The sequence below is a fragment of the Camellia sinensis genome, chromosome 9, assembly GCF_055761805.1.
Source record: "Camellia sinensis isolate YWXY chromosome 9, ASM5576180v1, whole genome shotgun sequence".
Classification (NCBI taxonomy): Eukaryota; Viridiplantae; Streptophyta; class Magnoliopsida; order Ericales; family Theaceae; genus Camellia; species Camellia sinensis.
Window position 1 is genome coordinate 151,343,400 of NC_138969.1, and position 68,797 is coordinate 151,412,196.

At 37.2% G+C, this 68,797-nt stretch overlaps 2 protein-coding genes and 1 long non-coding RNA gene across 3 annotated transcripts; 2 read left to right on the top strand and 1 right to left on the bottom strand.

Annotated features, from left to right (window-relative positions):
• The first annotated feature begins 30,846 nt into the window (after positions 1-30,846).
• LOC145799821 (uncharacterized) lies at positions 30,847-34,429 on the top strand. Its single transcript, XM_082889449.1, has 5 exons — positions 30,847-31,493; positions 31,624-31,851; positions 31,905-32,926; positions 33,420-33,866; positions 34,134-34,429. The coding sequence occupies exons 1-5, from the start codon at positions 30,847-30,849 to the stop codon at positions 34,427-34,429; spliced, it is 2,640 nt and encodes an 879-aa protein (XP_082745575.1).
• Positions 34,430-35,529: 1,100 nt separating this feature from the next.
• Positions 35,530-36,343, top strand: LOC114269506 (glutaredoxin-C9). The gene has a single exon (XM_028210841.2). It carries the CDS (start codon positions 35,639-35,641, stop codon positions 36,077-36,079), a length of 441 nt encoding a protein of 146 aa, XP_028066642.2. The 5' UTR covers positions 35,530-35,638; the 3' UTR covers positions 36,080-36,343.
• A 7,752-nt stretch (positions 36,344-44,095) lies between these two features.
• Positions 44,096-48,587, bottom strand: LOC114269471 (uncharacterized). Its single transcript, XR_014340437.1, has 4 exons — positions 48,140-48,587; positions 46,821-46,973; positions 45,841-45,931; positions 44,096-44,335 (listed from the first exon to the last, which is right to left on the bottom strand). It is a non-coding gene; the product is annotated as an uncharacterized LOC114269471 (long non-coding RNA).
• Positions 48,588-68,797: the final 20,210 nt, after the last annotated feature.

The following is a 68,797-nucleotide window of genomic DNA, read 5'->3' on the forward strand; positions in this document are numbered from 1 at the left end:
TTTTTGGAAATAATTTTTTTTTTTTATAAATAGGTAGAGACTTTTACAATAACTTCAATCTCTTAATGGAATTCCTCACAAGAGGAGACTCTTGAAAGAGAGTTTCCAATTAAAATTTTCTTATATTATTATATTATATTATATAATAAGAAAGAAAAGAAAGAAAGAATAAAAAAAGAGTTCGAAGAAATCAAAAAATAATAATAATAATTTCATCAACTGGTTTCGAGTCGATCGGTTCGCCAATTCAACTGCCTGTTTTCCCGGTTCTGTCAAAATAGGCCGGTTTTTAATTTCGAACGGTTTAGAGGGCATATCCAGACCAGAACCTTGGTTGGTCGATGGTTCAACCGGTCAAACCACCCAGTCCGGTCTGGTTTTCAAAACCATGCCCACAACAACTTGTCAACATTTTTTTTAGATAACAATCCAACTCAACATATCAAAAAATTATCAAGTAAATTTTCAAATACCAATAATAATTACATATAAGAAAATCATACACCATTTTATTACTTTTTTTTATTCAAAAATTATTTATTTACACACCACATTTTATTTCAAGGCAAACCACTACTTAGGGTACACATTTAGGTGTCGTTCGGTAACAATTACGTTTTCAGTTTTCTGTTTATATTTACAAAAATTTTAAAAACTCAAATAAAAACTTGTTTGGTTAAATTTTTGATTTATAAATCAGCAGTCTCAGTTTATAAATTTGGCCAAAAAATGAAAACGAAAAAAAATGTGTTTCCGTTTTGAGTTTTGAGTTTTGAGTTTTTTTTTTTTTTTACCACCCAACACTAGCCACCATTTTCCACCACCGTCTTCCGCTACCACCACCTACCTCCCACCACCACCACTCACCAGCCACCCACCCACCCACCACCATCAACCACCAGCCACCCACCAGCCACCACCCACCTGCCACCACCCACCTGCCACCCACTCGCCACCACCACCCACCTCTCGCCACCACCACCCACTACCCACCCGCCACCACTCACCATCCGCCACTACCATCCACCGCTCGCCACCACCACCACCCGCTACCTACTTGCCACCACCACTCACCACCCACCTGCCACCACCAGCCACCCACCACCACCAGTCACATGCCGCCCACCCGCCACCACCTACCACTACCACCACCGCCATCACCCACCACCCACCCACCACCAACCACCACCCACTCGCTACCCCTACCACCCGCTATCGTCACCCACCCACCCACCACCACCACTCGCCACCACCCACTACTACCCGCCATTCACCACCCACTTGCCACCACCACCCACCACCCGCCACCACCACCACCCACCACCCGCCACCCGCCACCGTCACCCACCCATCCACCATCACCACCCACCACATACTCGCCACCACCACCCACCACCCACCCGCTACCACCCGCCATCCGCCACTCACTTGCCACCACCACCCACCAACTGCCACCCCCACCACCCACTCGCTACGGCCTCCAACCCGCCACCGTCACCCACCCACCCACCACCACCACCACCACCCGCCACCTATCCGCCACCACCACCACCCACTCACCCGCCACCACCCGCCATCCACCTGCCACCTCCCACCTGCCACCACCACTACCACCACCACCTACTCGCTACCACCCACCACCCGCCGCCGTCACCCACCCACCCACCACCACCACTACCACCACCACCACCACCACCACCACCCGCCACCTACCCGTCACCACCCACCACCACCCGCCATCCGCCACCCACCTGCCACCACCACCACCCATTCACTACCACCGACCATCCGCCACCCACCTGCCACCACCACCACCACCCACTCGCTACCACCGACCATCCGCCACTGTCACCCACCCACCCATCCACCATCACCACCCGTCACCTACCTGCCACCACCACCAGTCATCCGCCACCCACCTGCCACCACCACCCACCACCCACTCGCTATCACCCACCACCAGCCACCGTTACTCACCCACCCACCCACCACCACCACCCGCCATCTACCCGTCACCACTACCAACCCGCCACCATCCACCACCACTCGCCATCCGCCACCTACCACCCGCCACCACCACCGCCCCCACCACCACCACCACCCACTCGCTACCACCCACCACCTGCCACCGTCACCCACCCACTCGCCACCACCACCCACCCGCCACCACCTACCACCACCTGCTACCCACCACTCACCGTCACCACTTTCCACCATCGTCTTCCGCTGCCACTTGCCATTTCTCATTCTTTTTTATATTTTTAAATTTTTTTAAACATTTTGTCAATTACCAAACGCGTTTGTAGTTTATATTTTTCTAAAAACAAATAAAAAATAAACAAAAACCAGTTTATAAAATTTTTGTAAATACAAACTAAAAACGTAAACGTTACCAAACAGACCCTAAGCAATTGCTTAATTGGTTGCACTACTAAATCATTTCGCCTCATGTCTTGCGCAACTGTCCTACTTCTAGCTTCGCCATGTAGCGTCGTTGCTCAAATTTTACCTTACATAAATGTTGTGTGAATTTCAATTTTATGGCCCTCAACCAACTCAACCGGTGATTTTTTAATTAAATATTATAAGTTCGAATTTTAAGAGGTGAAATAATAGTTTTAAGAGAAAAAAATCACTCACATTTGAGGCCATTATGAGAACTTAGACTCCATAGTTGCTACCACCGAAGGTGGTGGCCCAGTGGTGAAGGCCTTGTCTTTCCATAGCCATGAGTCAAGTTTGACTCCTCGGGGACGCGAAAATCCTGAATTTTCTAGGAGCTCTCTTTTGAGACCTCGCGCTGTACTCCGATCGAAACTTGGCCATGGTTGGGGCGGGTGAGGCACTCCACTGGTGCCTCGGTGGTGAGTCCCTTCCTATGGGTTGGGTTAAATCAGGCAGCTCCGGACCACTGGGCCTGGGCCTCCGGAGGTCATGATCACACCTCAGAACCTCCTTTTTTCTTGATAAAAAAAAAAAAAAGACTCCATAGTTGCTTATGTGTTGTTTGGAGTTGATTCAATAGTATTTTTTTAAGTGAACTTTTGAAAAAATAAAAAATAAAAACTCTATATTTTTTGGGCTCTACTTGACTAGATGGACAACAAAAGTAAAAGATTTTAAAATTTTTGAAAGAAGTCTAAGACCAAAAAATAAAAAAATTAAAGTTGTTTGTTTTTGTGGCTTTTTTTATTATTTATTATTATTTGCTGTTTAGATATGTCTATACAAGATAGAGTAGAAAAATAAATTCTTTTTGATACAATTGAAAAAAAAATACTAAAAAGAAAAAAATATAACATTTTAATCTATATACCAAACTACCCGTTAATATTGATGAGATGAGATGATTACATATATCTAAAACTAATCAAGATAAAATTCTAAACTATTTTATGATAATAATAATAATTGACATGGGTAAGCCCATAAAGGTTATAGCCCACCAATTAGAGCCCAATACATAATTCAAATATTACGGCCCAACGTTGCTAGAACTCAACATGGCATTAAAAACCAATGACATCTGAACACGTGGCAAGAGAAGGACAAACCACAGAAGCAGACAAAGATCCTGCAAAGTTATTGCACTGCACATCAATCATTAATAAGGCCCCTTACAGCATTTTTTGCGATAACCTCTCCCCGTCGAGACAGAACGGCCTCACCATGAACAAGGCAAACTAGAGCATAGACTTTCGGCCATGGCGACAGGTCAGAAGGGACAACGAAATGATTACCAGAGGATATAAGCAGACGTCGAAGACAAGAAGAAGGTTAAGCTTTCTATCTCTAATCTACATCTACATTCCATCTCTCTTTCTAACTTGCTCGTCGGAGGGTTCAATAGGGGACTCCTCGTTCCCCGTTGAACTTTTGTGCAGGTTCCTCTGCGGGCTTGGTACCTTGGGCACTGGTTTGGGAAGCGTGGATCAGTCTGACCTGTTCTATCTGGAACACGTTGTATCATCAGTTGGCGCCGTCTGTGGGAATCCTTTTGCTTCGCGCACCAGTTGTGCTCATTGTCGCCGGAGACCCTTTCCCAATAACCTCTTCCTATCACCCGTAAAGGTGGATGGTCACAATTAGATCTATGGCTTCTCACCACAATGTTGCCGACCACCAAGCTGACCCTCCTAATCTAAACAACTCACCACAGTATTTTATCGAGCTCACCAACAGCATTAACCGCCTGGTCGAGCAAAACCAAGCTTTGATTAATGCTCTACTCCAAAGAAACCTTCCCATGCCTCCTCCACCACCTCCAGATATCCCACCCAACCAAGAACGAGTCCCTAGCCATACTATCCAACAGCCCCATCCACCCAACTTGGAAGGCTTGCGATCCCTTCCCCCAGATATGAACCTTCCACCTCGGATCCCACAATCATCGGCCCCGGCACCCACCCCCGAGGGAGAGGCCAGTAGCGTCCAGCCTCCGCTCTAGTCCGGCGGTGACAACGTCCCTTTCTAGGATGTGAAACTCCGAGCCATCAAGTTCCAGCTCCAAGGAGTTATGCAGAACATACCGAATAAACCATCCACCATAGCCAACTCACCATTCGTTGCCTCCATCAGGGACAAACCTCTACCTCCTAAGTTTAAAATGCCCACGATCGACTTTTTCGATGGTACAACGGACCCAGTCAATCACTTGGAGACCTACAGAACCCTCATGATCCTCCATGCATTCCCTGATGAAATCATGTGTCGGGCTTTCCCCGTAACACTCAAGAGGTCGGCTCGACTCTGGTTCAGTCAACTGCCAGCAGACTCTATTTCTATTTTCCAGCACCTAAGTGACTTATTTCTCAGCCATTTCATTGGAGCCCAGCGCCAACAGCATCCGGCAACTCAGCTCCTCAACATCCGTCAAACCGAGGGGGAGTCACTGCGCAGCTTCGTCACTCGCTTCAATACCGAAGCCCTGCAGGTAGCGAAAAACAATGACAAGGTCATCCTCACGACGTTCATGGCTGGCCTGTGATCATCTGATTTCCTTTTCTCCCTCTCCAAAAACCCTCCAACCTCCATGGCAACCCTACTTTCCAAAGCCCAAACATACATGAACGCCGAAGATTCCCTAGCCGCCCGACAAGACCCTACAGCCAAAAACCCGACCCCCAGAGAAAAGAAAAAGGGCTTAGAAGCCAGAAACACCCAGTACAATCACCAAACACCTCAGTACATTGACCGACCACCTCGAGCCGACCGGTCGGCGTCAACCCCACCGGCCGGCCGGTTCGAACGATACACACCCCTCAACTTCCCCATGGAACAAGTCTTAAACCAGATTCAACGAGATTATCCCCTAAAATGGCCCTAACCGTCACAGTCTCCCTCCAACCGGCGAGACTAGTCCAAATACTGCCGCTTTCATCAGGACCACGGCCATAACACGGCGGAGTGTGTTAACCTCAAAGACCAGGTCGAGGGCCTGATATGTCAAGGTCGTCTCAGTTGGTTCACGGAAGCCCGCCCTCAGCAGAGGCAAATGACTGAATCTATTAGAAACAACCGCCGGCGCACCCCTCCCCGACAACCTGCACAACCTAATCAAGGAAATGATCGCCCTCCACATCAACCCCGGGCACAAGGTAACCCCGTCCCCCCTGTTGGAGAGATCGGAGTTATAGCTGGCAGGCTTCCTTGTGGAGGACCATCCCGCTCGACTCAGCGGACAGAACTTAGAAAAATAAGACAGGGCTCAGACAAAGAAGTTGCCATATTGGGCCGACCCTCCAAATAGCCAAAATAGTGGACAGAGCCTATCACCTTTACGGAGGCTGACTGCACAGGCATCCGTTACCCCCATGACGACCCTCTCGTCATTTCTGCCCTCCTCTCTAATTACAAAGTTAGACGGGTTCTCGTCGACAACGGCAGTTCTTCTGACATCATCTTCCTAAAGGCCTTCCACCAACTCAAGATCGGGGAAGAAAGTCTGTCCCCTCTCCAAACCCCATTGGTCGGTTTTACTGGAGATCGCGTGACCTCTATCGGCTCCATCGACCTTCCCATCACAATCGGAGAATACCCGCGGCAGACCACAAAGTTGCTCACTTTCCTCGTCGTCGACTGTCCCTCTGCTTACAACATCATCTTTGGCTGCACCGTCCTAAATGTTTTCCAACCTATTACATCCACTTTCCATCTTGCCATCAAATTTCCCACCGACCTTGGGGTCAGCACAATGAGGGGCGAGCATACTGTGGCCAGGGAATGTTATGTCGCTTCACTTAAAGAGGTCAAGCTAAAGGATTCTATGATCATTGAAGGGCTCGACGTCAGGGACGGGGATGAGCTGGTCAGAGGAGAACCAGTGGAAGAGCTTGTCGAGGTCCCCATCGATCCCACAAACCAGACAAAAACTTGGCAACCAACTATCCTCCCAGGCTAAGGCCGACCTTACTGCCCTCCTGATTGAGCACAACGACGTATTTGCCTGGACCCACTCCGATATGCCAGGTATTGACCCCTCCTTCATCACCCATCATCTCAGCATTGAGCCCCATTTTCGACCCTTCCGCCAAAAGCAGCGCATCTTTCACTCGGAGCGTAATACTCTTATCGCTTCTGAAGTAGACAAGCTCCTTGAGGCACAGTTTATCAAAAATGTGGACTACCCCAGGTGGCTGTCAAATGTGGTCCTGGTCTGTAAGAACAACGGTAAATGGCGACTCTATGTTGACTACGCCGACCTTAACTGAGCTTACCCCAAAGACAGTTATTTCCTTCATCGCATAGACCTGCTTGTTGATGCCACGGCCGGCCATCAAATGCTCAGCTTCATGGATGCCTTCTCTGGGTACAACCAAATTCTGATGCACCCGTCTGACCGGGAATACACCTCATTCATCACCGACCGGGTAACCCACCATTATTGTGTCATGCCATTTGGGTTGAAAAATGCCGGGGCCACTTACCAACGGTTGGTCAACGCTGTCTTTTATCATCAGATAGGCCGGAACATGGAGGTATACGTCGATGACATGCTAGTCAAGAGCAAACTCTCCACTGATCATCTGGACGACCTGCAAGAGACCTTCAGCACCCTACGAAAGTATCAAATGAAGCTCAATCCAGAGAAATGCGCCTTTGGCGTAGGATCTGAGAAGTTCTTAGGTTTTATGGTCAGTCAGCGAGGCATCGAAGCTAACCCCGAAAAGGTCAAGGCTTTGGTAGAAATGCAGTCACCTAGAATGGTTAAGGAACTTCAAAGGCTTACTGGTAGAGTCGCCGCCCTCAACTGCTTCATTTCCCGTGCAATGGACAAGTGCCTTCCCTTCTTCAAAGTTCTTCGGCAGACTTTCGAGTGGATGACCGAATCTGAAGAAGCCTTCCAACAGTTGAAGCAGTGCATGGCCAACCCCCCCTTTACTCTTCCAAGCACTCACGGGCGAGCCTCTTTTTCTCTATCTAGCCGTCTCGAGCACTATAGTCAGTGCGGCCCTCATCAGGGTGGACGGTTCAGTACAGCGCCCAGTTTATTACATTAGCCAGGCTCTCAGAGGCACCGAACAGAACTATCCATTGCTAGAAAAAATGTCTTTGGCCCTGGTCACGGCCTCAAGATGACTTCGTCTTTACTTCCATGCCCACTCTATAGTGGTCCTCATTGATCAACCTTTGAAGAAGATAATGCAACAGCCCGAGCTGTCCGACAGACTCATGCAATGATCGGTCGAGCTCAGCCAATTTGACATCTCCTACCGGCCTCGAACAGCGATCAAAGGGCAGGTTGTTGCCGATTTCATCTTGGAATTCACTAATCCCACTCCAACCACGGCCCCACCGCCCTCGCAACTCCACACTGAGACAGAAGACCCCCATTCTTGGACCCTCAACGTCAACGGATTATCTCGTAAAGAAGGCAATGGGGCTGGTCTCATCCTCACCGCCCCCGAGGGTGGTTATTTCAAGTGTGCTCTCCACTTCTTGTTCGACGCAAGCAATAATAAGGTCGAATATGAGGCATTAATCGCAAGTATCCGCCTAGCCAGAGACATTGGTGTTAGCCATATCCGAGTGTTCAGTGATTTCCAGCTTATTGTCAGACAAATTACGGGAGAATTCGATGCCAAGGAAGACACAATGCGGGCTTACAGGGATACTGCACTCCCCCTTGCCCGTCTCTTCAATACTTTCCATATCAAGCACATCCCTCGGACGGAAAACTCCAAGGCAGATGAAATGGCTCAATTGGCTTCTACAGACCAGTCTGACCTCAGCCATGGTGTCCGCCTCGAGTATTTGGCCCACCCTACCATTTCACTCAACCAGCAACAAGTCTACTTCCTCTAAAATGAACCTATTCCATGGGCGGTCGACATCTTTTTATTTTTGACACAGGGGGAACTGCCAGACGACAAATAGCAGGCCGCCAAAGTCAGGGCCCGGTCGTCCAACTACATTCTCATCAGCGACCTCTTGTACAAACGTGGCTTTTCACGCCCATACCTGAGATGTCTAAATCCTGCTCAAGCGACGTACGTGATGAGAGAAGTTCACGAGGGTATATGTGGTAATCATTTGGGTGCCAGGTCACTAGCCCACAAAATACTTCGCACTAGTTACTTCTGGCTTACTCTCAACCAAAATGCCACTGAATTCGTGCTTAAATGTGATAAGTGCTAACGCTTTGCTAACATCCCCCACACTCCTCTTACGGAATTGATCACACTTTGCAGTTGTCACGACCCAAACCCGCCCCTACGGGTTTAGCACCGTAACCAGCCAGTAATCTGAGATTACCGACGGACTGCTTAACAGTAAAACAGTAATACAGAGTACAGGGGTTGGCGAAAACCAAAACAGTAATTAAAAGATGTCCAATGAGTTGTGACAGTCTGTATGCAAAAAGATTTTTCATAACATATCCACATTCAGAACAAAAACAGTATATACATACATCATATACAATCATTCAGGTTAGGGACCAAGTCCTTACCATAACAGTACAGTAACAGTCCATACAGTCGATACAAAACAGAGGCATAAAAGGGGGAAATCTAAAACACCCCGAAGCAGCCTTAGCTTGGCAGCACTTGGAACCTCAAGGTGAGGCACGAAGGTTGGCTTGAAAAAACAAGAGCTAATCCGACACTCCTAACTCCGGTCCGGTGCCTGAACACCTACATATATATATAAACAGTAAGTTAAAGCCTAGTGAATAACATATGCGTAAAGAGTTTAAGAATGAATGTCCTTTCAGTATTGAAAACAGTCATTTATCAGTATATCAGTCATTCAGTTTGTGGCTGATAATTCATGCCATAACAGTCATTCAGAAACTATAACAGTCATATGTGGTACATCCAATAGCAAAACAGTACAGTAGGTCTTAACAGACCGAGCAGTCAATGATGGCCATCATATCAGTAAACAGTAGTGGTTCCAAACGTAGGAACCGACAGAGATCTCTGTAACAGTAGCAGTAATAGTTCAGTAACAGTAAATTACTATGGATACCACGAATACAGTTCACAAATAGAACAAACATTCATTCAGTAAATAGTGTCATTTCATAAAGCAGTACAGTCATTTGTCCAGAAAATAATCTCAATTGAACATATCTTTACAACATTGTTACTCACAGAGTTCTGGGCTACACATAAGTTAGTACGCGTCCTTGGATGCCAACCCTACACAGTTATAGAACGAGCACACACTGAGCTACATAGTTGGGAAATAATAACTTAATCCCTAATTTGCCTCGGTGTGGTTCTACATCAATATCCTCATTAAGATGCCTTAAACTAGGCCTAGGATGGAATGAGGATGCAAAGATGCACTTTAAAACACTTTTTAGAATTTTTCAGAAAACAGGGGTCTCGCTTGAGCGTGGCTTTCTACACTCGAGCGGACATGCAGACAAAGGTGTTCCGCTCGAGCGTAACTTTCGTCGCTCGAACGGACTGTAAGCTATAGTAAAAATACTGGATGCATAAAAATCACGCTCGACGGGCGCTCGATCCACGCTCGAACGTGAGACACAAGTCCTCGCTCGAGCGTGCATTCCCTCGCTCGAGCGGACTGTAAACACATGCAAGGTACTGGATACACGCATTTCACGCTCGAGCATCACTTTCTTCGCTCGAGCGGACTGCATGAACTCAGTGTACACTCGAGCATGGAGTTCCTTGCTCGAGTGTGAGTCCAAAATTTGGAATTTCCAGATTTGAACCTCAAGCTCAAAACTCAACTTTAAAGCATCAAATTGGATCTTTTTGGGCTAATTTTTTGGAAAACACTTGTAAACTGATAATATGACATGTTTCAAAGATCAATTTTAGAAATCAAAGCCCAAAAGTAGTTCAATTAAACACAATTTTCAAGTAAACTTCAAGAACATGAAGAACAATGCAAATTCAACACATGCATGGGTTCCTTGAAACTCCAATGTTCTAAAACAAGATCAAATGCAAGATTTAACTTCAAAACATGGTGAGTTCATGGACTATAACAAAAATGTGGACATGCATACAAGAATTTCTATGAAAACAACCTCAAACTTCATGATATACACATGCATGCATTATTTAAGCTTCAATTCAACAATCTAAACCAAAACTTGACTTCAATCTCTAAACTTCCATGAACCATGCAAGAACTAATTTAATTCACAGTTATAAGGATAAATTCCTTACCTAGATTTCTCAATTACAAGAATGGAAGCTCAATCATGCAAATTTCCTCCAACTCTCTTAATCTCCAAGCCAAAATAAGATGAAATCACTCTATCTCCTATCTCTCTCTCTCTAGTCAGTTAGGCTCAAGAAATGGGCTGATGAAATGATATAAAATCAAGTCTCAAAGTGTTGTAGAGATAGGCCACTAAGTGGCAAAAGGGTAAATAAGTCTAACTTATGTGATTTAACACTATTTAATCCAATTTAATCATACCAAATCACATTTCAATTAAATATACCATAAAATCACATAAATTCCGATTAGCATAAAACATTAATCAATTTCGGATTCGGCCGCCGATAAGGCCTTCAATTTGCAGTTTAACACATAAAACATGAACAGATCATTTAGCAGTCAAATAGATAGATTTGCATTTAAACTAATACACTCAATCAATCAGTTCAGAATTTCAGTCAATCAGTCACTTAACATGCTTAATCATAGATTAGTACTAATCAATGGTGAGGGTTGTCACAGTCTTCCCTCCTTACAAAGAGTTTGGTCCTCCAAACTCAAATTACCTTCATTTTGAAAGAATCCGGATTCAGTGGGAACAATTCAGGATACCTCTTGATCATATCGTCTTTCCTTTCCCAAGTGGCATAAACGCCACCATGGTTTTGCCAATCAATTTTCACCAACGGAATCCCTTTATTCCTCAACTTCTTGATCCACCGGTTTACAATCTGAATAGGCCGTTCTTCATAGGTCTAGTCATCACTTAGCACTACACGGGTAGGCTCAATTACATGGAAGGGATCTCGGAGGTAATCCCTCAACATTGAAATATGAAACACGTTATGCATATGCTCCATTTCAGGAGGAAGCGCTACTTGATACGCCACCGGATTAATCTTCTTAATAATCTCATACGGTCCGACATATCTCGGCGCTAGCTTACCCTTAACTCCAAAACGAGTTTGGCCCTTCATCGGTGTCACTTTTACAAAAACATGATCACCTACTTCATACTCTCTGTCTCGCCTTCGGGCATCCGCATAACTTTTCTGTCAGCTTTGTGCGATTTTCAGTCTCTGTTGGATCAGTTTCACTTTTTTAGTAGTTTCTTGTACAATCTCGAGCCCAAGGAAAGGCCCATCTCCAACTTCTGCCCAGCAAATCAGAGATCGACATTTTCTGCCATACAAAGCCTCGAAAGGCGCCATACCAATGCTTGAATGAAAACTGTTGTTGTAGGCGAATTCAGCCAACGGTAAATGGCTTTCCCAATTTCCTTGGAAATCAAGAACACACATTCTCAGTAAATCCTCCAGAGTCTGGATGGTTCTTTCTGACTGACCATCTGTCTGAGGATGGTATGCACTACTCAGTCTCAGTTCAGTACCCAATGATGTCTGCAAACTTTACCAAAATCTCGATGTAAACTTCGAGTCCCTATCAGAAACAATGGACACAGGCACTCCATGCAATCTAACAATCTCATCAATATAGAGTATAGCCAATTTGTTCGCATTATAAATTATTTTGACAGGTAAGAAGTGAGCAGATTTAGTCAGTCTATCAACAATAACTCAAATTGAATCCATACCTTTACTGGAGCGAGGTAAACCAACAATGAAATCCATAGTGATATGTTCCCATTTCCACTCCGGTATCGGTAAGGGTTGCAGTAAACCTGCGGGTCGTTGATGTTCGGCTTTGACTTGTTGGCAATGAAGACATTTCGACATAAAATCAGCAATCTCTTTCTTCATTCCCGGCCACCAAAAATTCAGTTTCAAATCTTGGTACATTTTCGTATTTCCTGGATGAATAGACAGTTTTGAATTGTGGCCTTCTTGCAGAATTCTTCTTTTTAGTTCAGAATCACTTGGTACGCACAATCTTCCCTGAAATTTCAACACATTATTCTCAAATTTGAAGCCCGGCCTCGGTTTAGACTCTCGTTCTTCGATGATCTTTTCGAGAAGTCATCCTGTTGCTGTTTCTCTTTAATCTCTTCAATCCGTGCCGGTTAAGCAGAGATAGCGGCTATTGTTTCACCTTGCTCACGCAAGACAATCTTAATTTCAAGTCTTTCAAGGTCACATAGCAATTCTTTCTGCCCGGTGAGTAAACAGGCCAAATTTCCAATCGACTTCTGACTCAGTGCATCAGCAATGGTGTTAGCTTTTCCTGGATGGTACAAAATTTGTAAATCATAGTCTTTAATCAGTTCTAACCATCCCCGCTGCCTCATGTTCAGTTCTTTCTATGTGAAGAAATACTTTAAACTCTTGTGGTCTGTGTATACCTCACATATAGCCCCATAAAGGTAGTGACGCCAGATTTTCAGTGCAAACACTACTGCAGCAAGTTTCAAATCATGGGTCGGGTAGTTCTTTTCATGCGGTCTCAGTTGTCGGGAAGCATACGCAATAACTTTCCCATTCTGCATTAAAACAAATCACAAACCCTTATGAGAAGCATCACTAAATATAGTATAACCATCCGTACCTGAGGGTAAGGTGAGAATCGGTGTAGTCACTAGTCGAGTTTTCAACTCTTGAAATGCTGATTCCCTCTGGTCAGTCCAGTCAAATGATATCCCCTTCTGAGTCAGCTGCGTCAGTGGTAGGGCAATTTTGGAGAAATCTTTGACAAACCTTCTGTAATACCCGGCTAAGCCTAGAAAACTTTGGTCTTTGGTGACATTTGTCGGTCTAGTCCAACTCACTACTGCTTCAATTTTCTGCGGATCAACTGAAATTCCATCCTTACTGATCACATGCCCCAAAAACATAACATTGTCAAGCCAAAATTCACATTTAGTCGGTTTAGCATACAGTTTCTGTTCTCTTAGGGTCTGTAAGGCAATTCTCAAATGATGTTCATGTTCTTCCGTGCTTTTGAAATAAATTAAAATGTCATCTATGAATACAACAATAAAGTCATCGAGGAATGGTTTAAAAATTCGGTTCATAAGGTCCATAAATGCAGCAGGTGCATTGGTAACTCCGAAAGGCATAACTAAGAATTCATAATGTCCATACCTCGTTCGAAATGCAGTCTTTTCAATGTCCCTTGTCTTGACTTTCAACTGGTGGTATCCAGATCTAATATCAATTTTGGAGAACACTTAGGCACCCTGTAATTGGTCAAATAAATCATCAATGCGAGGCAATGGATATTTATTTTTCACTGTTATCTTGTTCAATTCACGGTAGTCAATGCAGAGTCTCAGTGAGCCGTCTTTCTTTTTCACAAATAAGACTGGCGCGTCCCACGGTGAAGTACTGGGCCTGATGAACTTCTTATCTAACAGTTCTTGCAGCTGAACTTTTAACTCTTTCAATTCAGTCGGTGCTATTCTGTAAGGAGCTTTAGATACTGGCTGTGTACCCGGAATCACATCAATAGTGAACTCAATCTCCCTATCAATCAAATCCCTTGGCAAATCATCTGGAAAAACATCTGGGAATTCTCTAACTATAGGAATATTGTCCACATTAGTTTTATCATCAGTAGGTACAGTCAATACAGAATATAGGTACCCTTTACACTATTTTCTAATCAATTTAAAAGCTTTCATGGATGAAATCAGGTATGGGGGAGGTACTACTCCAACTCCGTTAAACACAAATTCAGGCAGTCCGGGTGGACGGAAAACAACTTGTTTTGTTACACAGTCTATGGCAGCATGACATTTTGTTAACCAATCCATTCCCAATATCACATCAAAGTGATCAATATTCAGAGGCAATAAATCAATATACAGATGAACATCCCCAACAATAATTTCACATGCAGGGTACATATAAGCACAAGTCATGGATCCCCCAATAGGTGAAGATACAGTTAACAGACAGTTCATGGGTTCCAATGGTCTATTCAATTTTTGCGAAAAAACATGCGATACATATGAATGTGTAGACCCCGAATCAATCAAAACATATACATTTTGAGCACAAATTGAGAGTATACCAGACACAACGGTCTCAGTATTCTGTACATCTCCCGGTACAAGTGTGAACACTCAGCCTTACCTCATAGGCTCTTTTCCAGTAGCTTTGAGGTTGGGTTTCGGTGGAGCAGTTGATGCTGCGGCGCTTGGTGCAGCTTTACTATTGCCCTGAGGAGTGGAAGGCCAATCTTTGACCATGTGGCCCACCTTGCCACACCTGTAACAAGCACCTGAAAGTTTATAACAAACCCCCTTATGATTCTTACCACATTCGGAGCAGGGCGGTATAGAACAGTTTCCTTGACTAGAACTGTTTGTTGACCCTGTTTTCTGCTTTTTGTTCGATGAATTATTTATGCCTTTCTTAAACTTGAAGCCTCGCCTCTTACCACACCACTCGGTTCCCGGTGTTTCAATCTGTTTCAGTGCCTCGATCTTCGACTCAGCCATTATTGCTCGGTCAAGAACATCCGCATACTTAAGCAGTTTCAAAACATTAATTTTGTCAAGTATTTCCACATTAAGGCCGCCTTTAAATTTCCTGGCCTTCTTGTAGTCAGTGTCCACTTTGTGTGGTGCATATCGGGCAAGTTCAGTAAACTTTGATTCATACTCTACTACTGACATGGTGCCTTGTTTCAGCTGTTCAAATTCAGTCACCTTTCGGTCCCTGACACACTGTGGAAAGTATTTCTCAAAGAAGGCTCCCTTAAACTGAGCCCAATTAATGGCAGTATTGGTGTCGCGGACCAACATCCACCACTTTCTGGCCTCTTCTTGTAAAGTAAAAGTGGCCAATAGCACCTTGTGTGCTTCAGAACATGGAAACACTTCGAATAATTTTTCAGTTTCTAGCACCCACGCTTCGGCCTTCAATGGTTCAAGGCGTCCCTGAAATGATGGCGGTTTCATCTCACTGAACTTCTGTGTTAGAGCAATGATGTCATCATTCACATTCTGTTCCGACTGTACCGGAAGAGGTGGGGGCTGTTGGTTCTATTGTTGTAGCCTTAAGGCCTCAGTTAACATTTCCATTGTTCTTTCGAACCTTGTCATTCTGGCCTCGGATGATTCGAATTCATCAGTAGTTCTTGCGTTATCCATTTCACTATAGACAATTATGGCAATTATGAACATAGATAGTTGCATACTTAACATATTAGCACGTATATTCATGTCATGACCACACACACTTATCAATGCTCATGCAATGCCCTATTCACTTTTCTAGAACATCCTATAGCTCATTCGGACACGTGTGTGCGGTATAACTCGTGGTTTAGTATCGCTCTGATACCACTCTGTCACGACCCAAACCCGCCCCTATGGGTTTAGCACCGTAACCGGCCAGTAATCCGAGATTACCGAAGGCCTGCTTAGTAGTAAAACAGTAATACAGAGTACAGGGGCTGGCGGAAACCAAAACAGTAATTAAAAGATGTCCAATGAGCTGTGACAGTCTGTATGCAAAAGACTTTTCATAACATATTCACATTCAGAACAAAAACAGTATATACATACATCATATATAATCATTCAGGTTAGGGACCAAGTCCATACCATAACAGCACAGTAACAGTCTATACAGTCAATACAAAACAGAGACAGAAAAGGGGGAAATCTAAAACACCCCGAAGCAGCCTTAGCTTGGCAGCACTTGGAACCTCAAGGTGAGCCACGATGGTTGGCTTTGACAAAACAAGAGCTAATCCGATGCTCCTAACTCCGGTCCGGTGCCTGAACACCTACATATATATATAAACAGTAAGCTAAAGCCCAGTGAAAAACATATGCGTAAAGAGGTTAAGAATGAATGTCCTTTCAGTATTGAAAACAGTCATTTATCAGTATATCAGTCATTCAGTTTTTGGCTGATAATTCATGCCATAACAGTTATTCAGAAACTATAATAGTCATATGTGGTACATCCAATAGCAAAATAGTACAGTAGGTCTTAACAGACCGAGCAGTCAATGATGGCCATCATATCAGTAAACAGTAGTGGTTCCAAACATGGGAACCGACAGAGATCTCTGTAACAGTAGCATTAACAGTTCAGTAACAATAAATTGCTATGGATGCCACGAATACAGTTCACAAATAGGACAAACATTCATTTAGTAACCAGTGTCATTTCATAAAACAGTACAGTCATTTGTTCAGAAAATAATCTCAATTGAACATATCTTTACAACATTGTTACTCACAGAGTTCTGGGCTACACATAAGTTAGTACGCGTCCTTGGATGCCAACCTTACACAGTTACAGAACGAACACACACTGAGCTACATAGTTGGAAAATAATAACTTAATTCCTAATTTGCCTCGGTGTGGTTCTACATCAATATCCTCATTAAGATGCCTTAAACTAGGCCTAGGAGTGCCTAGGATGGAATGAGGATGCAAAGATGCACTTTAAAACACTTTCTAGAATTTTTCAGAAAACAGGGGTCTCGCTCGAGCGTGGCTTTCTACGCTCGAGCGGACATGCAGACAAAGGAGCTCCACTCGAGCGTGACTTTCGTCGCTCCAGCGGACTGTAAGCTACAGTAAAAATACTGGATGCATAAAAATCACGCTCGACGGGCGCTCGATCCACGCTCGAGCGTGAGACACAAGTCCTCGCTCGAGCGTGCATTCCCTCGCTCGAGCGGACTGTAAACACATGCAAGGTACTGGATACACGCATTTCACGCTCGAGCGTCACTTTCTTCGCTCGAGCGGACTGCATGAACTCAGTGTACACTCGAGCATGGAGTTCCTTGCTCGAGCGTGAGTCCAAAATTTGGAATTTCCAGATTTGAACCTCAAGCTCAAAACTCAACTTTAAAGCATCAAATTGGATCTTTTTGGGCTAATTTTTTGGAAAACACTTGTAAACTGATAATATGACATGTTTCAAAGATCAATTTTAGAAATCAAAGCCCAAAAGTAGTTCAATTAAACACGATTTTCAAGTAAACTTCAAGAACATGAAGAACAATGTAAATTCAACACATACATGGGTTCCTTGAAACTCCAATGTTCTAAAACAAGATCAAATGCAAGATTTAACTTCAAAACATGGCGAGTTCATGGACTATAACAAAAATGTGGACATGCATGCAAGAATTTCTATGAAAACAACCTCAAACTTCATGATATACACATGCATGCATTATTTAAGCTTCAATTCAACAATCTAAACCAAAACTTGACTTCAATCTCTAAACTTCCATGAACCATGCAAGAACTAATTTAATTTACAATTATAAGGATAAATTCCTTACCTAGGTTTCTTAATTACAAGAATGGAAGCTCAATCATGCAAATTTCCTCCAACTCTCTTAATCTCCAAGCCAAAATAAGATGAAATCACTCTATCTCCTATCTCTCTCTCTCTAGTCGGTTAGGCTCAAGAAATGGGCTGATGAAATGATATAAAATCAAGTCTCAAAGTGTTGTAGAGATAGGCCACTAAGTGGCAAAAGGGTAAATAAGTCTAACTTATGTGATTTAACACTATTTAATCCAATTTAATCATACCAAATCACATTTCAATTAAATATACCATAAAATCACATAAATTTCAATTAGCATAAAACATTAATCAATTTCGGATTCGGCCGCCGATAAGGCCTTCAATTTGCAGTTTAAACATAAAACATGAACAGATCATTTAGCAGTCAAACAGATAGATTTGCATTTAAACTAATACACACAATCAATCAGTTCAGAATTTCAGTCAATCAATCACTTAACATGCTTAATCATAGATTAGCACTAATCAGTGGTGAGGGTTGTCACAACAGTCCTTACCCATTCGCCAAATGGGGGATTGACCTTGTTGGCCCTTTGCCCACTGGCCGGCGCCAAACCAAATTCGCAATCGTCGTCATTGATTACTTCACTAATAGGTGAAGCTGCTAAGGGACTCTAGGCTGAGGAATTACCAAACGTACTCTGGGCTTACCACACTACCGCTCAAACCCCCACTGGAGAGACTCCGTTTCGCTTAACATACGGCGCTGAGGCGGTCATCCTAATGGAAATCGGTTTGCCTAACCCGAGGGTCCTACACCCGAATTCAGAACTAACTGAAGAACTGCGTCGGGCAGACTTGGACCTAATCAAAGAACTTTGAGAGACCAATGCCGTCAGACGGGCCTCATATCAACAGAAAATGAGAACACACTACAACCGCAAAGTCGGATCGAGGGAGTTCGCCGTGGAGGACCTTGTTTTGCGCGAAGTAACTCTTGCCACCAAAAATCCGACTGAGGGCAAGCTGGCAACCAAGTGGGAGAGACCTTACGTTGTTAAGGCCAGACCTCGTCCGGACACTTACCGACTTCAGGACATGGAAGGTCGAGATCTTCCCCATCTGTGGAACGCCGAGAACTTGAAGCGTTATTTTCAATAAAGCCCTATTTTTGTATTGATCAATTGCTGTATTTTTCCTTTTTGACATGGTGTAAATTTTTGATCAATGGGCTACACTTTAAATGACAACAATCTTATATCTCAGTTATTTGTGTGGTATTTCAATAACGACCTTACTTAAAGCCTTAGCCAGACTGAGCATGAAGAGTTCAGCTAGCCTGAGTTACTTAAAGCCTCAGCCAGACTGAGCATGAAGAGCTCAGCCCGACTGAGTTACTTAAAGCCTTAGCCAGACTGAGCATGAAGAGCTCAGCCCAACTGAGTTACTTAAAGCCTCAGCCAGACTGAGCATGAAGAGCTCAGCCTGACTGAGTTACTTAAAGCCTCAGTCAGACTGAGCATGAAGAGCTCAGCTGGACTGAGTTACTTCAAGCCTCAGCCAGACTCAGCATAAAGAGCTCAGCCAGACTGAGTTACTTGAAGCCTCAGCCAAACTGCACATAAAGAGTTCGGCCAAGGCCATTCTTGCAACTTCATGTTTGTGGCATAGTCGCCATACTTAGTCAAATTTTAGGACCATGCTTTTACGCCTCTTAACATTCTTTACATTTTTTAATTTTCATTTCCCAACCCAGTCTTTCATTTCTCAACACTCTTACAACATGCCTTAAAACTTCACATTTTAAGACCTTTACATTTCAATATTTTACAGGTTAGAATGGCTCCCTGCTGGGTCGTGATTTAACATTTCACATTTTTTAACATTCTCACAAGTTAGACTGGCTCCCTGCTTCTCAACCTTTACTATGATTTCTACACAACCTTATGTGAATGACCATTCTCATTCTTTTCAACTCCACACACACAAAAAAAAAAAAAAAAAAAAAAAAAAAGAAAAAAAAAGAGAGAGACAAGATTCAGTGTGTTTGGTTTGAGTTTTTTGAATTAAGTTTTTTGAAAATTAAGTTTTTTGATTTTTGTGTATTTTTGTTTTTAGTGAATATTTTTTAAATTTTAAACATTTTTTTTTTACTTTTTAGATGCACCTTACTTAGGTACATCTAAAAAGTAAAAAAATTGTGAAAAAATATTTTAAAAAATTAATAAATACATAAAAATACAAAAAATGTATTGAATTCTCGTATTTTTTTTGTATTTTGGGTATTTAGTGAATTTTTAAAAGGTTTTCTACACAAATTTTTTACTTTTTAGATACATCTAAGTTAGGTATGTCTAAAAATTTTAAAAATTGCTTAAAATATTAAAAAAAATCAGTAAAAACAAAAAAACATGAAAAATAAGAAAGTAGAATTTTTTGAAAAGTGAAACCAAGCATAATAGTATGAAAAACACAACTCATAATTTCATTCATTCACAAACTTACACATAAGTTCACTACAGAAATTACAAAAAAAAAAAAAAAAACAACAACAACAACCAAATTTTATTTACAAATGCAAAATTTCACCTAAATCATTCATCCTCGCTCGAGGCAAGGTCTTCTTCGTCAATCCCTTCATCTAAGGGGGTCTGGGCCACATCGTCTTCGTCTATTCTAACATTGCTGAAGTCCAAGTCTGGGAACAGCTCTTCTGCTTTACGTTTAAACATCTTCCAGCCGCTGTGCCAGAACTCAGCCATCTCATGTTTGTAGAAGTCCGACCGCTGGAAGCTCTGTATCACTTCCTCTTCGCTCCTACTTCCAGCAATCGCTCCCGATGGGCCAGCCCCCCTATCTCCCTCTCTCGCCAAGTTGCTGGCAACTACGGCATCAATAGCCATCTGGAAGTCGGCGGACCCCTTGAACTGCTCTACTGCTGCAACACATAGATCGGGGCACGCCGTCCTCTCAGACGCCAACTTGGTCTTCTCTTCCTCCAAGGCTTTCTTTAGTCCTGCCTTCGCAGCCATCAACTTGACCCTCTCATCTGTCAGCGCCCGCTCCAACTCAGCGATCTTCAGATCTACTTCTTCTTTTTCTTTGATCGACTGAGCGTGCAGATCTTCATTGAAGACCATGGCTTCGTCCCATCTTTCGTTGGCGATGGTGTAGGCTTTCTGAGCCTCTTCCAGCTTCTTCTGCTCGCCAACCAACTGGAACTCGAGCGACACCACCTTTACGGCGTTCCGTCTCCAGCTCTAACTTGGTGGCGAGCAGCTCAACATTGGCATGGTCGGCTGAATAGCCTTGCACCATCGCCAACACCTCCATCTTTTTGGCTTTTCGGGCCTCTTCTAGCCCCCTCAAACACGCACTCCGTGCGATTCTCCTCCACCCTGCAGTCTCCCTCCTCAAACTTTCAAGTTGGGCCTCCACCTTCTCCAACTTTGCCTTTAGTGGCCTAACTTCGCCTTTTGCAGTCGACGCCTTGTTCAGTAAGGCTCCTGCCAAGGTCGTCGCCTCCATCTAGGCTGAGCACAGCCTCCTTAGTAGTTTAGCCTCTGTGAAACTGGCCAACGAATGCACGACCGCGTCCTTTACCACCCCCAAAAGCCGATAGGCAGCAATCCTGGCTTCGCCTCCTTTCCCCTCCAGTCGCCCAGACACCGCTGGAGCGTGGTAGATGGCAATCTTCAACTTGGTCCTCTCTCCCTCTCCTTAGGGCGCAGGCCTCCCCTTAGGCTGTTGCTCTACTCCCTCCTTAAGCCCAACCGACCCACCTTCCACTTGTATCTCGGGGCCCATGGCACTCGTGTGTTCTTTTTCCACTTGGGCCCCTTGACCTTCGTCCCTTTGCACCTCTGGGACAACCAACCCTTCTGGAGTAAGCCCTACCCCCCCTTCCACTACCTTCTCCGCTATAGGCATGTCCTCGCTACCAAGCCTCATCTTCTTCGAACCAGGCGCATCCTTAGCCCCCTCAGTGGCGATCCTCTTCTTCTTCGACCTCTTCAGCCCTGCCTCCACCTCTCGTCTGCCCCTCTCCTTCAGTGGGTCTATGGGTTGTGGCAATGGGGCAAACTCAGTCAGGTTCTTGTCCCTCAAAGGCTTAGGGCGAGAACGAATCCTCTCATTCAGTACCAATTTCGGAGCAGGCCCCAAGTTTGCCTCTTTATGCTTGTTCGCTCTGGCGAACAATCTCCTCTCCTCCTCCTCCTCTGCCTTCCTCTACACCTCCAACTCCTCCTTTGCCGGATCCTCCCCCAACGGTTGCGGTCCCAAGTTCTGGGCAAACAACGTTGAAGGAAGGACCAACTCGTCCCACCTCACCCCCTTCTCTTCCCTCCATTCCCTCACCCTTTTCACTCAGTCCTCAGCCGCCCCGTCTAACTTGGGCTCGACTGACTTTGTGGGGACCTTCCACGTTGTGCGCATTCCTGCCCCACCGTTCGCCGTCACAAAGAACCATCTCGGCCTCCACCCCTTTACTGAAGATGGAAGACTCGCCACCAGACCTCGCCCCGCCACTGCTTGCAGAGTCACCCAAGTCTCCTGCTGAGCGGAGGCCTTGTAGCAGGAGAAGAACTCATCTACTGTCATTGCCGTTCCCCCGGTCGTCTGCTGCCAGGCACTCGCGCAAGCCATTACTATCTTCCAGGCGTTCGGCATCAGTTGTCCCGGCGCCACTTCTAATTTGTTTAGCACATCCACCACTATTTGGAGAAGAGGTAGCCTCAAACCTCCTTGCAACGCTTCCTCGTACAGGCTGAATTCGCTCAGCCGCACACCCGACGCCCTTTCCTTAGATGTGGGCAACCTTAACTCTATCTCCGAGGGACGTTGGCACTTCCTCCTTATTCTCTCCAACTCCTCTGCCGTAAGTATGGATCTGTCCGGTTTGGTGTGCCAGTGGTCTAGCTCCACTTGACTAATAGGTCTCGCAGCTACAATCATTGTCCTTGGGCGAGCTCGCACCACCTCACCAACTACCCCTCCTTCCCTTCGCTCCGCACGGTACTGTTCCGCCAGCTCCATCGCGTCATCGTCCCCTAGTGCATCACACCTTGCGGTTGTTGCTTCCTCTTGGGCCATCTCTCTTGTGTGTCTGCGAATGGCTTCGAATGGGGGCACAAGAAAGTTCACAAAGTGTTACAGGGGCGTATCACTAGCAACAAACGAGTTTACCTCTGGGACGTTTTGGTTTTTGGCAATAATATAGGTAAAACGGATAATACCAAAAGCCCATGGCTTGCCTATATTTTAAGGGTTACAATTAAATTTCGCCAATTTGAAAATTTTCAAAAATCCGCCAAAACTGTCTTTTCAACACCCTATATTGACCTATCGCTTCATTTCTTGCTCAACGCCTAACCTTTCCCATTACGGGATTTCGCCACGTGTACGACCACAATCCACTACCCCTTCCCCTACCCTGTCTTTTCCACTTTAAATCACCACGGGCCCTACCCCTCCTTGAGCCCCGCGCACCACCACTTCTCCCTCCACTCGGCCACCCTTCGCGGTCTGCCCTCGTCATGGTCGGTCCCTCCACTCGGCCACCCTTCGTGGTCGGCCCTCTTCATGGTCGGTCCATTTACTCAACCACCATTCACGGTCGCTTCTCCTCATACTCGGCCCCTCCGTTCAGGCACCCATCACCGTCTTCTTCATTATTCCCTTCGTTGGACTAAAGTTGCACTTGGGAATGGGGGACTGCTGACATGGGTAAGTCCATAAAGGTTATAGCCACCACTTAGGGCCTAATACATAACTCAAATACTAAGGCCCAACGTTGCTGGAACTCAACATGGTATTAAGAACCAATGACATCTAAACACGTGGCAAGAGAAGGACAAGCCACATAAGCAGACAAAGATCCTGCAAAGTTATTGCACGGCACATCAACCATTAATGAGGGCCCTTACAACATTTATTGCGATAACCCCTCCTCGTCGAGACAGAACGGCCTCACCATGAACAAGGTAAGTTAGAGCATAGACTTTCGACCATGGTGACAGGTCGGAAGGGAGAACGAAATGATTACCAGAGGATATAAGCAGACGTCGAAGACAAGAAGACGGTTAAGCTTTCTATCTCTAATCTACCTCTACATTTCATCTCTCTTTCTAACTTGCTCGTCAGAGGGTTCACTGGGGGACTCTCCATTCCCCGTCGAACTTTTGTGCAGGTTCCTCTGCGGGCTTGGTACCTCGGGCACTAGTTTAGGAAGTGTGGATCAGTTCGACCCGTTCCACCTGGAACACGCTGTATCATCAATAATAATTTTTTATAAAAAAGAAAAGAAAAACAACATATCAGTGAAAAGTTAAAAAATAATTTTAAATACATGAAAAATTTTGTAAAATTAAATTTTAATGTTGTAAGATTTATAATATTTATGTTTATAATATTTTATTTAAAAAATTAATTAAGTTATTTTGGTTAGTTAGCTAAAATAAAGAGTATAGTTAGAGTTAGGGGTGTAAATCTGGCTCGACCCATGTCAGGTCTCGTGGGCTCCTACCAAAATTCGAGCTGGGCCTCGGGCCAAAAAGCCCAGTCTTAAGCCAAGTGTATTCAGGCCTTGGGCGGACAGTGCCTCGGGCCAAACCGGTAGGCCTGGTCCTGGCCTCGGGCTTGGGTGGGCTTGACTATTTTTTTTTGTTTTTTAAATTTTTCTACCAAAATTTTATTATTTTTCACTAAAAAAGACACTGGCCCTCGGGCGCGGCTGGGTTTCAAAATGATGGCCCAGGCCCAAGCCCAAGAGCTAGACTAGGCTCGGGCCCGAGTCTAAACGGGCCTAAATAGGCTGGGCCTAAGGCCATTTTTACACTCTTAGAGTACACATTAGTTAAAATAGTTAGGCAAAATAAAAAGAGTATTTTTCTGTATACTTTTGCAAGGCATTTTGCCTAACAATCTTAGAGTTGCTCTTAAAGATTCAACCTATTTGTCAAAATCGATTGACCCGACCAAATTTACTCACCTTAAAAAAAATGATATTATGTTTTGTAGATTTAAAAAATGACATTTTATTAGTAATATTAACTATTTATAAAATATAAAAATTTAGCCTTTAAAAAATAAAGAATAAAAAAATTAGACTCAAATAAAATTCAAAATAATAAAAAATTATTCTAAACTAATTTTATAAAAAGGCATAAAATAATAAAGCCTAAGTACTAAACCAATCCACATTTGTCAACTCGCAAATTATGTTATTTCAGTCCCCCAAAATTGAAACAAATAACGATAAGACACCACTCAACCCATCCGCAAATACCTCAATTTTGTAAGGTGGGGCTTTCTTTTAAGTCCATTATGGAATTGAAGGATTTTATTGAATTCATAAAGACTTATTATAGGTTCTGTTTAATAATTTGAATTATTTAATGTGTAAAATTTATTGGCTATTATATATTTGTTAAAAATCACACTAATTAGATATCGATAACTATTTTATCGAATCAAATTTCTATCAATTATTTATATTTTTATTGTCTATTTTTTACACAAAACTAATTTAATTACATAACTATTAATATTTAATCAATATAATTTTTTACAAATATATAATATTTTATAAATTTTACATATTAAATGATTTAAATTATAAAAACCGGATATGTAACAAACTCTCACAATCTATAGGCCCCGTTTATTTTCAGAGATAGAATGGAGGGAATTGATAGTGAGAGAATTAATAGTCAGGAAATTATTAATGAGGAGATTAAGTAAAATTGTGTTTATTTTGATGATAGTTGTTAGTGTAGGGATTGTTAAAGTATTTTTATATAAAATAAATATAAAATAATAAAACAAATAAAAAAATACAAAAAATAAAACATTAATGTTTTAAAAAAAAATACTCAACATGTAAAAAATTTTAAAAAAATAAAAACAAAGTATAAAATTTAAAAAAAAATAAAACAAATAAAATAATGATTTTTACTTAACAAAAAATACAAAAAATTAAACATTAATATTAAAAAAATGTCCGATATGTAAAAAATAAAATAAAAAATAAAAAATTTTTAGTCCATTGGACTATTTTTCTAATACCAAGTCCTGGAGACCTATCTGAATTCCCTTTGAGAGGCCCATCTTAATCCAAAATTCATTATCAATCTCTTTCCTATCTCTCAAAATAAACATAATATTAATAAGTCCTGCTTTACTATCAATCTCAATTTCAATTATGCCTCTAACTCTGTAAACAAACGGGCCATAAGTACTCTCAAGTCCGCCCCAATTTGTAAAACCAATGGCCGCATTAGGGATGGCAATGGGATTAATGGGGTGGATATTAATTCCCCATCCCCATTCCCCTATAATAAATTTTCTCCATTCCCCATGGGTACCACCCTCCCCATTTCCTAATGGGTTTGGATTTTCACCAACCCACTTTAATCCCTATTTTTATTTTATTTTTATTTTTTATATTTAATGTTAACAACTTTTTTTTTTTTTTTTTTAAGGTTCACAACAAAAGCTAAATGTACCTTCAATTTTTTTTCTTTCTTTTTAATATATTTAATGTTAACAACAATTTTTTTTTTTATTTTTGTATTTTTTATTTTAAGGTTCACAACAAAAACTAAATATACCTTCAATCTTTTTTTTTTCTTTTTAAATATATTTAATGTTAACAACTTTTTTTTTTTTTTAAGGTTCACAACAAAAGTTAAATGTACCTTTAATCTTTTTTTTTTTCTTTTTAAATATATTTAATGTTAACAATTTTTTTTTTTTTTTGTAAGATTCACAACAAAAGCTAAATATACCTTCAATCTTTTTTCTTTCTTTTTTAATATATTTAATGTTAACAACTTCTTTTTTCTTTTTTCTTTCTTTTTTTTTTAAGGTTTTAGCTAAATATACCTTCAATCTTTTTATTTCTTTTTTAATATATTTAATGTTAACAACTTATTTTTTTATTTTTTTTTAGGTTCACAACAAAAGCTAAATATACATTCAATCTTATTTATTTTATTTGGTTCAAAAACAAAATCAAATACACATTAATTAATTAATTAAAAAGTTTGTTTTATAATAATCAAATATATAATTTTGAGACAATCAAATAAGTTTTAGTAATTAAAAAAAAATGTGGAAGAACGTGGAAGATTAAAAAAAAATTACAACCATCTCTCTCTCTCTCACTTTTTTCCCCTACATGTTATAAGAACCTGTTTACAATGTTATCAGAGCATGTTTGAAGAAATAAAATGTGAAAGAACCTGTTAGACATTAAACCATCTTTCTCTTAGCAAATTTGAACCATTCATTTTAATTTATCCAAAATCTAATTATACATTTTAACAAATCTGAACCACTCATTTTAAGATATCTATGCCTTACCACACCCAATCCATCCTTCATCTTTTTCCTTTAGTCCCCCACAAATTTTGTTGTTTGTTACTTTTAAAAAACAAAAAATATTTTTCAATTAAATTTTTACTAATTTCGCAACACCATCACCACTATTCTCGCCTTCACCACAGCCACTACCATCACCATAGCCACTACCATCACTACCGCCATCACCCCACCACTATGTCACAATCTCTACTTTCACATTCGTTTCATCACCACCACCACCACCAAATATAAAAAAATGTATTTTTAATTTTTTTTTATAAAAATATTTTTCATTAAAAAATATTTTCTATCTAAATAAATGAAGCATAACATTGGAAAACAAGCTGATTTCAGTTAAATCTGTTCATAACTAAGAAAAATTCTTTTATTTAAAAAAAATTATTTAGTAAGACTTTGTATCCCCTTTTTGTTTTTCCAGCACATAAATCTTTGTACCCATCATTTCTAACCAATCACGACTCATGCTTGTTTCGATTCTCTAAAATTTTCTTATTTTCAAATACATTCATATATATATATATATATATATATGTTGTATAAATTGTGTGATAACATAAAACAAATAGATTCATACTCGTTAATTGAAATTTTAGAACAAGCAAACCATTCTAAAAATTACAATACATAACAAAATAAAATAACATAGAAAAGCAAACCGAAACATGCACTAGACAATATCCTTAATTTTTTTAAATAAATTAAAAAAATTCTAGATATGCATAAAATTTGACAAGAATAATGTGACAATATTAATTAAAGTGTATTTGATTTTATTGTTGAGCCAAATAAAATAAAATAAGATTGAATGTATATTTAGCTTTGGTTGTGAATCTTAAAAAAAAAAAATGATTGTAAACTTTAAAAAATAAAAAATAACAATAAAAAAAATAAAATAAAAAAGATTGAATATATATTTAGCTTTGGTTGTGAATCTTAAAAATTTTAAAAAAAAATGATTGTGAACCTTAAAAATAAAAAATAATAATAATAAAAAATTAGAGGTATATTTAGCTTTGGTTGTGGATTTTTTTTTTTAAAAAAAAAACAAAAAAAAGAAGAAGAAGAAGTTGGTTGTGAACCTGAAATAAATAAATAAATAAATAAATAAATAAATAAATAAAAAAGATTGAATGTATATTTAATTTTGGTTGTGAATCTTAAAAAAAAAAAAAAAAAAAAAAAAAAAAAAAAAAAAAAAAAAAACATATGGAGAAATTAGTGGGTATCCATCCCCAACCCATCCCTTGTGGATATTTGAAGAATATTACCTACCCTACCCAATGGATAAAAAAAAAAAGAAAAAAACTCATGTATTTAGGTTGGGTCTCCATAGATACCCACAAAGTAAGTTATCCATTACCATCCTTAGGTCGCATTAAAATTTTGGGTAGGCAGAAGAGAAGACTTTGCAAAGCCAATCCGTGGTCGGTGTTGGTGCATTCCACTGCACCCACGAGAGAGGAGTGCCCCACCCACCACATCACATCCACAGTCCACGCTTCTAGGAGGCGCGTGAGGGAAAGCGCGTGGCCTTAAAACCAAAAGCAGATATCAAAAAAGTGAGAGAAATTCCAAATAAATTATCAACCTTTTTACATAATTTTGTGACTCACAAAAATTATGTAGGTACGTTTTCCACTTATATGAAAAATTTAATAAAAAATTTAATAATTTATTTAAAATATCTAGCCAATTCAAAAGTGAGAACCCGTCAGTTGGTCCAACAACGTGATAGTACACCTTTCCAACAACGTGATAGTATTTTTTAGGTTAATTCATTTTCTTTTTACAAAAAAATTATTTATAAGTAATTTATAAGTAACTTTTAATTAAAAAATTGATTATAACTATCTTCTCAAAATAGGTCTTTATTAATCCCAAATTATCATTATTTTTTTTAATATATTTTTTAGTCATATAACACAAAAGTTTATTTTAAAAAGTAAGTTAAAAATTAATTTTTAAAATTTTTAAAGAAAGAGTAATATTATAGATCTCAAAAATTTTATTAAAGTTTTTATTAAATATTTCACATGGGTATAGAACTCACACAATGTCTATCCTATATGAGTCTCATACCATGTGAGACATTTGGTAAAAATTTTAATAGAATTTTTAAAATTTTTATCATTTTTGTTTAAAAAATCAAAAATTAAAAAACTGACTTTTAATTCAAATATTAAAATAAGCCAAAATCATATAAGTTTGGGAAGGGCTAATTTGGCTATTTTAGCCATAAGAGATAAAATATGCTATTTTAGTCATAAAAAATAAAATTTCACATTCAACCCATAATCATTACACTCTTCTCTCACAAAAAAAGTTAAAAAATCCTTCTCAAACCAAACTTTTTAGCCGAAAGCACGGGCAGTGCCTCGCAGAGTGAGTCGTAAGAGGAGGGACTCTCTTGTTGACATCCATGTCCACTCCTTTGCTTCCACTGTCATACCGAACCAAGGGAGTGTTGTCCCTGTTGATAGGGGTGTGCATAATACCGCTGAAACCGCCAAAACCGCACCGAACCGCACCGCCAAGGCAAATTGGTTATTATTTGCCAATCGAACCGCCGGTTTTTGGTAAAAAAAATGGCAAATTCTAGTGACTCTTTTATCAATCCGCCGGTTTCTATTTTTCTTCCAAACCGCACCAACCCGCACCGCTATTAAATTATGTTTTATAAGATTCAAAAAATTCTTTTTTACTTAAGTTTGCTTGTTGTTCTATACCTTAGAATATAGTATTGCATTACTGCTCGAGGGGAATATTATATATTGTATTTGATCATTGTAACTTCCACAGATACTTGTAATGAACTGATGGCATAGTCGTTGATATTATCATGTTGTTGCTGCACTTGCTGCATCAGAAGAAAGTTTCGCAAGATACTTAACATCACGGTATCTCTCGTCTTTTTTTTACTCTTTGATTTAAGTTTTGTAATTTGAATTATATTTTTTATAAACCGCTAATCCGCTCGAACCGCCAAGGCAAATCCGTCATTATTTACCAACCGAACCGCCGGTTTTTTATAAGAAAAATGGCAAATTCTAGTGACACTTTTATCAATCCGACACCCGCCATACGATTTCTATTTTTCTCTCAAACTGCACCGACCCGCACCGCACACACCCCTACCTGTTGATGTTGTTTCTTTGGAAGATGCCGAATGTTGCACACCGAAAGGAGGGGTGGGGAATTCTGTTGACCTTGCAGCGGTGGTGGTGGCTGACCCAAAACAACCACACGATTCATGTTAATCTTAAGCTGGAACTGTCAGGGGCTAGGCCGTTCCCTGACAGTCCGGGTATTACGAGGGTTGTGTATAACCCATCGGCCTGCGGTGATCTTTTTAATGGAGACAAAGAATAAGAGTGCTAAACTGGAACGGATCAGGCGAAGTCTTAATTTTTAGCATAGTTGTTATGTTGATCCTATCGGTACCTCCGGAGGACTTGCTATTTGGTGGATGGATGGGATTGTGCTGGATGTCCGATCAAAATCAGTTAACATTCTGCGATGTACTGTTTCGGCAAATGCAGGAAGGAGGTGGGCTGCCTCATTTATTTACGCCCCCCCCCTCGTAGAAGGGAGAGGAGGGCCTTTTGGCATTTTTTACGAGATATGGCTTGGGAGCAGCATTATCCTTGGCTCTACATTGGTGACTTCAATCAAGTGGGCTCTATTTTGGAAAAGCAAGGTGGCCGGGCGTGTCATTCTTCTCAGCTTAGTGAGTTTCAAGAGATGGTTTCGGATTGTAATCTGACTGATTTGGGTTTCAAAGGAAATGCTTTTACTTGGTCCAATAACCAGGGGGGTGTGGCTAATATTCGAGAAAGATTGGATCGAGTTTTGGCGACGATGGCTTGGAGGGACCTCTTTCCGTCAGCCCAGGTCTTTCATGAAATTTGCTTCGGTTTGGATCATTGTTCCTTGGTCGTTAATTGTTGTGTCCCTCTTGCTCGGGTGCCAAAACAATTTAAGTTTGAAACTTTTTGGACCACTAGTCCAGCTTGTACGGCTACTATTCAAGCAGGGTGGGACCAAGATGTGTCGGTCTTTCAGATGTTTCAACTTGTCCACAAGTTAAAAAGGAGTCAAAGGAGGCTTTGGACCTGGAGTGCTAAGGAATTTGGTAATGGGAGGAGGACCATTGAGAAACTAAGGGGACAGATTGCTCACCTTCAAAGTCTACCTTGCACCAAGGCAAATGCAGTGCAATATCAGCTTTTGTCCCGAGAGTTAGATTTGGCCATGCAGAGGGAAGAGATGTACTTACATCAGCGTTCCAGGGTGCGCTGGCTCAGCTTTGGAGACAGAAATTCCGCTTTCTTTCATGCTACACTTAATCAACGCCGCCAAAGAAACCATATCTTGCACCTGAAAATGTGATGATGGCAGTCAGCTAACGTCAGAGTCGGACATTAATTCTCATTTGTTCAATTATTTCTCGACTCTTTTTTCGGGCCGGGATGGAGGTGATATGACTGCAGCACTTGAGGTGGTTCACAGAGTTATCTCAGATGATATGAACATGCTGTTGACTAGAGCTGTATCGGATGAGGAGATTAAAACAGCAGCGTTTCAACTTGGCTCATTGAAAGCTCCCGGACCGGACGGATTCCCCAGGTATTTCTATCACCAGCATTGGGAAATAGTGGGGCCCTCTTTGTGTTCGGCAGTGACAAGCTTCTTTCGGGGGGTTTTTTGTTGAGGGAGCTCAACCACACGAACTTGGTTCTTATTCCTAAAGTGGCAGCTCCTGAAAAGCTATCGCAGTTTCGGCCTATCAGTTTGTGCAATTTCAACATGAAAGTGATCACCAAGATTCTTGCAAACCGGTTGAAAGGGCTCCTAAGTGCTGTGGTTTCGCAAAATCAGTCGGCATTTGTGGCTGGCCGGCTGATTCAAGACAACATTATTGTGGTTCATGAGGCTTTCCACGCATTGAAAATCCGCAAAGGAAAAGTGAAGGATATGGCGATTAAAGTGGATTTCAATAAAGCTTACGATCGAGTGGATTGGAGCTTTCTTAGGGCCATGTTGATTAAGACGGTCTCCTTTTCTGTGATCGTTAATGGGGCCACGCGAACTAGCTTTACTCCTAGGAGGGGTCTTCGCCAAGGGGACCCTCTATCCCCTTATTTGTTTATACTCGTCATGGATGTGTTTTCGAAGTTGATCATTCGTAGTGCTCAAAGTGGGAGTTTGTCTGGGCTACGAATCCGAAGGGGCTGCCCAACGTTAACTCATTTGTTTTTTGCGGATGATGCGGTGCTCTTTGTCAAGGCCAATAGTGCGGAGTGTCAAGAAGTCTGCAATTTGTTGAAAGTCTTTGGTCAAGCCTCGGGCCAGTCGGTTAATTTTGACAAGTCGGGAGTGCAATTCTCCAGTAATGTCCCACGGTCCCGCCGGATGGAGGTGTGTAATCTGCTCGGCATTCCCCAGTTGCAAGCTTCTTCTAAATACTTGGGCCTGCCGTCGTGTTGGGGTCGGTCTAAGGCCGAAGCTTTTAATTTTTTGTGTGAGAAAGTCTTATCTCAACTGCAAGGTTGGAAGGCGAAATTACTGTCACAAGCAGGCAGGGAAGTCCTCATTAAATCGGTCGCCCAGGCAATGCCCACTTACGCCATGGCTTGTTTCTTGTTTCCTAACAATCTGTGTGATAAACTTAGCTCCTACATTCGGAACTTCTGGTGGAAAGGTAATCCAGAGGGGTGAGGTATTCATTGGGCCAGTTGGCATAAATTGTGCTTAACGAAACGAAATGGTGGCTTGGGCTTTCGAGATTTTCGGGCTTTCAATCGAGCTCTTCTTGCCCGACAAGGATGGCGACTTCTTAAATTCCCAGATTCCTTATTTGCTAAAATGATTAAAGGCATATATTTCCTCTATTCGGATTTTCAGCATGCTGCGCGAGGGGCATGACCATCATGGGCTTGGCTCAGCTTACTTAAGGGTAGAGACATTCTCTCTGGGGGTTTACGGTGGCAGGTGTTGAATGGTAAATCTATCAACTTCTGGAAAGACCAATGGATCCCCAATACTCCGGGCTTTCGTGTTCAGTTAGTGAGGCATCCTGGAGTTTCGGTGCAAAAAGTGAATGAGGTGATGAATTTGTCTTACAAGGTCTGGGATGTTCCAAAGCTTAGAAGCCTTGTGTCTGCATCGGATTGTGAAGCTATTCTCTCTTTCAGTTTCAGTCGAGGATAAAGATGATATTCTTCTTTGGCACGATGACTCCAAGGGCTGTTATACAGTCAAATCGGGGTACCAAGAAGCATTGAAACATGCGCATGTGGGCTCTAATTTTCCATCTTCTTCTATGACTTGGTCTCCGAAAGATTGGAAGATTGTTTGGAGTCTGAACTTACCTCCAAAGCTAAAGCATTTTGTTTGGAAGATTTATCACAATGCTCTGGCCACCTCTCAAAACCTTTTTAACAGACGATGTGCAAATTCGGGATGCTGCCCTGTGTGTTTGCAAGCGTCTGAATCGATTGAGCATATTTTGTTTGAATGTGACTGGGCTAAAAGAGTTTGGCTTGGGTGTGACCTTGGTCTTAGATGCGATGCTCTTGACAGTTCTTCGGTTCGAATTTGGTTTAGCAAATGCTTCGAAACTTTGGGTGCTTCTGCTTGGGGTAAGTCAGTTATCTGCTCCATGGTTTGGGTTGCTTGGACCATTTGGAAAGGTCATAATGATCATCTGTTCAATCACTGTCTGGTTGACCCTACAACAATGATTGTGAAGGCAAAGCGTGATGAATCCGAGTTCTTGGCCGCTTGCCAAGTGTCCTTAACTCCCTCTTCTGCAGCCACAGGGGTGAACAACAGCGGGGCTTTGTAGGTTTCCCCTGCTAGAGGGACGTGGAAATTTAATTGTGATGCTACTGTGGATTTACATCAAGGCACTGGAGCTGTTGCAATTCTTCTTCGGAACCACTTGGGAGATCTAGTGGATGGAGTGATGTGTAAGGTCAGAGTGACATCTGTTGCTCAAGGAGAAATGTTGGCTATTCGCCAAGCGTGTCTTATGGCCGTTGCTCTCAATCTTGTTTCAGTGGAGTTTGAAAGTGATTGCAAATCAGTTATTCATCTTTGTGTCTCTGAGGGGGTTCCTCCATGGGACTGCCTTGCTATGCTCAGTGATGTTAGATCGTTGGCTTCGCATAGACAGTGGGTCTTTAGTTGGTGTCCTAAATAGAGTAATAGGGCTGCCCACTGGGTTGCTTCTGCTTTTTTTCGTAATGTTTTAACCCCTAATTGGGTTGCCCAACCACCTATGGGGACTTGTTAGGTGCTTATCCCCCATGTCTTTATAGTTGTTCTGCTGTTTTGCCCGATCAAAAAAAAAAAAAAAACCAGACTTTTTAACCCATGCTAAAATAACCAAAAAATCAAAAAGCCAACCCACTTCTCAAACCAACCCAAGTGACTTATTTCACAATTAAATAGGCCAAAATCATATAATTGTTATTTCACCAATCACAAGCACGCTCGACAACCTGAGTATTAACGAATAACGCAGGAGTGTACATGGTTCAGATTGGTTCAGTTCTGAAAAAATTTAAGAATTAAATTGATCTTAACAGTTCTGTGATTTTAAGAACCAGACGAAATCATTATACTTGTAAAATCAGACCAGAACCAAACCGAAATAATGATTCGGTTATGGTTTGGTTCACGATTCCAAAAGTTTCTATTTATAAGAATAAATTATTAATATTATCAAAATAATTACTCAAATTAATTACATTTAGCTCATAATAAAAACTAATAATATTAAGACATTACTTAACATTACATATCTATATCATCCTAATATCATTAAAATTATAAAAAATTAATTAATAAAAATAAAACTTGATATGATAATATTAAATATTGTATAGATATATATATATATATATATATATCTTATTAAATAACACTCCCGCATGATTCAAGAACTTCTGTTGTTTATTAAATATTATATATATATTTATGTATATTTTTTAAAATTTAATTTAATTTGTGTTAAATCGTAATTTTTTAATAAAATTTATTAGTCGAGTTATTTTTATAGTATTTATTATTTTTTTGAACCGAAACCGAATCGATTATTAATAGAATTGAATCAAATCGTACAAGTGGAACTGATTCCATCCGAATAATCGATTTGAACGCCCTGCAACGACGTCTCCTTCTCCCGACTCCAAACCCCAACTGACGTCACTCACACGTCATCAACAGTACTGTGACGTAAAAGAATGCGTCACTGCCGTTGACGTTATAGTCTCCCCCCACCCCACCAAAAACCAACCATAAAATCACCCCTTCCTCATGCTCCTCTCTCTCCCCTTCTCTCTCTCTCTCTGTCTTCAACTCTCTCTCTCTCTCTCTCTAAATCTATATCTCTATATCTATATACACCATGCAGCAGGCTATTCCGTACAGAACATGGGTTCCACCCTCCGCCGCCGCGGCCTCCCCCACCACCACGACCGCCGCCGCCGCCGCCGACTCTCTTCCACAAACCTCCCACATAAAAATAGGAACGAGTGTGCAAAAACTGGTGGCGGAGAATGCGGTGATAGTGTTCGGGAGACGCGGGTGTTGTATGTGCCACGTGGTGAAGAGGTTGCTATTGGGGCTGGGAGTCAATCCTCCGGTGGTGGAGGTGGATGAAGAGGAAGAGGCGGCGGTGATGGAAGAATTTTCTAGAATTCACGGCGGCGATGACGGAAAAGGAGCTCAGTTTCCGGCGGTTTTCGTCGGAGGAAAGCTGTTTGGTGGGTTGGAAAGAGTGATGGGGACTCATATTTCAGGTGAATTGGTTCCCATATTGAAAGATGCTGGAGCTCTTTGGCTTTGACTCATCACAACTTCGAACAATCAATCAATCAATCTCTCTTGACCGTTTCCATGTCTCATGAATGTTTGGAGACATGAATGCATATTTTATTTTATTTTTATTTTTTTGGGCAATAGATTGGAAGTGTATTATGAATATGTTTGCTGTAATTTATTGAGTTAGATATGATTTTTTTTTTTTTTTTTTTTTTTTTTTGGGTTTAAATTTATGGTATTGTATTTGGTAATTTCAGTTGAATAAAGATAATAGGTTAATTATGTAGAACTCGGGGATACTACTGTGCCTTAAGTAGAGTAATTACTTTGAGTAGATAAAAAGATTAATGATATTTGATTAATTTAATTTCTTACATGTATGTTCAACTCGATATACTTTAAAATGTGAACAGTTCAAATTATCAAAACAAATTTCAAAACAAGCCTGTAAGGCCACACAACAGTGTTTGCGGTGCTGGGTGTACAGCGGGCACCACGACTCCAATTATGTAACAAGGTGTTTGGAAAGTTGGCTTATTGGCTTTAAAAAAATCATATTTTTTTTTGAATTTTTTGTCTGCAGTAACTTTTTTTTTTTTTTTAAATTATGTTAATTTTTCTAATTTATCTTGTGTAGAAGAATCTAAAAAGAAAAAAATTTTAATTCCAAGAAATTTTTTTAAAAAAAAATCAAATGAAGCCAAAAAAAATTCACTATTTTTTTTTTTTGGCCTTTTCTACACTTTTTTAAAATTTTAATATATATATATATATATATTTTTTAATTATTCAGTTCTTCTAGAATTTTTTGAATTTTTAAAAAAAAAGTTTGTTAGCCTAAATTTTTTTGAATTTTAAAAAAAAAAAGTTTGTTAGCCTAAATTTTTTTGAATCTTTTAAAAAAAAGTTTATTCAAAAAAAATAAAAAATAAAAAATAAAAAATCCCCCTACCAAATATGCAAACATACCCTCTGGGAGCACATAAGGGGTTGTTTGAGGTGTCCTAAATAAGTGTACTTTTTGTCTTTTTGGACTAAAAATTTGAGGAGGAAAATATGGATGTTTAGGTTAATTTTATAACTTTTTATGAAAAAATGTGTAATAAAAAATTGTAAAAATTGATTTGTAGGGAAAAATTAGGATTGAGAGTTGTGCAGTCGTAATTGTTGACTTTTACTGAATAGTGTTAACTTTTTAACTTTTTGAGTAACTTTTTGACTTTTTGACTTTTTTACAATATGCCAAACTTGACCTAAATAAGTTTCTTATTGGCTTATTAATTTATTTATATTATCCATATACTATTTTGCACGTCTTTTCATAATATGTAAAAAAATTAATTTATAAGTCATACTTAAAACAACTAGTTTCACCTTTCTTCATCTTCGTCTTCGTCTTCATCTTCATCATCTTCTTCTTCTTCTTCTTCTTTGTTTTTTTTTTTTTTTTTGTAACTCTATTTTTAATTGTGACACTAGAAATCAAGTTGTAAGGAGACTTCTTCCGTTCATTTACTGTTAATTAAGTTAATAAAAATAAAAATAAAAATAGATGGACTAAAGTGATATTTTAGTAAAAGTGGAAGTATTAAAATAAGATTTTGATAAAAATATAAGTATCGTGGTAAGGTAAGAAAAAAATTTCACATATAATTCACATTATAACTTAAAGTACAGATTGTCCCGTGTGGTTTTGAAAATTACAAATATCTCCTTGTTAGAATTTTTTATTTAACAGAATTAACTAAAAAAATAAAATTCATAATTGCTCTCTAATACAATAATAAAATTACCTAAATTATTAATTGAAACATATTTATAATATATTTAAAAACTGTTAATTGACTTCATGATTTATTAATAAAAAGGACAATTTGTTACGAAATTAGAAATTTCAAAAGTTGGAATGTATTTTCTAAAATCACAGGGAGTGATTCGTATTTTAATCAAACTTCAGAAAGTGTATTTATAATTTATCCTAATTTTATTAACACCAAATGAATGAAAAAATGAAAATGCAACTTGACTTATAGCTTAAGTGGTTGACTATCAAAATTAAAAATAAAATGCTCAAAATAAATGTTTTACAGAAGTGTATAAGTGCTAATTAAAGGGAGAAGAGGTGGAACCGACACCCCTCTCTCTCTATGGATGTAAAATGAGTTTATTTGTAGCATTATTGATTTTTATTTACAACTTAATAGGCCAAAATAATTTTAAAATTTATGAAAGAGATTTTTAATTTGTTTTTATAATTATTTAATTTTAGCTTCCACGAAAACTACACCAAATATACCCTATTTTTGGAATAGATGAAAAAGGGAGTGGGACCAATTTGTTTATGTAATTTTGATTTTTAAATTTCATTTCTTTAATTTTTGTGAATACCCTTTTCCTCATATGACTACTTCTCTTATGTGTCATCATGGTCGTCATCATTATTATGGTTAATTTTTGTAATCCACATCACCATGATTGCTATTGCTATATTGATATTTAATGTTTATACAAATTTATTTTATAAAAATATCTAGTAGTGATTTTTTTATTTAAATATAAGTTATTTTGACTAATTATTTAATTTAAGATAATGCAATACGTCCCACCTAAAATTTAAAAAGAAAAAATAAAAAAGCAATGTAATATCTAATCTTATTTTTATTTCATTTTCTCATTATTAAATACAAGACATTGTACCTCACATTAATATATATATATATATATATATATATGTAAGACAGTTATTGGTGTATAGAGGTGAGAAAATATGATAAGAAACATGATTTCATCCTTCAATTTTAAAATGAAAACAAACAGACTTATGCAATCCAATTATTCTATATTAGGTAAATTATACTTACACCTCTTGAGATTTGAATTTAATATATATTACTCTATGATATTTAAAAAATTACACTAACTCCCCTGTCATTATTCATTATAATTACTTAGACGGAATGAAAACATTGAATTTATGCACTCTCTCTCTTCTTGCTTTGCTTTACTTTATTTTTTTTTCCTTTGCTTTATTTTTCTTTTAAATATAATTTTTTTTTTTTTTTTTACTAAGAGTTGTTGCCTTTTATATAAACAGGAGGTTTGTAAAATGAGATTATTAACCACAGAGGTGAGAATGTAATTTCTAGAACATTAAGAGTGAAATATAATTGGATCAAATCTCAAAAATGTCAGTGTAATTAGGGGTGTAAATCTGGCCTGAGCTGGCCCATATCGGGCCTTGCTGGCTCCCTCCAAAATTTGGGCTTGGCCAGGCCGGCCCACAAGCCAAAAAATTAAACCCAGGAGTATTCGGGCCGATCCAATGGGCTTGGGCTTGGCATCGAGCTTGGGTGGGCCTAACAATTTTTTTTGTTTTTAAAATTTTTTCTAACAAAATTTTATTATTTTATTATATATCCATAATTTATTCAGAAATAATAATTAATATTTTAAATTCATTTTTCTCATGAACCTTATATTTCATCAATTTAATCCCCACTAAACATACTTATTATTAATAAATTTTGAGACCCTTCTTGTGGAACTCTAACTTTTTTTTGATCAAGAATTAGATAAGAAAAATACCAACGATTAACACAAAAAAGCTAAGTATGCATACATTTATGTATGAGTTTTTTGTACCTCTGGAATTCTTTTGTTGGAAAAGAGGATGACACCTAATCAAAATTACATCTAATAGCCATAAACACTCTACCTACCGTTGGTGCTGTTTGGGGACTTAGGTTTGTGACTTTCTTTTAACTAAAATAATTAATAAAGATAAAATAGGTTAAAATAGTTAATAAGATAAAATATCATATTTATATTATAATTATTTTATTTTTTTATCTCACAATTATCAAATCAACTACAAAAAAAATAAAATAATAACTATCATTCTAAACACAAATTTTTTTAGTCAGGCTAAAATAGTCAAATAGTCAAAAAGTCAATTAAAATAGCCAAATTTCCAAACGGACCAAGCGACCCAATAGTTAATTTTCAAATTCTAAATAATAAAAATAAATAATTAATATTTAAATATAAAAAACCTCTATTATTAATAATAAACTTTTTTTTTATTGATTGTGTAGATGAGATACATTTTGAGTATAGTCCACACCACACATCATATTTTTAAATTCTCATGGTCTACAATTTTTTTATTTTTTGATATGAAAAAGTTTAGGTGAGGGGAGGCCACCCAAATTTAGGAATAATTTTTATCCTATTTGATCTTTGTCAAATACCTCATTTAAAAAAAAAAAATCATTCTTTTCTAAAGTTTAGCAATAATATGCAAAGCTAGTAAAAAAATCCTTATTATCTAGCAAAGAACTAACTTTAAAATCCAATAAAATAATAAATTATAAATATATCACTTGAGATTTATAAAAATACAAATTTTCTCTTCAAGTTGGATAAATTACATCCCACCCCTTAAGATATTTAGGCCTCGTTTGGGAACAGGCTAATTTAGTAACTTTTTGGCTATTTGGCTAAAAAGGTAGGTAAAAAAAACTTGTATGTTTGGGATGACTTTTTGGCTAATTACGAAAAGATGTGCAAAAAGTAGAGAGAAAAAAGAATCTTTGACTTTTTGGTATGGGTTGTTGGCTTTTTGGCTAATTTAGTAACTTTTTGGCTAATTGGCTAAAATAGCCTCTTGCCAAACGAGGCCTTAATCGCATAATAAATGTCATCTTCGTTAATCAACCGTTAAATCAAATTAACAGAGAGTATGATGTGAGTAACAAATTTTTTTTTTCACAAATACATATATTAGCCTTTCTGAAATTAACATATTTTATTTATTTATTTATTTATTTATTTTTATCTCATCTTTCTTATTCCTTATTTTTTATCAAATAGTAATACCACATTGTCCAACCATCGAACCACTCTCCCACTCTCAATCAACACCACCATCATTATAATCTATAAATATTTAGTGTGTCGCTAAAGATGGTTGGAGAACATTGTAGTGGTGTATGAAGAGAGATTTGGTGGATGGTAGATAAAAATGAGAGTAGTGTGATAATTTTATTTTGATATTAGAAGGTATTTGGATAATTTTAATTTTTTTTTATTAGTCAATTGAAGGAAAAATTTTAATGAAGAAAAATTTTTAGTAAGGAAATATTTGTAATTTTTAGTTAGTGCGTGGGAATTTGGGCTTGTTTGGTTTGTTTTTGGGAGAGTTGTTTTTGAAAAAAATTTGGGGAGACAGTTTAGAAATTTTTTTGGTTTGTTTGGTTGTATATTTTGGGAGAGTTGTTTTTTTAGAAATTTGGGATGATTTGATATTTTGGGAGAATTTGAGTAGATGTGTGTGAGAGAAAAAGTGATTGATTGATGTGTAAGAGAGAGAAAGTGATTTTGAAAATTTTTTGAGAAAAACTCAAACCAAACAATTTTTTAGAAATTTTTTTCTAAAACTCATCTCCCAAATGCAAACCAAACTCATCTCCCAAATGTATATTTGACAAGCTTCATTGTCAAAAGGCCCCCAAATAATAAAAATTAATAATAGAGGTTTTTATATTTAAAATTAATTGATTATTTTTATCAACTAAATATTATTTGTTAATAAAATATTAAATATTAATTTATTGTCTATGGGTTTTTGACATAGACAATTATGTCATTTAAGTGGGTAGAGTGTTTGTGGCTACTGAATTGATTTTTAGTGATGTGTTATATCCTCATATTCAAACCATGACAAGATTACGACACAAAATTAATTGCAGAGGACTAAACGAATGAGTATTAAAAAAACATTTTCTTGCAGAGTCATGTAAAGTTTAGAGGAAGAAGATGACAATTTCGCCGAAATGTTGCATGGTTACCTAAATTTCGTATAGCTTGACTTTGTGTGTTAAATTTGACCATGTTGTCCTATTATTGTTATTCCATTCTAAAGGTAGATTAATATAGAATCTTTATTTTCTTTTATAATGAAAACTCATTTGGATTGTATTTGGATCTTGAATATATGATTACAGAAAATAAAATGAAATGAAATGGACAAAAAAAACCGGTTCAATCCATGATTTAATAGTTATGGCTCCAATTTAAAATCAAACCGGACCATTTAGACGTATACATATATATAATTTGTTGTCTATTGTAAACGCTTAAGTATTTGTAAGGGGTCCAAAATGAACAGTAATAATAATATCACTTAAAGAGGTAAAACTATGTTAACGGTCAATGATTTGAGGGCTGGAGAGTGAGTAGAAGGGTGATTGTAGTGCAAGCAATTTAGGAGAGGAATGTGGTAGTAAAAATAGGCAGCATCTCCTCAAAATTCTGAAAATTTTCTTCTTGAAACCTTAGGAAATGGGTCTATTTATAAACTTTTTCTTGGTACTCAAAAAGAGTGATGACACATGTCCCTAAGGATCACACGAAATATTCTTGTCCTGACCACTAGGCTTTGGTGGACACGTGTCCCTTGGTATGTGTTGTTTTTGGTATGACCCTCTTAAGGTGCCGTTTTTAGTACCTTCCTCGATGGTACTATCGCGCGACACTTCCTTACTCAATGTAGTTTCCCAAAATATACATTCTTAAGAGTTATAGCCTACTATCAGCCATACTTGTATCCACCTCAATGACTACTCTATTCTTAGCCACCTAACCATGAACTCCAAAGCTTCCCAGGACATAGGCCACAACAAGGCCTAAACTCAGCCATGACGTGCCTCATACCAAATCCAAGGGGACTTCCTTGGTCATGCCAGTACGACTGAGATAGGTCTTTAGCCTGGGTAAATGGAAAATGAGTCATTTATGTTCAGGCTACCTTGCGTCCATCTTCACATGGGTTATGATTCTGACTTCCCGTGGTATACTAGTACCTTTGGAGCCTAATATTAGCTCAAACCAGTAAAATTTGGAGCATTCTATCAATGCCAAGTTAGTAATGTTTTGGGGTCTGTTATAAACTCCAAGCATCAATCTTTGTTTGCAAAGAGGAGACCTCCTTCAAAAGCTACTATCACCTTGGAGAGTCTTGCCTTAAATAGTAGTTCTTGAGGCTACAAGTAGTACCTTGAAAGCCCCAAGTATTTGTACCTTGAAGGCGGTGCAAAAATGGTCTTCCTGCAGGGCGGTGCCTCGACAAGTCACTTCGAATACTAGGTCACAGTAGGTTCTACCTCAAATGGTTGCCTCAAATACTTCCATCGTAGATGGTCCATTCAAATCCAGTTGGCTGGATCTCATTCGACTCTTTGTTGACTCACTTTTCTTAGGGTTTGCCTCTAACTCCTTTAATTAGCATTGTTCCTCCAATTAAGGCAACCTCAGGGGTTAGATCAACAATTAGTTTTTACCCCTCTATAGTATCTTTTTAGTATTCTAAATATATTTATAAGTTAACTTTTTGCTTATAAGTGTCACTACTAAAATTTCAGCTTTTGCGACGGTAAAATGTCGTCACTAATACTACTAATGCCGTCGCAAATGACTTTTTGCCACGACAAGAGAGGGGTCGCAACTAGGGGCGTTGCAAAAGAGTTTTTGCATGTTTTGCGATGGCATTTTTGCCTTTTGCGACGGCACTTTGCAGTCACTAATAATGTTTGAAATTTCTTGACTTTTTAAGACGGCACTATTTTACCGTCGCTAAAAATATTATTTGAGACGGCAAAAAATGTCGTCACTGATAGTCTTTTTCTTTTGCAACGGCAAGAACACTATTTTTGCGACGGTGTGATGCCGTCTCAAAAAGTATTAAAAATATAAAAAATTTCTATTTTTTGCGACAATGTAATGCAGTCGCAAAAAGTATTAAAAAAAATAAAATTTCTATTTTAAATAATAAATTTTCTATTTTTTGCGACAATTTAATGCCGTCGCAAAAAGTAAAACTTGTAACAAAATCAATAAAAATATTAAAATTTTCTTTTTTTTGTGACGGTGCAGTGCCATCACAAAAAAGAAAAAAACATCCTGCAATAAACTTATTAAAAATATTAAAATTTCTCCATAATAATTGCATAATAATATAAAAATTCCTGTATAAAAATAACAATTTCTCCATAATAAAATATTCTTCCATTCATAATTACACATCAACAAAATTATCCCACTACATAATGTTCTATAATTCATATATAATGTTTAAATACATGATTTTGTTCATAATTCAAAATAACATAAACCAAAATTAAATGTTTTTCTCATCATTCTTCGTAGATAATAAAAACAAAAGTTAGTCACATTCTCCATGGGCATGCATTCCACAAGAAGCACACTCCTACATGGGAAATATCTGAAAAATAAAAATAAAAATAATTAATGACAATATAATTATGTGTTAATGTTAATTACAAAAAAACATAAAAATTTAGCTACTATAGCATCAAATACAATATTTTTTTTTGTTAGTCATCAAATCCCACATGGATAATTAAACATCTCAACTAAATACAAAAATAAAAATTTAACTACTATAGCATCAAATACAAAAAAAACATAAAAATTATATCTGAAATTTGGCTTTAACTCCCAACAACATCAAATACAACATTTTTTTTGTTAGTCATCAAATCCCACATGGATAACTAAACATCTCAATCAACAATGAGAACAGAAGCATTTCTGAGAAAATTAAGCAATAGAAATAAGTTATAGACATCTTTAAAGAAATGTCAGCCTTCTAGTATCTCTACAAAAGTTCATCATCCTTCAATTAATTGGCATATACGCATATATTATGTTTGTACACATAAAGGTGTAGATATATCCTAGACTGAGTTATATGCTACACAATAAAATGTAAACCTCTAGACCTATATATAATAGGTATTTTATTCGCGGAGTTCCATAACTATGTTAATTTGTGGTTAAGCAAGCTCCAAATGCTCTTTTGGAAGAATCAAATTTTTATACACTACTCAAAACAGACTTCTTAAAAACATAGTTCTTTCTAATGTTGTAACTACAACCCTTTATTCATCAAATAGAGGTTAACATACGACCTTTAAATAAGATGACAATTAAAAAAAATGAAATAAAAGACCTAGGAACAAGCAAGGAAGATTTTTAACCCCCAACAACACGTTTGATGGGATCAATTTGTAATGTCTCTAATGAACGCAATGATAATTTCAAATTTAAATGGCCTTAAACATCAATCAGTGAGTCCAGATCAAGTTTAAACAAAAATTTAAATTGAAGAAACAAAACCACTTTCTTACAAATTTAAATGGCCTAGCAGCCTCACAGTGAAGCAATAAATCATCAACTGAATACAACTTTCTTACACGTACACACCAACACCCTCCTCCCCAAACTGTCTACATTGAGAATAAAGTCCAATGCTGCCATTCACCTAAAGAAAGCAATCTTTGTACGGACTCCTAATTCAAATAGGCCCTCCATGAAAAAACTCTAGCTAAACTACCCCACACACACACAAAAAAAGAAAAAAGAAAAAAATAAAGGATATTATGATTTAACAATAATCCTCTCTCCTCTACCGCAATCAGTATCAAAATAGTAAAATCTAGCAATTTTCAAATTTTGAGAATTTACTTAGCCAAACTCCTAAACTAAAACTTAAATGTCACCCCAATAATATGCATCTTTACTAACTTATCTTGTTGGTAATATATCTACTTCTTAAAGGCACACATGCTTTCAGCTATTTTTTCCTTTATCTTGTGGTGAGAAAATGCAAATTATAAAAGTAGCATAAAAGTTTATGCAAACAACAAATATATGAATAAAGAAAACTATTTATATGAATTCTATAAAAACAGTTCTTTTACTAACCTTTAGACATAACAACCGAGGAACTCCCATTAACAGCACCAGCGATCGAGCTGATGTAGTAATTCTTTTCCCACTGTTCCATAATCCAGTCCTGATGAGAAACAAAAAATAGGAAGTGAGTATGAACATACAACAATTAAACACACACATGATAGCATCAAAACATCTGAAAAATGACCTTATGAAGGAACACAGCTGAGAGTTCATAGACCTGGGAACAGAAACCTGCTGGAAAAGGAGTGTCCCATGGCTATTCGAGATGCACGCAATTTAGTGTGTTGGTTATGGTGGCAATTGAATTTTAGATTTGGGTTGCACATCTCCAATTGACAAAGAAAGGCTCAATAAACGGTGTGCTAGAGCTAAGAGTTCATGTGAAGTAGGCAAACTACAAGTTGAAGGATATATTTACGTTGTATTTGGATCTATTTCTTTTTCCTTTTTCTTTTTTTAACTTTTCACAAATCTCGTATATTCTATTTTTCCACTTCACAAATTCAAGCTTAATAAACTAAATTAATAAAAGACAAACATTGAATATATGAGCCCTAACAATAATTGTTATAAATTTTCCCTGCCAAGATGAAACTAACCAGAGGAAAATGTAGTCAAATCTCATCTTTGCAAATCTCATGACTCTGTGACCAATCACAAGGTTTATGCAAACTAACATTTCTTACTAACCATTTAATATGAGATCCACTAGAATAGTATTATAGGGATAACTCAATAATAAGAACTAGTTCATGAGATTGTTAGTTTGTTGTATATAGCATTACTCATTTTATTATTTGTGCAAACAACTTTTCCTGAATGATAATCTTTGACAACTTTGGCCACTCTAATGAATAGACAGCCAGTAAATGTTCGATGTTCTTGCATGTCTCAGTTACACAAGTACAACAATGCATTATGAAAAAAAGGCAACGGTTTTCCAATGTAGGTGGATTCCAACAATATATATATATATATACACATACATTTGTCTGATACTTTTCAAAGAAATTTTCGGGCATAAGACGTACGAACTTGCAAAACATTACAAGCTACAAATGGTTTATTCAGCTCCAGCATCATCTGAATCTAGCTGCTTACGGCTTACAAGAACACCTTCATCCAAAATCTCAAGACACCTATAGAATGAGTAGATTGATCCATAACAGGAAGTAAATGTTGGTTAGACATAAATGGTACAAGAATTGGAAAAGCTGAGTAGAAAAAATATATTAAAATCTAAAAATTCAAAAGTGGAAGCTTTAACAAAAACAAAAAAGAAAAAAAAGAAACTACAGCGAAGTAGAAGCATTCAAGCCATATGGCCTTATGGTTATTATAAGCATAATTGATGTTGAATAATATCAGAAGCCTTTCTATATATATACAATGCCGAAACCAGTAGGAGTCAGCGATAAGTAGTTAGTTAACTCAGTCCGACAATTAGTTTACCACCTGTTGAATCCTGCAGTACAGACAAACAAAGGCATCCTCAAACTGTACTTACCTCTAATGTCAGTTCTATAAAAATATTAAAATAAAATTTAAAAAGGGGCACAAAGGGAAGGGAAATTATAGATATGACTCCTTTTTTAACTTCAGACATTAGTAGATCATTAACATCAACAAGAAGGAAACGCTAATGCTGTGTTTGGTTGAGGGATTTGAGGAGGGATTTGGAAAGGGAAATGAAAAAGGTAGGTGAAATATGAAAAAAATATACCTACATTTCACATAGTTTCACACTTCTTTTCCCTTTTCTTTTCCAAATCCCTCCCCAAATCCCCCTAACCAAACACAGCATAAAAGAATATAGTCGACTGCCGTCGGATACTACAAGAAGCAGAAACACCAATTTGTATGAAAAATTATGCACACACAAGTTGGCATGAATTCATACACTTAATACTTGAAAAATCAGTTTGTATCCATAATTCCAACAGAGTGTAGAATTGTTGATAAAGACCACAGTCCTTGCGAAGTCGAGAGAAGTGGTAATCAACAATTTGTATCCATAATTCCAACAGAGTGTAGAAATTTGGGGCACTATGGGGATTGTGACTCTGTGCAAGCTTGTCAAATGAACAATAATTTATCAAATTTGAAGGAATTTAACCCAACTTAAATTGTAAACAAGGAACAGCCCCTAATGCAATAGCATTAGCAGGCCAACAAAACAGCTATGTCCATGTCTCTGCCAATATATTGACTATGCTTTATATGGTACAAACCTTGTGTATATCAAGGAAATTACAAACCAGAAAAACAATTAAAAGGGAAAAAGTGAAAACTAAAAAAAACAAACCTTGCTCCGTCAACATTGATACAAAGAAAATGGCCATGTCGCCATCCATCTTTAAAATGGCCGAAAAAGATTTCACCACGATTTGAGTGGAAACGCCCTTCACCATTGGCCTTTCCCTTCCAAAAATTTACAAACCATCTATCCCCAGTGTGGAAGTGCAACCAACCCTACATGATTACACAGATCTATCTCAGGGAGACCAAGAGTAAACCATCGCTTTTGCCCGACATAAGAGATGTTGAGGTGGCGGAAGAGGAGGCCGACGCTGCTCCTCCGACGACGACGCTGCTGCTGCTCTTGCACTCCGGAGCCCTTTCCATTCACACAGCAGCCTCGTTTGTTGCTCGCAGTCGTCGGCCGCCGCTCGCCGTCGATCGAGAGAGAGGGGGGAAGAAGAGATTAGGAATTTTTGGGTTTGAGATTGGGAATGAAAAAAAAAAAAAAAAAATTTGGTTAAGATATATATATATATATATATTTTGTAGCTAATGAATTTTTTAAAAAAAATTTTTTTTTTTTTTTTTAGTTATTAAGATTGAAAATTTATTTGTTTTTTTTTTATTTTAATGAAAAAAAATATTTAGTATGTTTGGTTTGAGTTTTCTGGATTAAGTTTTTTGAAAATTGACTTTTTTAGTTTTCGTATTTTTTTGTTTTTAGTGAATATTTTTTAAATTTTAAACATTTTTTTTTTATTTTTTTAGATGCACCTTACTTAGATGTATTTAAAAAAATAAAATATTTGTGAAAAAATATTTTGAAAAATTAATAAATACATAAAAATATAAAAAATATACTAAATTCTTGTATTTTTTTTTGTATTTTTGGTATTTAGTGAATTTTTAAAAGATTTTTTTTACAATTTTTTTTACTTTTTAGGTGTATTTATGTTGGGTGTGTCTAAAAAGTAAAAAAATTGTTTAAAATATTAAAAAATTCAATAAAAACAAAAAAAAACACTGAAAATAAGAAAGTAGAATTTTTTGAAAAGTGTTTTTTGAAAAGTGGAAACAAGCAAGGTGATTATTATTTTTTATTTGGTTGAAGTACGGGTAATATTTTAATGAAAAATATTTTCCACTAAAATTAAAGTTAATTTTCTGTGGTCAATGAAAAATATTTTTCTACAGCCTATTTTTTTTTTTTGTTATTAAAAATCATGAACTAATTTTTTGTAGTAGACGAGAGAGAGCGGCAGTAGTGGTAAAGGTGGTAGATAAGAGATGATGGTGGTGGTGATGGTGATGGCGAAGGAGATTAGTGGTGAAGTTGTGGTAGTGGTAGAGTACATGGAATGGTAGGTGTGAAGGAGAGGTAATGGTAGTAGTAGTGGCAGTAGTGGTAGTAGAGTGGTGGCAATGGTAGTAGTAATGGTAGTCATAGAGGTGAAGTGGCGACAGTGGTAGTAGTGGAATGGCGTTTGCAGTAGTGGTGAATGTGGTAGAGGAGATGGGTGGTGAGAGAGAGAGAGATGAGTGAGAGACAGATAGAGGAGAGAGAGAGAGAGAGAGAGAGAGAGAGAGAGAGAGAGAAACAGAGACAGAGTGATGAAGCGAGAGAGAGAAAGAGAGAGACAAAATGGTCGCTAAAAGTGCATTTTCTTGTAGTGGATAAATAAATCGAGAGGGAGCTTAGTAAATAGAGAAGACAGGAGGGAGAGAGTGAGTAACGTGAACAAAGTGGGGGAGAGAGAGAGAAAGAGGAGAGAAAGAGAGACAAACAGATAAAAAAAGAGACAGAGAGAGAAGAGAGATGAACGAGAGAGACAGAGAGATAGAGAGAAGAGAGATGAACGAGAGAGACATAGAGAGAAGAGAGATAAACGAGAGAGACAGAGAGAGAGATAGAGAGATGAGCGAGAGAGACAGAGAGAGATGAGAGAGATAGAGAGAAGAGAGATAAGAGAAAGAGACAGGGAGAGAAAAGAGATGAGAGAAGAGATAGATGAGTGAGAGACACACACAGAGAGAGAAAGACAGATAGACAGACAGAGGGAGAGAGAAAAGTAATGAGTGAGAAAGAGAAAGAGAAGAGAGAGAGGAAGATAAAAAAATAAGTGAAAATATATAGACAAAGAGAGAGGGAAAAAAAAGCGAAAAGAGATAAATGAGAGAGAGACAAAGAGAGATAAAGAGAAGATATAGAGAAGAGAGAGAGAAGAGAGATTGACGAGAGACACAAAGAGAAAGAGAGAGACAGAGAGAGAGAGAGAAGAGAAACAGAGACAGAGGCAGAGATATATGAAGATGAAAAAATGGGTGAAAAGAGAAATGTTCAAAAGAGTAAGATGACGTCGTTTTTTTTTTTTTTGTGACAGAAAAATACCGTTGCATTTATTTAGACTATTTTATGACTATATATATATATGAAGTCGTCTCAAAGCCACAATATATATATATATATATATATATATATTTTACTCTTTTTTTTTTGTGTGCAACGGTACCTATTACGGTCACAAAAAACTCTTCTTCTTTTTTGCGACTGTAGCTGGTACCGTCGCAAAAACTCTATTTTTTGGAACAGCAATCTCTGTTGTCACAAATGCTCTAATTTTTCGTGATAGCATTTTATGCCGTCGTAAATACCTATTTTTTGCAACGGCAAGGTGTGCTGTCTCAAAAAGTCACATTTTTTGCGACGACAAGCTGTGCCGTCTCAAAAAGTCACATTTTTTTGCGACGGCAAGTTGTGCCGTCTCAAAAGGTCACATTTTTTGCGACGACAAGCTGTGCCGTCTAAAAAAGTCACATTTTTTGGCGACGGCAAGCTGTGCTGTCTCAAAAGGTCACATTTTTTGCGACGGCAAGTTGTGCTGTCTCAAAAACTCATATTTTTTGCAACGGCAAGTTGTGCCGTCTCAAAAAGTCACATTTTTTGCGATGGCAAATGTGTCGTCGCAAAAAGTTTCGTCTTTTAAGCCCACTTTTCTTGTAGTGTGTGTTTATGTAATAGTAGAACTAATTCTAAACAATCATTTAAACAATTTGTTTGTGAAACGATAATATTTTACTTGATCTTTGAGCAACATTTGATTATGTTGTGAATGATGACAAACTTCATGAAAATTGTGGCTCTAAACTGAATTGAACCGTGTTTTCATAATTCGATTTAGGTTTGGTTTCAAATCGAACCATGCTCACCCCTATTTGTAAGGCCCATCACTGATTCTATTTAAGTAATTTAAACTGTTCATTTTGTAAACTCATGTGTGTAGCTTATCTATAAAAAAATCAAATTGATTTAATAATCACAACTTTATAATTTTATGATATTTGTTTTTTAAAAAAATAATCGTTATAATTTTAAAAATAGCCAGCCCAAAGGCAAATCAAATTTATCCAAGGTCGTGAAAGCGAATCTAACAGAAAATACTTTGACAACTATTTAGTAAGTGATAAGGTTTTCCATAAACAGAAAATTTTCATTGAATTTTCATGAATATATGTATCATCAACATTTTCATCTCAACTACAAAGAAAATGAAAACATTAATTAAGCTAATGCTTTGATGTTAATGTATCTACAAAATTTGCTTATTCTTAGTGGGTTTTTAGCTAATGTAATTGTCTATGGATTTTTTTATTTTTTGAAGCTTTAAGGTTTGCAGTAGTATAAGCGTGTGGAGTACACACGCTTACATTGTACAAAGCTTGGATGTCAGAAGTGTTGAATTGAATTCAAGCAATTTGTTTTGTCCAAAATTGGATATAGTTTTAAATATGGAAAATTCTACTTATACCACTACTTTAACTCCTTACACTCTTCTTTTATTTTATAATTTTTATAATTCCTTTATTACTCTCATCCATAACCTTTTCCTTTTCCTTACATACAAAATCTAAAAAATCCTAACATCACCACCATGTTGTGACCACCACCCCCACCGTCGCCTCACCTCCGCGACCATCAGTACCATCACGACCACTACCTTTGCCGAAGACCACCCTTCCTCTCACCTCCAGCCACTGCAGTCTTCTTTTCCCCTTACTTTTTTCTCTTCTTCTTCTCCTTGCTTTCTGTTGGAACAATCTCCTGTGTAAATAAAATAAATTGAAACTAATTCAAACAAAATAAAATAATAAACTTACATAATTTATTTTGTCAAACCAAATGAAAAATAAACGACCAAATCGAATGTGTGACACTCTGTCCTTAAAACAGATTCGCCCTGCTACGGTGCTTACGGTTGAGTGGCGTCTATCTCCCAAGATACAATGATCTTCACAAATTTGTAGTAGCACTACACACAAATTTGTACGGCGAACTAAAACCTTGTGTTCTATAACTCTCTGATTATTTCTCTAAATAATATGAAGAATAATGTAAACAAATAAAATCTGGACAGCAAGAACAATATTTATCTGACTGATTTTCAGATTGGTAAAATGCTGGAATATGGTATGTATTTATAGGGCCAAACAGGTATGAATTCAAACCTTAAAAGGTATGAATTCAAACTGAACAGGTGCACTACTCAAAACAAACAGATTCGGTTTTAAACTGCTACAGATCTGTTGGCAGTTTTCTGGACAGATAACTACCCAGCAGTTTGAATTTGTCCGAAATTAAACCTGTTCGGGTTCAACAGATAAGACCTGTTTGAACTGTTTTAATAGTTGTGGAATTTATCTAAAAGAGGCACAATATTATGAACAAAATGTTTTTTGAATTTCAAATTCAAATTTGGAATTAAATTCTCTCAATAATTTTGAAATAAATTCAAAAGATTTTTTGTTCAAAAATTAATATTAGAACCGACCCGACCCGACCCGGCTCGGACGGCGGCGGCGCACGCGCGTGTGTGGTGGTTTGGGCTAAGGTTCACTTTGTCCATAACTCCTCCCTTCTACAAACTTGGGATGCCCCTTGGGGCCCAACCCAAGTGTTGTAGGCTAGAGTTTATATACTCAACAAAAATCTCTTAAAGTTTCAATGTAGAACAAGCTTCACAAGGAAACCCACATTTAAAATTTAAATGTTCAATTCCACGAACTCGAAAACGACATCAACTTCCCATTCACCCATAAATGGTTTTGACATACCGTCTTCACCGTGTGACTTGCCACGCGACAAGGAACACGTCACCTTTTCGGACCCACCCCAAAAGACGTTTGAGGCCCATTCAATTTTGGGCTCAAAGATGGCCCAAAATAAGCCTATATTAAACCATTTTTCCAACAATCCTACACATGAATGGAATTTGATGGAGAGAAAATGCAACAACATGACCTAAATACAGAGAGTATAGAAATTGAAAATATCCTGCAAAGGATAGGTAGCTTTTGGCTTTAAACCTTCCTTTGTGAGACACTATCGGATTTACTAGCCAACCAGTGAACATGATGTCTTGAACTGTTTAGCCGTTTGTGTAAATCAAGACAATAGAAGTCACACAGTATATCCCCATACACAGTTTAGTTCTCACTATTGTGTTCATTTTGGCCCTGAATAACCTGGTCTTTCATGAGTGCTCTAAAGACTTGTAGCCCTTCACAAATCTCATAGAATCGGCCCAGTTCACACTCATATAGGTGATTCTTATGAAGAGTATCCTGCCATACTCCACTAGGTATACCGAGATATAAGAATCATTAAAATTTTACTTAATCTAAAATGCTGTAGACATCACTATTTCATCATAGAAATGGGTAGGAGTTGGACTCCCTAGTGATCCTTCTGAGTCATACACAACTCGGTTGTCCCTTTGAACCTAGATCCTGAGATCTCCAGTCAATTAGGTTGGGTTGCCGTTGTGGTAACTCTTATTTTATAGGCTTAAGTCCCATTTCCCTCGATGAATTCTCAACTAACTTTCTTGCTAACCCTTTGGTTAGTGGATCCGCTATGTTGTCTTTAGACTTCATATATTCAATGGAAATAATTCCATTAGAGAGTAGTTGTCTCATGGTGTTATGTCGACGACGAATGTGTCGTGACTTACCGTTATACATATGACTCTGTGCTCTACCAATTGCTGATTGATTATCACAATGTATGCATATAGTAGGCACCGATTTTTGCCATATTGGAATATGTTCAAGGAAGTGGCGAAGCCATTCTTCCTCTTCCCCTGCTTTGTCTAAAGTTATGAATTTTGATTCCATAGTAGACCTAGCAATGCAAGTCTGTTTGGAAGATTTCCAAGATACAGCCGCCCCATCAAGAGTAAAGACATATCCACTGGTGGACTTTGAGTCTCTAGTATCCGATATCCAATTTGCATCACAGTGTTCTTCAAGTACTGCTGGATATCTAGTATAATTCAGCCCAATGTTACGAGTAAATCAGAAATATCTTAGAACCCTTATAATTGCTTTCTAGTGTTCTACTCTCGGATTACTCGTATATCTACTTAATTTACTTACTGCATAAGCTATATCCGGGCGAGTGCAGTTCATCAAGTACATTAAGCTTACAATAATTTAGACATACTCTAATTGAGAAATACTTTCCTGTACATTCTTAGATAGAAACAAATTAACATCTACAGGTGTTCTAACAAGATGATCATCATCTTTGCTGAATTTATCAAATATTTTCTTAATGTAATGAGATTGTAACAAAGCAAAACCTTTTGATGTTTTGGTAATTTTCATACCAATAATTGCATCGGCAATGCCCATGTCCTTTCATGTCAAAATGTTTATTCAACATTTTCTTGGTAGTTTTAATCATATCATTATTACTACTTATGATGAGCATATCATCTACATAAAGACATACAATAACATAACATTTGTCTGTGTTTTTAATATAAATACATTTGTCACATTCATTAATTTTGAATCCATTTGCCATCATTGCCTTGTCAAATTTCTCATGCCATTGCTTTGGCGCTTGTTTTAAACCATATAATAATTTACACACTTTCTTTCCTTTTCCTGGAACTGAAAAACCTTCTGGTTGTTCCATGTAAATTTCTTCATCTAACTCACCATTTAAGAAAGCGGTTTTCACATCCATTTGATGAATTTCTAGATTGTATAGAGATGCAATGGCAATTAGCATTCTAATGGATGTTATTCTAGTAACCGGTGAGTATGTGTCAAAGTAATCAAGACTTTCTTTTTGTCTAAAACCTTTGACCACAAGTCTTGCCTTGTATTTGTCAATTGATCCATCCGCTTTCAATTTTCTTTTGAAAATCCACTTGTACCCAAGAGGTTTACAACCTGGTGGCAAATCCACCAATTTCCAAGTGTGATTTTGCAAGATGGATTCAACTTCACTATTGATAGGAGCTTCAGGACTGGACATAGCCTCTTTAAAAGTTAAGGCTCATTTTCTAACAAAAATGTTAGAAAATCTGGACCAAAAGATTTTGAGGTTCTAGCACGTTTACTACGCCTAGGTTCTTTTTTCTCATTTTGATCTAACTCTTGTTGTTGGTCATGTTCTTGATCCTGACTAATAATAGCATCATGAGATCTTTTATTGTTACTAGTCTTTTGGCCAGTCTTATTTGGAAATACATGTTCAAAGAAAGATACATTCCTAGATTCAATAATAGTATTTACATGCATTTCGGAATGTTCTGATTTATGAATCAAAAACCGATATGCACTACTATTCTTGGCATAACCAATAAAAATGCAATCAATGGTCTTAGGACCTATCTTAGTCTTTTTAGAACTAGGAATAGCCACTTTAGCCAAACACCCCCACACTTTTAAGTATTTGTAGGATGGTACTCTTCTATGCCATAATTCATAAGGTGTTTGATTCATTTTCTTTCGGGGTACTTTATTTAAAATATAATTTGTAGAAAGTATTGCTTCCCCCCACAAGTTCTAAGGTAATCCAGAGTTTATTAATATGGCATTCATCATTTCTTTTAAAGTCTTATTTTTCCTTTCAGCAATTCCATTTTGCTGAGGTGAGTAAGGAGCGGTGCTTTGATGAATTATTCCATGTTCTTTACAAAATTCACCAAAAGGTGATTCATATTCACCATCTCTATCATTTCTTAGTTTTTTGATTTTCTTACAAAGTTGATTTTCAACTTCATTCTTATATTGAATGAAAGTTTCCAAAGTTTCATCCTTGGTTCGAATTAAATAAACATAACTATATCTAGTATAGTCATCTATAAAAGTGATAAAATATTTTTTCCCACCTCTAGTTTGAATTGATTTAAAATCGCAAATGTCACTATGAATTAATTCAAGTGGTTCCGTACTTTTTTCAATTGAATGAAAAGAAGTTTTGGATAATTTTGCTTCAACGCAAATTTCATATTTATGATTTGAATCAATGTCAAATTAGGTAAACATTCCATATTAATTTATCTACGCAAAAATCCATAATTAACATGTCTTAGTCTATCATGCCATAAATTTGAAGACTCAAGCAAGTAAGAAGAAGATGTATTTTTATTAATAACTGAGGGTACAACGGTCATTACATTTAACTTGAAAAGGCCATTAGACAGGTAACATTTTCCTACATACATCCCATTCTTAGTAAGTACAAATTTATCACTCTCAAATACTAGCCTAAACCCATTCTTACTCAACAAAGATCCGGAAACAAGATTCTTACGAATGTTCGGTACATGCAGCACATTGTTGAGAGTGAGTTCCTTTCCAGATGTCATCTTGAGAACAATCTTCCCTTGTCCATCAACTTTGGAACTTGACGAGTTGCCCATAAAAAGTTGTTCACCATTGTCCACTGTAAAATAAGATGTGAACATCTTTTTATCAGCATTGATATGGCGAGTAGCATCAGTGTTCACCCACCATTCTTTAGGATTTCCGACAAGATTTGCCTCGGAAACAACTGCAGAAAGATTGATGTCATCTATACCATTGAAAATATTGTCCACTTCGGTCATATGGGCTTGAGCAGGCTTCTTGCTTGTTCTTCTTTTGCTTTTGCCTTTGCTACGGCAATCTTTGGCCCGATGTCCCTCTTTGTCACAGATGTAACATTTGTCATTAAACTTGTACTTTTTATTTTCCCTTCCTTTAGAGCCTTGTGATGAACTTTCTCCAAAAGACTTTCGTTTCTTGGTTTTTGAAGCATGTTCTACCACATTTGCCTTAGACTCCATAGGATTCTTACCAGCCCGCTTTTCAGAATTGCGGTTGTCTTCCTTAATCCTCAAACGCACAATTAATTCTTCCAAAGACATTTCTTTGCGCTCGTATTTGAGGTAGTTCTTGAATTCCTTCCAGTCTTGTGGTAATTTCTCAATTAAGGCTGCAACTTGGAAGGATTCACTGAGAGACATGCCTTCTGCGTGAATATCATGCAAAATGAGTTGGAGTTCTAGAACTTGGCTGATCACAGTTTTAGAATTAACCATTACAAAGTCCAGGAATTTGCCAACCACAAATTTCTTTGAGCCGACATCTTCCGTTTTGTACTTTTTCTCCAAAGACTCCCAAAGTTCCTTTGCTGTCTTGATAGGACTGTAGACGTTGTATAATGTGTTGTCAAGTCCGTTCAAGATGTAATTCCGACAAAGAAAATTAGCATGTTTCCAGGCATCAACCGCAGCAACCACTTGCCGGTTAGTTTCATCCTCTTTCAAAATAGGAGCATCCTCACGGAGAAAATAAGCCAGGTTCAGAGTTGTAAGAAAAAACAACATTTTCTGTTGCCATCTTTTAAAATCAGTTCCTGAGAACTTCTCTAGCTTCTCACCGTGATTTACCGGTAGTGTCACAACCGGAGAGGGGGTTGGCGTAATTGCCGCCACCACAGTAGTACTTGTTTGAGCATTTGTTTCAGTAGTCATTAATTCTAAATTATAAAACAAAATTATAATTAGAATTTATATTACACAGAAAATTAAACCAAATTCACAGAATTAAATACTATAAAAATAAAAGAAACAAAAATGTAACTTTTATTTTCTAATTCATTTGGAAATAAAATAAAATTTTATTTAACCAAATTAATTCCACACAGAAAATTAAATTTTTGTAACACTTCAATAAATTAAAATACTGAAACAGAATTTTAATTAATGAATACTCAGAAAATAATTTCTAAAAACCAAAATTAATTTCTGATAAAATTCTACAAATAAATATTCTGAATTGTTAATGATACCAGTATATTACTACTAGTTGTCAAAGAAAATAAACAGTATATTACTACTATCTATCAAATAGCATATAATCACTATTTGTTTTCCCAACCAGAATATTATTTTGTAAATCCACAGAAAATAATTTTCTTAAAAGAAGAAAGAGAAAGGGAAACAAACGAAAAATTCTGTAAAAAGAATAATTCGAATCTGTCTTAAGATTGCTGAAACAATCTTCTGTGTAAATAAAATAAATTGAAACTAATTCAAACAAAATAAAATAATAAACTTACAGAATTTATTTTGTCAAACCAAATGAAAAATAAAAGACCAAGTCGAGTGTGTGACACTCTGTCCTTAAGACAGATTCGCCCCGCTACGGTGCTTACGGTTAAGTGACGTCTATCTCCTAGGATACAATGATCTTCACAAATTTGTAGTAGCACTACACACAAATTTGTACGGCGAACTAAAACCTTGTGTTCTATAACTCTCTGATTATTTCTCTAAATAACTAAGATGAAGAATAATGTAAACAAATAAAATCTGGACAACAAGAACAATATTTATCTGACTGATTTTCAGATTGGTAAAATGTTGGAATATGGTATGTATTTATAGCGCCAAACATGTATGAATTCAAACCTTAAAAGGTATGAATTCAAACTAAACAGGTGCACTACTCAAAACAAACAAATTCGGTTTTAAACTGCTACAGATCTGTTGGCCGTTTTCTGGACAGATAACTTCCCAACAGTTTGAATCTGTCCAAAATTAAACCTGTTCGAGTTCAACAGATAAGACCAGTTTGAACTGTTTTAATAGTTGTGGAATTTATCTGAAAGAGGCACAATATTATGAACAAAATGTTTTTTGAATTTCAAATTCAAATTTGGAATTAAATTCCCGCAATAATTTTGAAATAAATTCAAAAGAATTTTTGTTCAAAAAATTAATATTAGAACTAGGGATAGCAATTTAAACCCGGCCCGACGGGGACTCGCCTCCCTGACCCCGATTCGAGTGGTTTTTCCCCAAAAAATACCCTAAACGGGCCGGGGATGGTATTTAAAAATGAATCCCCGATCACTTTCGGGCTAGAGACGGTGATACGTTTTCCAGTCCCGTCCTCGGTCCGGCTCCAGCCCCGGCCCGACCCCCGGCCCGACTCCCGCCCCGTTTCTCCCCCGAAATAAAATTACTACTTCACCCCTGTGTATATATATATATATATATATACGTGTCTTTATCTTGGCAGAGCCACTTCGCTGCTGCGTGAGAAAAATGGAGTGAGAGGGAGCTGAGTGAGAAAAATGGAGTGAGAGGGAGGGAAGGAGGGAGAAGAGAGGGAGAGAGAGAGAGAGCCGATCCTCCGCCGTCGCCGATCTCCTCCGCCGAGAGAAGAGAGCCGTCCTCTTGACAGCGCTGATGTCCTCTACCTACTCCTTCGCTGATCTCCTCCTCCGTCCTCCTTCGACGATCTCCTCCTTTCCTCTGCCCCTCCTCTGCCGACTTCTTCGCCGATCTCCTCTTCACAGCGTCGCCGATCTCTATCCCTCTGTCTTTCTCTGAGTTATACACACACATATATATGTATACATATTATAGATTGAAGCTTAGATCTTGAGATCTATTCTATGATGAATCGATGATGATAATGTTGTTGATCTGTTTTTTTTTTTTTTTTGGATCTGTTGGTTTTTTTTCTCTGTTCTATTCTGTTTTTTTTTTTTTTTTTTATGTTGTTGGTGATGATTCATGATGATATGTTGGTGTTGATCGCTCTGTTTGTCCATGTTGATCTTCTTTTTTTTGATCCTTCAGCTTCAAAGCAGTTTTTCAAAAAAAAAAAAAAAGGTCATGGGTTGTTTGGGGTAGGGGAAACTCGATCCCCATTAGGGGGCGAGGGCGGATATAGGTTCCCCGTCGGGGATCGGGGCCGGGGACGGGGGGATTTCCACCATCGGGGATCGGGGACGGGGAGCGTGATCCCCGGCCTTGCCCCGCCCCGTTGTCATTCCTAATTAGAACCAACCCGACCACAACCCACACCCGGCACGGCTTGACCGGACGGCGACGCGCGTGTGGTGGTTTGGACCAAGGTTCATTTTGTCCATAACTCCTCATTTTTACAAACTTGGGGTGCCCCTTGGGGCCCAACCCAAGTGTTGTAGGCTAGAGCTTATATACTCAACAAAAATCTCTTAAAGTTTCAATGTGGGACAAGCCTTACAAAGAAACCCACATTTAAAACTTAAATGTTCAATTCACGAACCTGAAAACGACGTCAACTTCTCATTCACTTATAAATGGTTTTGACGTACTGTCTTCACCGTGTGACTTGCCACGCGGCAAGGAACACGTCACATTTTCGGACTCACCCTTAAAGACGTTTGAGGCCCATTCAATTTTGGGCTTAAAGATGGCTCAAAATAAGCCTATATTAAACCATTTTTCCAACACTTTCTCTTCTTCTTCTTCTTATGTTCTTCTTCTTCATCTGACCATCGCAGCCATCCTTTTTTTCTTTTTCGATCATCGCACAGCCATTTGTCCTCGCAGCCACCATTTTTCTGTTGCCTTATTATATCACGACCATTACCATCATCATGACTACTTTTGTAGTCCTTCGTTGCCACAACCTACGGTTCTCTCTCTCTCTCTCTTGCTCGTTTTTCGCTGTGGTGGTTCAGGTGGGTCTAGTTCGTGGTGGGGCTAGATGGGAGTGCGAAGCATGGCTGGGTTGTGATGAGGCGTATCAAGACGCAACGAGGGAGGAGATAGGAGGGAACGACGGTGGGGTTTGGCGTGGAGATGGCGGAAGAAGTAGGAGGGTTGCTAGGATAATGGCAATGGTAGTAACCGATAAAGAAGAGGGTGGTGGTTGGGCAGTGGGGATGACTGTGGTAATGAAGAAGGTGATTAGAGGTGATGGCGATGAAGAATTAGGTTTAGAATTTTTTTAGGTTTTGGGTGTAAGGAGAAGGAGAAGGAGAAGGAGAAGGAGAAGGAGAAGGAAAATGAAAATGGGAAGGAGAAAGGTTAGAGATGAGGGTAATAAAAGAATTATAAAAATTATAAAAAAAAAAAAAAGGGGTGTAAAGAGTTAAAAGTAGTGGTGTAAGTAGAATTTTACACAACACTTTTAACTCATTACATCTCTCATTTAAAATGTTTTTTTTATTCCAATTATTCCTATGTATAAAATTACGTTTACCAACGAAAGACACAAAATAAATTGATTTGTTCTATTGCACATCTTCTTACAAAAGTATGAATCATAATATTTGGATCATAAAAGAATGTAATGAACGAAAAAAATGTGATGAATAATTAACAGAAAAACAAAATAATGAGTTTTTTTTTTTTTGGTTTTTTGGTGTGTATGCATATATTTTTTTTTATCGTTTTTGAATTGAAATCTGACGGTTGTTTGACTTTTGCTCAGTGCACTAGAACAAAACAAAACCAAACAACCTAGAGTCCTACCGCCGAACAAAACCAAATCACGCAAACAATCACTGCCGAACAAAATTGAAACATCTTTACACCATTGTCAAACGTACAAATCTATCATGTTTGGCATCTCACAACTGAACACACCTTACATGTTCCGCAGCCCACAAATAAACAAAAGTTATGGGTTCAACGAACCAGAACCGAAAGTCCTTGGTTTGAGTCATTTTGTAATTAGGGGGTACACGATGCGATTCGGGTGGTTTGAAAATAAAATTATAAATCGAATGGTATATTGATAGATTAACGGATTGACAAATTACGATTTGAACAGTTTTGGACGGATTGGCAGATTGAAGAATGTTCTAACCAATTATCAAGCTTTTGTATGATATATAATACTAATTTGTATAATATTTTTCATATATATAACACACGAATTTACATAATATTTTTTATATATATAACTACTAATTTGTAATAATTTTCATCTATTAAATCTTTCTCACTTTCATTTTTACTTTAATATTTCATTATAAATTAAAAAATATATATATGTATTAACTATAGCAGCGCGGAACGATTTTGAAGGCAGATTATAAATTTTAAAATTTAAACCGTGCTTAATGGATAGAGCGATACAAATTAATACGAATTAATACGATTTTAATGAATTAAGCGATATTTTGCACAATTTATTTGTAACTGTCATTTACTTGAATGAAACTGTTGAATTATATTCATCCTACTCATGATGATGCATGCAATTGTGAAGCCACCTCACTAGACATTTGACCACTCAATATGTTGAAGAATGATACAAACTTAAATAAAATGTGAAGAATGATGTACAGTGCTAAAATTAATTTAGGATATTGACCATTCTGAAATTTAAAATATATATATATATATATATATATAAAATAAATTTTACGAGTTTGTAATAATTATATCAATCTTTGTTTTAGTAAGGCTAATTAAAGTGATAAAAAATAATATAGACAGTTTGTAGACAAAAAATAAACATAGATAAAATATACATTTAAGTATAAAAACGATAACAATATTATTTTTTTTTATTATATCCATACGCTTTACAAATTATTCATGAAAAATAGTTTAAGTATTATTTAAATTAAAATTTTAAGAGAACTCAGTATAATAATATCAAATTAGTAGAACTTGTTGTATTTTTTTTTAAATCTAATATTTTTTTATATAATTCATAAATTAATTTAATATAAACTTCTTCTTCTTCATCAACATTATTTTGTTTTCTTTCTTTTATTGGGATGTATTCATTATCCTTATTTATTTATATTTATACTACATAAAGTGAACATTCATATTGGTGTCATGAAATTTTGACTTCTCTATGTGTCAAGTGGATTTCTTAATTTAGAAAATAAAAATAAAAATAAAAATAGAAAAAAGTGTAAGACTCAAACCTAACATTTTTGGTTTGATAAAAACACACTTATGTAATATATATTTTTATTTATTTAAATTGCACACGCATCATATGTGTCAACCGCTAGCATTTACATTAATTAGAGCTGGTGGGGTAGCTGGGCTTGACCAAGTTTTAGAGGCCTGGCAAGCTTGATGGGCCTATTTGATTTCAAAATCACATTTCTGGCTTAGGCTTCTCTTTTGCAACCTTCCCACAGAGGCCCATTTTTTTTTTTTTTTTTTTTGTGGGGGGGGGGGGGGGGGGGGGGGGGGGGGGGCGGCAAATAAGTTGTTTATTTATGATGTTGCAAGATTGAACGCGATCATACACGCATGGTATTATCAACCAATTACAACCTAACAAATATTGAGTGAACCCTCCCTTCTATTGTTACTACTAGCCCATATCATTTTCATAACTTCTATGTAACTTCCATAAAATCATGGTGGAGTTGGGATCAATATATTGTGGGTAGGGATGTAATTTGGGCAAGCTCAACTCGAGCAATTTGAGACTAGTCTGAATTTTTTTAGGACTTAAGTAAGCTATTTTTAAATACGGTACGGATTTTGACAAAAAATCAAAAGTCCGAATTAAATTTGGACGGATTTAGGTAAAGATATCAAACAATCCGAGCAACCTGAAACCCGAATTATATATATATATATATATATATAAATATTTAATATACATATAAATTATTAGCCATTAGATGATATGAAAGTAATTTAGATTTTAAATCATATTGAATATATATTAACACAATACAAAATCTTATCTTTTTTATTCACACTCATAAATTGTAAAGATTACCATAACAACATTTGTCTTACATTATATAAATTATTTATTTTTATGTTTGTTAATGATCTTTTTAAAAAAAATTGTAAATAGAATCCAATTTTAATAAATTAATAATTTAATTGAAAAATAAAAGCTTAAATTTATGTGCAATTCAGGCAACTCGGGTAATTCGGATTTAACTCGGGTCAGATTTGGGTAGACAATCTCAAATTACAATTCAAGTCTGGGTAGGTCTCAACAAAACTTGAATTGATCTTGGACAACCTTTTTACTCGCCCGAATTATCCTGAGTTGCACACTTGATGGTGGGTAAGTGATAAGATCTTATTAGTTGGTGATACCAAATACGCATGATAATGTGGTATTACGATTACAATGAATTTTTTTTTTTTTTCTGAATACGATTTATAAATGAATGATTTACTTATTTTCAGTATGGCAAAATTGTGATTTTAACCCAAGCCAATTCGAGCAACATCAAGTTGGTTTGGGTCAAGTCGAGTTGGTTCGGTACTGAACCAATCATGTTTAGTTCAATTATGAATTTAATAAATCTTGCACTTGTGATGAGAAAAGCTTATGTATTATTTTTTGACACCACTTTTTATTTGATGTTTGCCCTCACATCTATTCATTGAGCCACCTAGGTTCAATTCATGTAATTTAGGAAGTACTCTACCCATTATGATTTGATTTTGGATTCCTACTAGACTATCATCTAAACTGGAAGGTGTTGTTTCGGTTTGTGAGGCTTATGAGTTATGTATTAATGATTTGAACATTTATTTTGTAAAGTTTTTTATGGATATCACCCGCACAAAAAATTAGATCAATCCAATAATCATAACATATTCAATTTATTACATTTGTATCTAAAAAAAATAAATGACAAGTGTGTTTTTTAAAATAGACCAAAAAAATAAAACAGCAAGTGTAATAAATCCAACAAGTTGCGATTATCACATTAATCTAATTTTTTACATGAATAACATATATAAAACATTCTACAAAATGAATAATTTAAATAATTAAAATAAAACTTATGGTAGGCCCATGGGCTGCGACAACACCATCTAGAGGGATGCCTAGCCTTTTTACAAAAACATTGGACCATCGGATCCACCATGGCTCCACTTTAATAATTTGATAAAGGTAAATAATAAATATATCTCTTGAGATTTATTAAAAATACTAATTTTTTTCTCATATTTTAAAAATTACAAATTTTTCATTATTAGAATTTTATCTGCAATTGACCTAACAATAAAAAATAAAAATAAAAATCTCAAATATCCTCTAATATCAAAATAAAATTATCATACTACCATCAAATCTCTCTCCCTATACCACTATAATATTCTCCAACTCTCCTCAGTAATAAATTAAATGTTTGTAGATAATAATGATAGTGTTGATTGAGAGTATAAGAGGGTGATGTGATAATTGAACAAAATAAAAAATAAAAAAGATGAGATAAGAAAGAACAAATGAATAAATAAAGTGTTTAATACTTGTTGACTCTCTGTCTCCTTGAAAAATAATGATGAGATAGTTAGGTCTTGTTTGGTAACATTATTTTTTAGTTTAAAATTTAAAAAGTCACTAAAAAAATAAAAAAATAAAAACCAACAACTTATATTAAAAAGTTAAAAAAATTATATTTTCTCTCTACTTTTTACACATCTTTTAGTTAAAAAATAAAAAATTATCCTAAATATATTAATTTTTTTTATATTATATTTTAATCAAAAATTAAAAAATTATTAAAAAAGTATGGTCTCAAAGGCCTTAGAAATGCATTAGGAAAGATGGATAGAAAGATTTGAAAATATAGGATTGTGACCTTATATTGATCTATATGCTTGATTGTTGACTCTCTCTGTCTCTCTCTCCTTCAAAAGTCAAGGAATGGAGAGAGAGAGAGAAAAAAAAAAGTATAGATATGGATTGATTAAAAAAAAGATTAATGGTGGGCTTCAAGAGACTCCAAATTCTAAGTTACTATAAGGAAGAGGAATGAGAATTGCAACTTGTGACCTTAGCAAGATCATCTTCGGATAACAACGAATCAAAAATAGTATAAAAGTGAAAGTGTTAATTAGAAAGGTGCAAACGTCAGGAAAGAGCTTATGTAGATCAAATTAGTTATGATTTGCACTACTTTTTCCTTTCAAATCAAAGGAGAAAAACCTGCAAAAGGTCAAATAAATTTTACTTTTTAAGTCAATGTAAATTTTAAAAAATAATTACAAATAAATAAGAAATTTCATGAAAGGAAAAAACCTGCAAAAGGTCAAATAAATTTTATTTTTTAATTCAATGTAAATTTTAGAAAATAATTACAAATAAATAAGAAATTTCATAAATATTAATAATTAAAATCATAATTAATTTTCATAAATATGGATAATTTTCTAAAATTACCAGTGAATGGTAATATCTCCAATAAATTTTGAGCATAAAGGTGACACCAATTTCTAGGGTGTCACTAGTTAATACAAAATTACAAATGAGATAGGATGAAACATACATGGTCTTTCATTAACTCAACCACATATTCTTTGTTATTATAATATGAAATTTCTTATTAAATAGTGATATTGTCACATGATATCATTATTATATATAATATTTACTTGTAGAAGTGGCCGAGTGGTTAAAAAATTGAAATGAGAATCTACTACAACGTAATTCTAAAATGTTTCATGTTCAATTCTCACGCAATGCAAAAATAGAACTTTACACATACACATGATTTATATGTGATTGAACATGTATAAAATTTATTCATAAGATATTATACTGGACAATGGGATAAATTGGACGGAGTTATGTGTCACTAAAAAATCAAAGAAAACAACTATGTTTTTAATTTTTTTTATTTGTACAAAATTTAATCATAAAATTAGATGCAACTTCTTATAAAAAGATAAAATCCGTATAAGAAAGTTATATCCGATTTTGTGGAAAATGTTGCTGGCATGAAGTTTGAAACTCCCAAAGTCATGTTTAAGATGTCAAATTGGCCAGAGAAGATTGGGGGGAAGATCGTCTCAATGAAGAGTAAAATTATCCAAAAAGCAGATTGCAAACTCGACTAACCAACAGCCTTCCACCAATACTTTCTCACTAACAATTAAATAAGTTAGAAAAAAAATAAAAAATTCATAAATGGGTCCCAACGATCTTTCACCAAATCACAGTCCAGCTGTTCCAATGGTTGGATGTCACGTCACCGGAGCCACCTAGGCATCAAAGGAATCAAAAACTTTTCAATCCCCTCCCTCTCTCCATATCTTATCCTAACAGTGAAAAATCAATTGGATTTCAATAAATTGCATGCATTTAAGCCATAATTAATGGGTTTACTCAGTTACCAAAACATCATCTAAGTTGTAAACATAATACTCCAAACCCGGGCATGCTGAATTATTTTTAGGAAAATGATTGGTGGCCCTAAAACATTTGCCCCTAATGCCCCTAATTTCCATTTTTGGAAACTGTTTTCTTTTTTTCTTTCTTTTTTCCTTTTTTTTTTTTTTTTTTTTTTACCAAAAGTGGAATTTCGGGGCATTCGAGCCCCGAAGTTTAGGGCCCTCAAGCAGCGCTGTTATTTTTATTAGGCAGTTAGAAGTCAAATGTTGACTCATTTATTAATTTGTGTGTGTGTCAATTTTTGACTACACTAATCAAGCACTTAACTAGAGAAAATTGACGGAATAGAATAAGCCCGAACGACCTGTTACAAAAAGAAGAGATTCCGACAGTGGTTCATCCACCCGCGCACTCCGACGATCAAGTCAGTTATCTCTCAAAGATAGCAAAAGTGCTTAACTTACTATTCATAACATAAAAAATATACCTTAGACCCATGAGGGTGCCTCTCTTTTATAGCCAACACAAACCTAGCTTCAGTGGAGTTAGGATTACTGCTAATCTTGGACTCCCAGTAGGATTGAGATAAACTCTCTAAGAGTCTTATCTTTACCCAAACTGAAGTCCTCTCTCATTCTAGGACTCTTGTCCCTTATCCGCTTATCTCGGATTCTGGTTTCTTCGCAGATAACCTCAGCCTAGCAAAAATCATCTCAGCATCATGACCAGGACACGTGCCACCACGGCTGGTACTTTGGTGACACCTCGGTCACGTGTTGTCATTCAAAATTTATGTCCCCACAACTGCCCCTAGGTTCTATTACTTGGGCATCTTGAGGTGATGGAACCTATATCATTCATTCGTTTAATCATGAGTCCGGTTTAACTTTAGCTTGTAAATTTTTTAAAATTTCAACAAATGTTAAACATGACCTCGGTTTAATTTCAGTTTGTAAATATTTTAAAATTTCAACAAATGTTAAACATGACATCGATTTAACTTCAACTTGTAAATTTTCCTTAAAATTTCAACAAGTGTTAAACATGACCTCGGTTTAATTTCAACTTTTAAATTTTTTTTAAAAATTTCAACAAGTGTTAAATATGATCTCTGTTTAACTTCAACTTGTAAATTTTTAAAATTTCAACAAGTGTTAAACATGACCTCGGTTTAACTTCAACTTGTAAATTTTTAAAATTTTAACAAGTGTTAAACATGACCTCGGTTTAACTTCAACTTGTAAATTTTTAAAATTTTAACAAGTGTTAAACATGTCATCGGTTTAACTTCAACTTGTAAATTTTTCTAAAAATTTCAACAAGTGTTAAACCAACCTTAGCTTGTGAATTCCAACTCTCAAGTATCATTCTCCAGCCCTCTTTGATTCTCCATGCCCAACCTCCCATGAAGGCCGTTGTGAATGCCCTTTTGCCCTGTCGTGCTGAGGGACTGCGGGAACTGTGTTTTGTCCCCCTTTCTCGACATCTTTCTTGGCCACTGGAATCGGCGTATCTTATAAAGGGAACG

Coding starts and splice junctions, on each gene's coding strand:
- LOC145799821 (XM_082889449.1), top strand. CDS start 30,847: ATGGCTTGGGAGCAGCATTATCCTTGGCTCTACATTGGTGACTTCAAT. Junction 31,852..31,904: donor GGACCGGACGGATTCCCCAG/GTATTTCTATCA, acceptor TGTGTTCGGCAG/TGACAAGCTTCTTTCGGGGG. Junction 32,927..33,419: donor TCGGAACTTCTGGTGGAAAG/GTAATCCAGAGG, acceptor TCTCTCTTTCAG/TTTCAGTCGAGGATAAAGAT.
- LOC114269506 (XM_028210841.2), top strand. CDS start 35,639: ATGCAGCAGGCTATTCCGTACAGAACATGGGTTCCACCCTCCGCCGCC.